At 39.0% G+C, this 72,089-nt stretch overlaps 1 long non-coding RNA gene and 1 pseudogene across 2 annotated transcripts; one reads left to right on the top strand and one right to left on the bottom strand.

Annotated features, from left to right (window-relative positions):
* The window catches only part of Hspd1-ps33 (heat shock protein family D (Hsp60) member 1, pseudogene 33), a 4,646-nt pseudogene extending 3,974 nt beyond the window's left edge, over positions 1 to 672 (bottom strand).
* A 26,732-nt stretch (positions 673 to 27,404) lies between these two features.
* LOC102554351 (uncharacterized) lies at positions 27,405 to 41,464 on the top strand. Of its 2 annotated transcripts, XR_354119.5 has the most exons (4): positions 27,407 to 27,711; positions 27,929 to 27,960; positions 28,996 to 29,138; positions 40,481 to 41,464. It is a non-coding gene; the product is annotated as an uncharacterized LOC102554351 (long non-coding RNA). The 2 variants fall into 2 exon arrangements; XR_010051864.1 differs by lacking the exon at positions 27,929 to 27,960 and having other exon boundaries at positions 27,405 to 27,740.
* Positions 41,465 to 72,089: the final 30,625 nt, after the last annotated feature.

Below are 72,089 nucleotides of genomic sequence, written 5' to 3'. Positions count from 1 at the left end.
GGGTTCCAGATGGCGTTTGGTGTTTTCCTCTGGAATCAGTAATGTGTGCAGCGTGCAGTCTCTTCTGGTTTCCCAGGCGTGTCTGCCTCTCTGAAGGTTTAGCTCTCCCTCCCATGAGATTTGGGTGCAGAGAACTGTTTATCCGGTCTGTTCCTTCAGGTTCCGGGGTGTCTCAGGCGCAGGGGTCCTGCTGCTCCTGGGCCCTCCCCCACGGGAACCCAGAGGCCTTATACAGTTTCCTCTTGGGCCAGCGATGTGGGCAGGGGTGAGCAGTGTTGGTGGTCTCTTCCGCTCTGCAGCCTCAGGAGTGCCCACCTGACCAGGCGGTAGGGTATGTCTTTCAATTTGAGGTTTGTCATCTTTTCCTTTCAAATGCATAGTGTCATCCTTGGTAAAATGGCCCTTTTTTAGTCTGTTTAAAACCAGTGTGCTTTGGGCTTCTCTTTCATCATGAGCAACTTGGCAACTTCGAGAGTAGTTTCAATTAGCTGCACAATAGGCATTCAACAGAACATAGTCATCTTGAAATTCACATTTTTGACCTTTCAAATGTTAATAAAATATAGGGAAAATATTTTTATTAAACATTATGCCTTTAATACCTTCTAATTCATTCTTCAGAGTTTTACCATACTTTACTGTGATCACGCTCTTTCTTCGAACCTTTTTCATTGCATTAGAAATTGTGTTTCCATGAAGTCATTGTTTTTGATAGCTGAGTAGTACTCCATTGTGTAGATGTACCATAATTTTTAATCCATTCCTCTGTTGAAGGGCATCTGGGTTCTTTACAGCTTCTGGCTATTATAAATAAGGTTGCTATGAGCATAGTGGAGCATATGTCTTTGTTGTATATTGGAGCACCTTTTGGGTATATGCCCAAATGGAATAAACTAGAAAATATCATCCTGAGTGAGATTACTCAATCACAGAAAAACACACTTGGTATGCACTCATTGATAAGTGGATATTAGCCGAAAATCTCAAATTACCCAAGATGCAATCTACAGACCACAGGAAGTTCAAGAAGAAGGATGACCAAAATGCAGATGCTCCCACTCCTTCTTAAAAGGGGGAAAAATATTCATAGGAAAGGATATGGAAGCAAAGTCTAGAGCAGCAACTCAAGGAATGGCCATTCAGAGACTGACACACATTTATATACAGCCACCAAAAGTAGATAAGATTGATGAAGCTAAAAAAATGCATTCAGAAAGGGACTGGATATAGATCTCTCCTGAGAGACACATTCAGAGCATGTCCAAAACAGAGGTCAATGCTAGCAGCAAACCACCGAACTGAGACTAGGACCCATTGGGAGGAATTAGAGGAAGTATTGAAAGAGTTGAAGGATCTTGGAACCCCATATGAACAACAATACCAACCAACCAGAGCTTCCAGGGACTAAACCACTACTGAAAGACTATACATGGACTGACCCAGGGCTCCAACTGTATATGTAGCAGAGAATAGCCTTGTTGGAGCACCAGTGGAAGGGAAAGCACTTGGTCTTGCCATAGTTGGACCCCCAGTGTAGGGCAATATGGGGGAGGGCAATATGGGGTAGGGGAGGGAATGGGGACTTGTGAACAGGAAACCGGGAAGGGGAATAACCTTTGAAATGTAAGTAAAGAAATATATAATAAAAATATTTTTTAAAAATGTTGTCTTTGCCTCCATTTGTAGAAATTGTAGCATCTAAGGAGTTACTTCAGGGGTTGTGACAGGTTTAGGCTGTTTTTAAAATTCAGGTATTAAAGCATCAGCAGCCAACTTCACACCTCTCCTAATTTCCCAACAAATTGGGCCAGAACAATAGCAGTGATCATCCCCAGCCTCTTAGTTTGTGTTATTGGCAACATCTTGAACAAGTTTGTCTTTGCTGTTTTTTATCTATTCTTTAAATCCATTAACTTTAGAACAATGACCAACCCCCAATTCCCATCCTTTGTTACTTGGGGACTTCCCCAACCCTGTTCAAACATCACTGTTGTTCGCTTTACTTCCATGATACTAGCTAAAGCATCTCCTAACAAGTGTCCACCTTGAAGCATTAAGGTTCAGGCGTCCCCACAAACATATACTCAGCACGGTACTGTTCACTGTCCTCACAGAGCCTCTGCTATGTACAAACTCATCCTGGATTCTCTTCTTCCTCTTATATGAACAGCCTCTAGCCTGGCCTGGAAACACCCAGAAAATCCACCCATCCATCATCTATTTAAGGATTTTCTTTCCAATGTCACATTCCAAGTTTCAAGGGTCTAGAATGGTTTAGCACCTACTATTAGGGAAACTAATTCAAATCCTAACACCAGGCAAATAGGTAACCATAACAAAACATAACATTATAACCAAGAGATGATGTGACAAGGCTCTGCAGCAGAAATAAGAATAACTGAGACAAAAAGGGAGTAGCATTTTTTGGTGACATATTACTTGACCGCATCAGATCCACATTCTTTGTATGTGGTCCCTCAGTCCCTTTGTCATCAGCTACTACACCACCCCTACTCCATTTTAGAATAAGTACTAAGGCAACAAGAGTGAAAGACTTCTCTGTGCAGTGAGCTAGAAAATTTGGGGAGCTGTTCAAGGAGAAGAGACGTGTCATTGCCTACCCGTCTGCCCCAAGTGTTTTCCTGCAAAATATTTTTTGTGTGTATGAACATTATTGCCTGAATGAATATCTATATAGTACATCATGCCTGGTGCCCATAGATACCTGAAAATACCATGTAGTCACCTGAAAGTGGAGTGACAGACAGTTCTGAGCTTCCACGTGGTTTTTAGGACCCAAACTCAGCTCTTCTGCAGAAGCAGCAGCTGCTTTTAATGACAAAGCCATCTCTCTAGACCTTCTCCAGACAGATTTCTGATGCTAGCCTTCGTTCTGCTAATCATAAGTTGTTTTTTCTTGGGTACCACATGCCACCAATGTGAAATGTAACTGACTTATTAATAAGAATTCTTTTCAACATTCATGTTTTTAATTTTTCTATTGCATATTTTCTGGCATATAAATGTGATATAATCCACAAATACACTTTGGAAATTGCAGAGAAATTAAAATTAAGTGCCATTTGACATTCTAATAAATGTACCATAAATTCTTCAGTAAGATTTCTTTCTGTTTCCATCTTAGTGTGAGGATAGAATGTCCTTTTGTTTCATTCAGTTTTGAAGAAAAGCAAATGACTCACGACTAGAGATCCATGCCATGTTAGCAAAATGGAAATGAGACAGAAAAAAATCTTTACCTCCGAACAGGATCATCTTCATATTTGGAAGGCTTGTTTACCTTATGAGTGCTTATCTGTGAAGCATGATTGAAATGTTACACACACACACACACACACACACACACACACACACACACACACACACGGGTGTATACCACCTTTTAGGGGGGAAAAAAACCTAAATAAAACCTAAGGGCCAGAGCCGAGAGGAAAGAGAAATATAACCCTGAAAGAATATCTGAGAATAAAGACAAAGGAACATTAAAGGAGGGAGATGAATGAAAGCCCAGACAGAAGACACATTTTGAATTGCATCCAAATGGACTCATAATGGACCTGAGAGTGACTTGAAGTGAAAGCAAAGAACTGTATTGCACTCTTCTCTGGATACTGTGCATTTGATTATCTAGGACTTTCCAGTAATGGACTATATGCCCTTCCAAAACCATAGAGGCTATACAACATATTTTGGAATATGTAGTGGCACACATAAATTTATGATATGCCCATATTTCTATTACATAGTAATTTATAACTATCTTAATGTAATTTTACAGACTTCCTAAACTATCATCTTCACTTGTTTCCAAAGATCCTTTCAAGTCAGCAGGGTACGTAACTGCTGAGCCATTTCAACAGCTCCCAAATCTTAATGTCAACATGACATCCAAGTGATTACGTACGTTGAACAATAGTTAATTTTGGACTTAGGAATTGTTCTCATTTAGAGTGCCAGGGTAACTATGTGCTCAATAAATTACCTTATCATTTTCAGGTTGCAATAGCTTCCTGGAGGTAATATTGGTTTCTATGTATAGAATCATGATATTAGAAGAGCAAAATATATGATGTCATAATATATAATATAGAGTAACAAGAAGCCATGCAAAACATTCCAGATATGTTTTTGGAGAGATATTTCTAAACCTTAAAACATAGATAGTTAATGGAACTGGATAGCACTCTTCTCCCATAAACTTATGGAGGCCCATGGAGCTTTCTAAAACAAGAAAATATCTCCATGAGATCTTTAATGCTGAATGAAATGCAGTAGAAAGGAAAATTAAGGAAAAAAATCATGTAGTACAAGAGGGGAGACAAACACTTCAAAATACATGATAATTAAGATAAATTTGACCTCTAGATTATTACATTGAGAAATTGTTATGCAATACTTGACTAAGACATCTTCATCAGCTACCTTGGTGTGCCATGGGGGAAAATGTACTTCTGTATGTGCAATGACTAAGCCAGTCTCTAACAATTGCACTGTCTAAAAGTAAATTCTTCACTTTGATGTAAAGCAAATACACTATAGTGTCAACGTGGGAGGAAAATGTCTTCTGTGGTATGTTTAAATCAACTGCTATATTAGTTAGAGCAGTAATATTCAGAGAGAGCTGGCCCTCTGGTGAAGTAATACACTCTACAAATCTATTTTAATGGAGCTATATTAGCAAGTTAGTTGAAATCAATAAATGTATCTAGAGATCCTAAATTGAACATGAGAGAGGACTTATGGGAAGGCAAGGCACAATGGTAGCTCAGACTCACTGGACATAACAGTCCAGGTAAAATTTGGCCTAATTGTACCCACACCATTGAAACGATGTATAATACCTTCACTCTTAAAATTTACGATGTAATGAGCATATTCCAAAAGAGTTCATCCAGTATCTTTTAAGTCTTCTGATAAACTCCCAGAAGCAGACAAAGAAAAATCACTCTCAATTCTAGAAGCCAATAAAAAAATGTATTCAAATATACTGTGAAGATGATATGCACCAAGGTTCATGAGAAGAGAGGTTCTTGAGTTAAAGAATGAGATGGGGTAGCCATCATAGACAATGTGGAACTTCAGTAGAGATGAGGAGGCACAATATGGAGTATAATGAAGGGAAATGTACAGGTGTCCAGCCAGTCAAACAAATAATTAGCACTATGATATGCCAGCAATTGTTCAAGGTTTTAAGGGACATGGAGTCATGCTGATTTCAATTAATTAAAACATTGGCAACAAAGAGAACTTCAATTAGTGAGTGTATTCATTGGTCTTCCCTCTTGTACACACACACACACACACAAAATAATCTCATTCATATATGGAATTTAGAGGAACTTAACATCAAAGCAGTCTTCACTCTTTACCAGTTCATTTTTTCACCTATTCATTTTGTGCTGAGTACATCTATGAGCCAAGTGTTCAGCATAGTGCTGGAGATGTACAGAGCTATGACAAAGTTCCATTTTAGCATTAAAGCCACCAAAATGCTGTAATATCATTTAATGCAGTTGTCTAGAACATGGAAGAATCCCCAAGTCAAAAGAATATCTGAGTGATGGAAAAAAATGGCTAATCAGGTAAGAGCCATTACTACTCTTCTGGAGGACCTGGACTCTACTTTTATTACCCACATAGTGGATAAAAACTATCTGTAACTGCAATTTCTGGGTATCCAATGCCTCCGAGGATTCCAAACGTGCATGAGATACACAGACATGCACGCCAGCAAAACATCTATAAACATAAGCTATAAATACTTTTAAGAGAATATCTCCAAAGATTTCCTGCTTTCTCCTTATAAATTGACTCCTTACAACTGAAACTAAAAGCAGTCACCTTTCTGTCTCTGCTTTGGGTAAGTTTTTCTTAACACTCATATGGAACAAGGCACAGAGACAGAAGTAAGGATGCTTTCTCCTATCCCTGAAAGATATCTTGGCCCTAGAGAAAAGTTAACCAAATTTTTAAAAAGCTAAAATATCGGTTGAAACCAGAAGACTTCCTTATAATTCTGCTAAGAGCTGGGTTGATCAGAATTTACACTCAGCCTTTCTTTTGGCCAGCAACTCACACCACTGTTCCACCAAGCCCAAAAACCATCTTGAGAGCATTGCCCAGTTATTACCCGTTCTCCTTCCTAGCAGCCATAAAGCCAGCAATAGTCTGTTCATCCATAAGCTTCCTTTTGTTCTTAAATCCTCAACTTTAAAAGTCAAAAGACATTCCTAAGTAAGATTTAACCAGTATGTAAATCGTAATGCAAGAGTCAGGTACCAAGTTTTATGTCCAATTACCAACAAGGTCCTTGACACAGCCATGCTCAACACTACATGCAGAATTGATTTAGATAACTAAAAATATTTTGTCAGTATTAAATTTTACCATCGCACACAACTTTCTATGACAGCAAAAGAGATATCTAACTTACAATGATTGATTATTGAAGGTCATCAGAACCCATTTATATCCTAATATATGTTGCTTCATGTTGGAATTATGCTTTTGAACACCTTTTAAACAATCTCTGAGCATCAGCAAAAAAAAAATTCTAGATTTGGAGGATATATCTTTTAATCTTTTCCTCTTGTAAGTCACCCAACTAATATAAATGTGTCTATTTTATCTCCCTTAAAACAATTGACTGATACACTACTCATGTTTAGTGAAGAAAGCAAATGCTATATATGTTAAAACAACCAGTAAAAAACAAACAAAAAAAAACTATAGAAAAACATAACAAAGATCAAAACTATAGGAACTTCTAACACATCAGTCAGTGTTTTTCAGTCAGAAGTGTATGCAGAAACTCCCCACTGCCAACATCATCTTCAAAGAGCATATGCTATATTCATTACAGCAGTGTTTAAGAGGACAATTACCACATTCTGAGGAATACTGACAGCTACACCCTGGAAACATTTCTACTGCTTTAAGACTAAACTAGGCTTGCAATTATTAACTGCATTGTTCTCTGTTGCTGCTCAGATCTTAGTTTGATGTTAATTTATCTGTCTTTGTTAAATGCCAAGTAGGTGGACTACAAACAGAATAGTGGACTTGCCCTGCATATGCTTGGAGGTTCCTGCCACTCTGCTTTAAAAGGTCACTGGTTCAATGCTGTATGTATTAGAAGTGAAGGTTTGTTTGTGACTGGAACAATTTCCTGGCTTCCTCAGCGTAGAACTAGAAGTGATTTACAGAGATAAACATTTAACCACTGACAAGAAAAAACAGAATATATTGACAAGAAAAAGCACAATACATAGCCATATAAAGAAAAAATGTCCTCTGAGAGCTAATCAGCTCAGATCTTATATGCTGTGTTTTCAACGTTTGTATTTTGAGTATATAATTATGCACAGAGAGATGTAACTTTTAAACATTAACTATATCATTTTAAATTGGGAAACAATATGATCACAGTTATGTAAAACGTTAGAAAGGTTGAATGTTAGCCACCTTCCATTCCATTTCTCCCTATGGCACATAGATGAACCCAGAGCAAACCTATTGACCTATCCTTCTAATATTTTAGAATAAGTAAACTCAGAGTTTACAACCTAAAAATTGTTAAGCCTTAACACATCCAAGCCCAAATACCTGTATCTATCTGAATCTATATATATACAGTGTATCTATCCTATATCTGGATCTGTGTTTATACAGTCTATCTTATATCTTTATCTGTGTAAATATACAGTGTATCTCTTTAATGTGAGTACAAATTAATTAATTTGCCCTATACACAGGCTCTTTCCAGTAGAAACAAGCAGTCTGTAGTGAAAGGTGAACTTGGAAAAAGCAGGAGCGATGATCAATACCCTGTTAAACTGGACCACAAGAAATCTAATCCCTAGTGGCTCACAAAGCCAAAAAGGGCAAGAAGTTAATGGGGGCAAGATAGCAAATCTACACTATAATTTAATTTGTGAGTTGAAAAACTGTGACTATTTTGCCAAGAACTCTTTTATCACCTTTCCTTCAGCAGCACAAATTCATGATTTTCAGTCTTTCATTCGATTTGAATTAAACATACAGAGACGAAAGAGAAATCAAATCCCCAAAAGATTTTATTTGACAAATATTTTAGTGGATTTCATAAAACAAAATTTTCCTCCAGTTGTATCCTTCTTTTCATGTTAAGAAACAAAGCCACACTGGAGTTTTGTGTTTGTTTGTTTTGTTTTGTGGGGTTTTTTTGCGGGGGAGGAGTGTAGGGGATTTACATCTAAAACTTAGATCAACATGATCAAACTAAAATTCTCTCAAATATGTGTACAGATCACTATAGTCACCATTCTGTGTGTTAAAGATACAAGGACTGTAACAGTAATTTGTTACCCCTTTGTGCTCCTGACAGGTTGCATTGCATGTGTAAACCTTCCCAGTAGCTATCTAGATTGGGAACGAAACACACACACACACACACACACACACACACACACACACACACACACACCAGTTAACTAGCTCAAAAGTTGGGTGGTTCTCTGTTATTCCAGAGTTAACATCATTTAAAATCTATATCAGGTCTCTGCTGCCCCAGACTCAGTGGGGAAGTGGCCACCAGAGCCACTTACCCAAATTCTTACCTGACTGAGCCATCCTATATGCCTCTCATGACAATTCTGCTTCTTCCTCCCTTGTCTCTCCCAAGCCCAAGAATCCTAAAAGTCCTGCCTCTGTCTGTCCTGCCCACCCATTGGCTGCTGGCATCTTGCCTCAGTGTCTTACATGCAGACAGTTGTTTAAGCAGTTTAATTAACCTTATAACACAAGCAGCATTAGGCCAAACCCACTTCAAGGGACTCAAGATAATTCATGTCTGTACCCTCGATAAATGAGAAATAGTTGAAAGTCAGAAATCTTAGAAAGTATAAGTATGTAATACATATTTATAAATTAAGAATATTTATAAATACTTCTGTATTTTTATAGTAAATAATAAAACCCAGACAAATGATTTCATAAAATTCTTCCACACAGCAATTTAAATATGCATTAGCATCAGATGACATCGATGGTGATGGTGATGATGATGATAATGATGGTGATGGTGATGATGATGATGGTGATGATGATGTTATTCTCCTGCAGCCTGAAGGTTATGCTGAAGACAGAAAACTAGGAAAGTGCTATAAAAGGATAAATTTCTGGTCAGTGGTACACCTCTGAATTAAGTTTTCAAAGATTAATAAGAAACATAATTCAACACATTGCAAAGACTGTGGAGGGTAGCTTCACACTGCGCAAGTGGTTCAGAACCCTCTAAAAGCATTGGGCAGACTCTGAATCTTCTTGAATGACAGCTCAGGGAGAGTCCCAAACACCCTGAGGAGCCTTCTATCTGGACTCCAATCTACTTGTGTTCCAGATTTATACTCTTATATCATCTGGTAAGAATTTTTTATATGATCAATTTGTTAGCATCAAATAAAGTGATACCATGTTTCTTTATGTGATATCTATTTGTCCTGCTACTTTGGCTATAGACCAGAGATTTCCTTCTTAAGAACTAAACATATTAATATGTTTGGATCTTAACTGCAATAACAATTACGTCATTCTACCTCTTTAATGTATGTATACTACAGTATATTTTTATTTTTTAAATTTATTTAGCAAACTTTTATTCATTATCAGATGTCAATTTAAAAATTGTCATGAAAATACACACAAAATTGTAAATGTCGCTTCCAACATTAGCATGGGTCTCATCCAAGAGAAGAGAAAATGTCAAAATACTACTAATAACAATAGCACAAATTAATGGTTAAATCGTAGTAATTGAAATCCAAGATGAAATTGCCGGCTAGGAGTATCTTCTCTAGACTGATGATCAGGAACAAAGTCCTTGAGAACCACACTTACAGGCTAGGGAGCTAGCTCAGCAGGTAAAAGAGCTAGCTGCTCTCGCAGAGGACTGGAATTTGATTCCAAGCACCTGTGTCAAGGTGGCCCACAACCCCCAAAACTCTAGCTCCAGGAGATCTGACATGTTCTGACTTCAGTAGGCATCCACAAACATGTGGCATACACACTCTCACACAAGTACACATAGATAAAAATAAAAATAAGTATTTTAAATAAAAAATACCAGTTTTAAATCTAGAATGTATACCAAATGATGCTCCAATATATAACAAGGACACATGCTCCACTATGTTCGTAGTGGCCTAATTTATAATAGCCAGAAGCTGGAAAGAACCCAGATGCTCTTCAACAGAGGAATGGATACAAAAAATGTGGTACCTCTACAAAATGGAGTACTACTCAGATATTAAAAACAATGACTTTATGAAATTCATAGGCAAATGGATGGGACTAGAAGGTATCATCCTGAGTGAGTTAACACAATCACAAAATAAGCACATGGTATGCACTCACTGATAAGTGGATATTAGCCCAAAAGCTCAAATTATCCAAGATGCAATTCATAGACTATATGAAACTCAAGAAGAAGGACAACCAAAGTGCGGATACTTCAGTCCTTCTTAAAGGGGGGAACAAAATATTCATAGGAGGAGACTGAAGGAATAGCCATTCAGATCCTGCCCCATCTGGGGACCCAGTCCATATACATATAGCCACCAAACCCAGACAATATTGCTGATGACAAAAAGTGCATGTTGAGAGGAGCCCAATATAGATATCTCCTGAGAGGCTCTGCCAGAGCATGACAAATACAGAGGCGAATGCTAGCAGCAAACTATTGAACTGAGAACAGGGTCCCCATTGGAGGAGTTAGAGAAAGGATTGAATGAGCTGAAGGGGCTTGCAACAATAAGTACAGCAATACCAACCAACCAGAGCTCCCAGAGACTAAACCACTACCTAAAGAGTACACATGGACTGACCCATGGCTCCAGCTGCATATGTAGCAGTGAATGGCCTTGCTGGGCACCAATCGGAGGTTAGGTAACAAAGCTGGACCTCCCAATGTAGGGAAATATCAGATTTGGCAGGCAGGTAGTGGTGGGTGGTTGGGGAGGGGGAACACCCTCTTAGAAGAAGGGGGAGGAGGATGGGATAGGGGGTTTATGGACCAGAAACCAGGTAAGGGAATAGTATTTGAAATGTAAATTAAAAAATCTAATTTAAAAATGTTGTAATAATAAATAAATAAATAAAATAGAAAAAATGGATAATTCTCTTTATTTTCATACTTTTCTTGTAGATAAAATAGATTTTTCATATAATATATTCTAATTATGGTTTTTCCCCACCTCTCTAAAATATTTAAGCAAATGAAAAGCAGGAATACAAGATCTAAAGATATGATAATATATTTTGAGTATTTAAAAAAGTTAAAGAAGCTGAAAGGAAGAAGATTGGTAGGAAAAACAGTGGCCCAGCTTTGTAGACCATCAGAGAGTTTTCATTTTCCTTCTAAGAGTCATACAATGACTTTGAAGAATGAAGCAGGCCTACATTTTAAAAGATTACTTAGTTCCTCAACACTGGAAAATTAAAAGCTGTAGTGATTAAAATATGTTGTTGTGCAGGAATACATAGGAAGCAGGACAAGAGTGTAGAACAAGAAAGGTATGGTAAAATGGCCTGGGTGATATGTTCTACTTATAGTGTATAAAAGTCTTCATGAACGCATCATAAATAGTTAAATGAATTTTAATAACAATGAAATCAAGTGATTTTCTTTTTTCAATGAAATACCCTAAGTGTGTAGAATATTTAAACCCTTCCCTATATAGAAGACCATTCTTGATTTCATTCAGAATCATTTAGCCGTAAAGAGTGTCATGGAGTTAACATGGTTACAGGTTAGCTCATGTTGACAGAACCAACCCATTGAACCAGAATAGTAAGAATAATGATTATAGGAGAGGGGAGAAGCCATGGCAGGTGATGTTAATATTCTGCTCTATATATTTATAGGTTGTTATTAATGTTCCTAGGGATGGATGGTACTGGGCTTTGTATGTTTAAGTGGGCAATTACATCTTACCAATTGGGTCAAAGATTATTGTGTTGTGTGTTCTTTTATGTGAGGGTTTGAGTGTAGGAAAGTGTGCGGCTGGGCTGTGTTTCGGCCAAGATATCAAGGAGATATCATGGGGCACCGAGGTGTAGACTTACCGGGTAAAAGACACCAATACTTTTTATTTTTATATTTTTACAACAACAGATGGCGAGCCAAGGTGATGAGCAAGAATCCACTAGTAATCCTGAGAGTTGAGAGAAAGTTTTTATTTTCTAAGAGGTGGCCAGCGCCATGTTAAGTCATGTGATATCTAAAGCTTGGGAATTCAAACAAAGAAAGGGGAAGCACCTGGGCTGGCAGGCTGTAGGTCCCCTACTGTGTGATAAATAATGACAACTCTGAGAGTTAGAGATTAAAAGCTGCTTTTTAAATTAAGTTGTTTAGGAAGTCCTTCGGGATACTCATATTCTTTTTAACGTGGGCTCCACGGGAATTTTGGGTTGAAATTCTAGACAAGCTACTTCTTAATTACAGGTATTATTAAAAGGCGATTGAGTTTGTTTTTAGAAAGAAGAGAGTAAAGAGATTACCCAAATCACGTGGTGATTTTCATCTATGGTTCAGAACTTAGATAGGGAAAAATTAGTCACTACCTCCAAGTAGAGAGTTGTGATGAAATGTATGAAACACCACGGAGAGTGAATGCAGGCATATATTGTAGAAGTTATTAAGGTTAAAGAAAAATCTGTGGCTCCGGGTAGAGAGCTTAACAGATGGATATAGTCTGGGTTAAATTCCTGAGTTTTAAGTTGTTTATTGGTATTAGAATTGATAGGTGTTTAAGTTTGTTTTAAGGAGAGTAAAGAGATTACCCAAATCACGTGGTGATTTTCATCTATGGTTCATAACTTAGGGGAAAATTAGTCACTACCTCCAAGTAGAGAGTTGTGATGAAATGTCTGTAACACCAGGGAGAGTGAATGTAGGCATATATTATAGAAGTTATTAAGGATAAAGAAAAATCTGTGGCTCCGTGTAGAGAGCTTAACAGATTGAGATATCTTGGGCAAAAGTCTTGGTTTGATGTGTTGCTTTTTTTTTTTTAATTTTTATTAACTTGAGTATTTCTTATATACATTTCGAGTGTTATTCCCTTTCCCGGTTTCCGGGCAAACATCCTCCTCCCCCCTCCCCTTCCTTATGGGTGTTCCCCTCCCAACCCTCCCCCCACTGCCGCCCTCCCCCCATAGACTAGTTCACTGGGGGTTCAGTCTTAGCAGGACCCAGGGCTTCCCCTTCCACTGGTGCTCTTACTAGGATATTCATTGCTACCTATGGGGTCAGAGTCTTCCAGCTCTTCCAGTTCTTTCTCTGATTCCTTCAATAGGGGACCTATTCTCAGTTCAGTGGTTTGCTGCTGGCATTCGCCTCTGTATTTGCTGTATTCTGGCTGTGTCTCTCAGGAGCGATCTACATCCGGCTCCTGTTGGTCTGCACTTCTTTGCTTCATCCATCTTGTCTAATTGGGTGGCTGTATATGTATGGGCCACATGTGGGGCAGGCTCTGAATGGGTGTTCCTTCAGTCTCTGTTTTAATCTTTGCCTCTCCCTTCCCTGCCAAGGGTATTCTTTTTCCTCATTTAAAGAAGGAGTGAAGCATTCACATTTTGATCATCCGTCTTGAGTTTCGTTTGTTCTAGGGATCTAGGGTAATTCAAGCATTTGGGCTAATAGCCACTTCTCAATGAGTGCATACCATGTATGTCTTTCTGTGATTGGGTTAGCTCACTCAGGATGATATTTTGCAGTTCCAACCATTTGCCTACGAATTTCATAAACTCGTTGTTTTTGATAGCTGAGTAATATTCCATTGTGTAGATGTACCACATTTTCTGTATCCATTCCTCTGTTGAAGGGCATCTGGGTTCTTTCCAGCTTCTGGCTATTATAAATAAGGCTGCGATGAACATAGTGGAGCACGTGTCTCTTTTATATGTTGAGGCATCTTTTGGGTATATGCCCAAGAGAGGTATAGCTGGATCATCAGGCAGTTCAATGTCCAATTTTCTGAGGAACCTCCAGACTGATTTCCAGAATGGTTTTACCAGTCTGCAATCCCACCAACAATGGAGGAGTGTTCCTCTTTCTCCACATCCTCGCCAGCATCTGCTGTCACCTGAGTTTTTGATCTTAGCCAATCGCACTGGTGTGAGGTGAAATCTCAGGGTTGTTTTGATTTGCATTTCCCTTATGACTAAAGATGTTGAACATTTCTTTAGGTGTTTCTCAGCCATTCGGCATTCCTCAGCTGTGAATTCTTTGTTTAGCTCTGAACCCCATTTTTTAATAGGGTTATTTGTTTCCCTGCGGTCTAACTTCTTGAGTTCTTTGTATATTTTGGATATAAGGCCTCTATCTGTTGTAGGATTGGTAAAGATCTTTTCCCAATCTGTTGGTTGCCGTTTTGTCCTAACCACAGTGTCCTTTGCCTGATGTGTTGCTTTTGATATTGGAATTGATAGAAGGTATTTGGTTTGTTTTATGAATTACTCTGCTAAAGACCATATGGCTCATTGATGCTGGCTGGCGAGGGTTTGTGGTTACTTTTGATATTTACCACAACAGGAAGCTCGAATTCTCTTAATGTGGGCTCCACGGGAATTTTGGGTTCATTTCCTGATATCACAGAGTACAAAAGTCTATCAGGCTCATTGTTTAACTTACTTCCTTTTTAAAAAATTGTTCCGTCTTCTTGATGGGTGTGACTTTGAGTTTTATGGTTATATTATTACTCTGGGAGAGAGTGCAAGATACAAGCTTTTCTGATTACAGACTAAGGAACATGGTATTTTGGGAGAAAGATTTTGTCTTTGTGCTTTTAAAAAGTGTGATTAGGCTCTGGAAACCTCACAGAGTCATACTGATCAGATTTGATAGAGGTAGACTGCCTGAAAAATTTACTCAGGAGAATCAAACAAAAAGATATCTCGATTCTAAACTTTTGTCTTGAAAGTTGTATTTTACAGAGTGTGACTACTACTTGGATTCCTGGTCTCAAGGACTTTCATCTGGGTCCAATCAAGACACATCCTGCTACAGCATTTGCTTCATTATTCCTACACCCTACCCCTAAGGATATCTCAACGCCCATGTACAGCCTGAAGAAGTTATGGAGGAGTCGTCGCCCCAATTCCCTGGACTTTGGGGGGCTGAAAGTGGTTATTCTAAAGTTGTTTTTATGAGGAATTTAGAAATGGTCGTAATTTAACAAGGAGGAATTAGGTAGATTGAGTTATACAGTCGTAATCTTATTTGTTAACTAAACTAAAATCATATCTTTGCTTTGATATAGAATTTATTTGTTAAACGTTTAAAAGTACAAGGTTTAAAGCCAGTCCTTCTATGACGTCATTACAAACTTCTGAGTTGATTACACATGTGAATTAAGGGCCAAATAGCAAACATATTACTGACTTTGTGAGAGAACTTTCAAGATATTATTAAGATATAAAGACAACAGTCCAGATTGTCTTATATAGATAGATGATTTTCAAAAACGTCAGAAATCCACAAAATTTGAGATTTAAAGTTATTTATATTTTGTTGAGACATATGTGCTCCTAACAGTTCCCCTTTGGTGGATTTAAGGAAGGATTTGAACATCCCTACCTCCAGGTGAGGCAATACTTTGTGGCTAAACAGCCACTGGACAAAACTGCCTGTTTCATCTGCAGACTAATACTGTCCAGAAAGGACAAATTATGCAGAATAGTTGACTGATAAACTCTGCCAAGGCAGGGTGATCAGCCCTTCAAAAATCTGCATTTCAAGAATCTGTCAGTTGATTTTGGGCCAGAAGGCTGAAGACTTGCACTCACATGTTGCTAACAGGGGACTGTGCTAGTGGAGATTTGTCTCTACAACCTCTCAGTTCTGGAAGCCGTGTTAGGCTTCCTATGTGTATAGATATTTGATCATTCAGAGATTTCTGATGGGGTTGAAGACTGATTATAGTCTCATAGCCTATCAGGCTGTTTAACTCTGAAAATACATATTTTATTAGATAGTTATCAGATAGTATACAAGCTAGCCAAGATATATATTTTAAGACTTTCTTGAGCTGGAATGGATAACTAAATGTTCTGTTTTACTGATATAGTCATGCACTGGGTGTTGAGAATGTGATATGCTTTACAAATTGTAGAATGGTTAAAATTGTGCTCAATCAATATATAAGTGAAAAGGTGTTTTAAGTGGACGAAAAGGGAAATATGTTGTGGTTTGCCCTGAAGTTACTGTATTTTGATGCTAATCCCACTGCCCCAAGGACAGCTGTCTAGTCACGTACTGAGGAATTAGGTGACTTCACCAGAGCCTGCCCATTAAATTTGTAAAGTACAGGTAAAGGGCAGGTACAGGATAGAAGGAGGCCTATCATTAGAGGAGAAGGAAGGATGGGTGGGAGAGAAGTTTGAAGGAAGAGGAGGAGACTAGAACAGGAGGAGGAGAGGAAGAGACAAGACAGAGGAGAGAGGGGAGAAGCCATGGCAAGTGATGTTAATATTCTGCTCTATGTATTTACAGGTTGTTATTATTGTTCCTAGGGATGGATGGTACCGGGCTTTGTATGTTTAAGTGGGCAATTATATCTTACCAATTGGTCAAAAAAAAAAGAATAATGATTATAGTTCAAGAAAGAGAGTAGGCTGGATAGTAAGGAGACTGTCATCTGAAACCTGTGAGAGTTGAATCATAAGGATCTCCATCTAGGAGGAATATTCTTGTGGTTAGAGTGGAATTTACTGTCTACATTCCTGACAGTCCACCTTGGACATTGCCATAGTTTCCAGTTGTGAAATCTCAGTCATGCGAATTAGAATCATGTCTGTCTCTACCATGCCAAAAGGGCACTGAGGTTGAACAAACTTCAGTCCTGGTCAAATGCTGGGACCAGGGCATAGGCTACAGTTCTGTGCTGTCAGAGTGTGGCGTTCTGATAGTTTTGTTTTGGATTTCTGAACCACACTTGCAAATATTCCCTAATAGGGGACAGATTCAATTTTCTTGTTTTGTCTTTATTCATGGCTTTGCTTTCACAATTGGAAAACAGTCAAGGTCTTACCCTACATATGGATCACATAGTTGCTACAAAAGACAAACTGTAATATGAAAGAATTGCATGTCTCCTCATGAGCTAAATATGAATGTTAATCTATATGTATTTCTCCACTCGGCGATGATTCTAGAACAGAAATTCTTCCCAGATCCTATACCACCATTCTTAGCACATACTCTGTACTGCTATTTTAGAGGGTCTGTCTTGGAAAGGTTTGTTCTCTCTGTTGTTGTTGTTGTTGTTGTTGTTGTTGTTGTTGTTTTTGATGGACCAAGACTAAAAACAAATACCTAACTTCTACTTTAACTGTGTTGGCTACAGTTCAGTCTTGTGGTCTTACCCAACTGTCCAGGATGCTGAGAAATATAAGCAACTATATATGTACATAGAAAGGTGGTATATAGGTTGGTGAATATAAATATATCCAAAAGAGATATTTTAAAATAAATTTTTGTAATTCTGATATGACAAAGCTTTCTTAGGCAAGAGATAGTATATAGACATGATTAAGAAAAAAAAGGAATGACAGATTTTACTATATCAAAAGTTCAGTGAATTGCGATACAGAATAAACTCCTGCTCCCCTAATTTTTCTTGAGTATATACCTACCAAAACATTATAGCTAAGCTGAGTAATGGGATTGTAGAAATCATTTGGGGTGAAAATGGCCCTTTCTTATAAAGAAACGAGAAAAAAGTCATGGGATTAAAAAGTGTAGGAAGATTTTTAAGCTTACCAGTTCAAGTAAGCAAAAGTAAGGAAAAATCAGGATAGTTTACCATTGCTTCTTAATAACAGCAAAAAAGCATACCAGTGTTTTGGTCAGCTGCTGGTTGTATGCTCTCAGAGGACAGTTATGCTAGGCTGCTGCCTGCAACCATAACAGAGTATCATTAATAGTGTCAGGGATTGGTTCTTGCCCATGGGATGGGTCTCAAGTTGAGTCAGTCATTGGTTGGCCATTCCCTTAGTCTCTTTTCTGTCTTTGTCTCTGCACTTCTTATAAGCAGGACAAATATTGGGTCAAAGATTTGTGGGTAGGTTAGTGTCCTTATCCCTCTGCTGGGAGTTCTGCCTGGTTACAGGAGGTGGCCATTTCAGGCTCCGTATGCCACCCTGCTAGGGTTCTCAGCTAGTATCACCATACGGACTCCTTGGAGCCTCCCCCAGGTCAGGTCTCTGACATGGCCTAGAGTTGCTGCTCCCCCATCCCACCTGCCAGCAGCCAGTTTCTGTTTATTCTACCAGCCCTCTCTCCCTGCCTCTCCCTAATTCAGCCCCCAGTTCCCCTCCACATTCTCTCTCCCACCCAGATCCCTCCCTCCATCTGTATCCAGTGATCATTTTATGGCTCCTTCAGAGTGAGCTTAATCCAATTTTTACTACTCAAACACTAAATGATATGGAGCTATCCACTAAAGCATGGAAAACCTATAGGGTCATATGCTTAAAGAAAACTGACTCTTCTCTTCACAAAGCCAGCGCCATTCAATGTTCCTCATTAATTAAAGGTTCATTAATTAATTAATTAATTAAAGGTTCATGATCCCCTCCTTGGTCCATGCTAGAATGTTGACTGACTTGATCTTGTACATACAACCACAGCTTCTGTGAGCTCCTCAGTGCAGCTGTCCTATCATATCTAGAAAACGCTACTTTGGTCCAGTTCTCCCCAGCCTCTGACTCATAAAATCTTCCCAGCCCTTCTTCCATGATGATCCCTGAGCCCTGAGGAGATAAGGTATAATATGGCTGTCCCAGTTATTACTGAGCTCTTTACAGACACTATTCTCTGCCATTGGACCAAATGAGAGTTTCTACATTAACCACAACCCACTACACAAAGATGAGCTTTGAGAGCTGGACAGATCTATGGATATAGAAGTATGAACTTAGAAAGTAGTTTGATAATATAATTATTTAACAGAATAATAGTAATGGGTATTACCCTGGGGCCTATACCTCCACAACATTGTGCTTTGGCCCAAATTTATAGCACAAAGTGTGAGCCTTAAATACAATCAGAGAGTAGTTGTTTACCCTCCATAACCTCTGTACCACTACTACAACCATGGGCATATGTTGCCATTCTGGTCATTACTATTGCTCACAGGATTTATAGCTAGATAGGGTAGCTAGCAGAAAGCTTCCTGGTCAATGAAAACTTGAACTCTCCGAAGACATGTCTTGTCTGAAATGTAATGTGTCTTCAGCAACATCATCTTACCATCAAGTTCTAGTGGGCAACCAAGAGCAACTACTTTACTCGTATTTGTTTTGGGAGCCTATAGACACCCCTGACCAACAACTGGGAATTGAGATATACTAAACCTGGGGGGGGGCAGGAGGAGTTGATTGGTTTTGTTAACAACCCATGGCTTCTTGAAGGAACATTATCCCACATCAAAGTATTTCTTGTTGAATGTTTCAGTTGCTCCAAAATCTAGTACTAATACTCACCTCGCTTGACAAATATGGATGCCTAGATTTTTCCACACATTATAGAGACACCCTATGTCAAATATACCTATGTTTCTACAGAATATGAAATCATAGCACCTAGGATCTCAGTAGAATAGGGAACTTATATATTTATCTTTTTTATAAAAGAGGATATAAAATGGAAGTTTTCTTAAGGAAGTACAATGGAAAGCAGTGAAGGGGGAAACAGCTCTGAATTTTGCCTTCCTTTACCTAATAAATGTTGCAGGGAAGTAAGCCATTTCCATAATTCATGGGTATCCTGTGATGTGCAAGGTTATTTTTGAATTTGTTTCTCCTGTAAGAAAAGGTTTCCTTCCTAAAATTAGATAGTGAGTCTACTTCCAAAGCCAGTAATCAAACATAAGTTAAAGCTCCTTAAATAAGGGAGAGAACATTTCAGAGCTCTCAAATCATTAGAAATAGGTCACTGAGCGCTTCAATAAAACTTCAGAAAAGGTTCCAATAAAAAAGGTATTCTCATTAAGAAGCTGTAAAGTAACCCTGCTATCAAACAGGAGGAAAATCACATACGCAAAAGCAGCAAAAATATAGTCTATAAAGTCATTTAATGAAGCAGAAATTTGTATCTATGCCATATCTAATGCATTGCTAGAAATACCTCAGCAAATTCACTAATTATGAACCCGATGTTATCCACAGTTATTAGGGCGATTACTCACCAACACAAGATTTAAAGTTGGTTGTCTCTTGTACCATAGTTAGAAAAGAAATATTGGCACATATGTGGTCTGCTTAAATAGGTTAGAAAATGGGAGGGAATTTACTAACTATCCCTTTAATTATGCAAACACAGTTCCCATAATTCTGAAACTGAATTCTATAACACCCACAGATTTCCCCATAATCTAGCTGTAAATAGTAATTACAGTGTTCAGAGTAGGAAATGCTGTATTTTACGTTTTGTTTTTTTTTTTAAGTCTCTATTATTATCTCCTGCTTTAAGTCATTTGATAACTGTCTAAAACTTTACTGGTAGGGAAAGTTTTACATTCTTTGGAAATCCTATCTTTATTTTTATAAGAAGTATAAGAGAAATTTGTTCAGTCGCTTTCAAATTTAAGGACAGTGGGGGAAGACTTTCACTGTTGAAATTTAAAACACTATATTTAGCAGGTCCTCAGTGGATTGCATAATCACTTCAAGACTCTGGATTAACAATCAAAGAGAGCACAGACACTGACCTGCACTGGAGAAACCCTATACACACAACCAAAAATTCACCCTCCAGATAGCTTCCAGGTAACCTGCTAGGTAAGTAACACATGTCCCAGTGTTAATATGCTGCGAATCAGAAAAAAGAGCAACCTGATATGACCACATTAATAGTAAGGAACATAGCAACAGTCACATATTAGGAATCTGCTTCTAGGAATTTGGCATTATTCACTGGGCTCGGACAAGCAAGTAGACTCAGATAAGAATATTAGAAACAATAACCATGGGGCTTTGTTTACTGCTTTGCTTAATTACTACCTTGTGTGATCTCTTTGCTTACTATGCTGCTTGATTATTATCTTGTGTGGTCCCTTGGCTTACTACTCTGATACTATCTTATGTGATCTCATTGTTTACTACTTGATTGCTTTGTCTTTGATGTAAGAACTAACCATGTTTTTGGGATGTGCCCAAAATGATATAAAAGCAGGCTGGAGAAAAGTAAAGCTGCTTCAGCCTCAGCACTGACTGGAGTCATGTTATAGTTTTGTCTAATTGTCTTTGTCTTTTCAATCCTTGCTCCTTCCCTTGAGACCCTGTTGACTGACTGAGCTGGCTTGGTCAACAACATAATGTTTTTATTACTTCCTGGGATTGTCACATCTTGTACACCAGATGACACTTCCTAGTCCTTCCATGTCTATCCCCTCTCTTGTGACTTCCTCCCTAAGAAATCAAACTAAAAATAAGAAAAAAAGAAAAATTTAAAAAGCAAGTCCAGTTTGCATATCTATATGTTCACTAGAACATAGTCAAACTCTCAGCAGCCTGCCCCTTAAATAGAACTGAGTCCTCCTCCCACAGCCCTGCCAGAATCCATCAGTTGTGGAGAGCTACACATAAGCATCCTTATTCCACTTTTGAAGAGTCCTTTATGATGGCTTCCTATTTAAGCTGTTACTATTACTTATTGGGGGGTAGAGTTGAGAGTAGGATTTGTCACAGAAGCCATCCATATCCCTCTTTCTCAACTGTGTGTCTGTAGTTACAATATCATTGCAAAAGTACAGTCACAGTTACAGTCAGCAGGAGCACAGAAGTATATGGGCTTAAACATAGTGCACAGCATAACAGCACAGACTACAAACATGGCCCCTGGGTGCAGTAGGACCACAGACCAAGATGAGATCCTCAAAGGCAGCCAAGACCCTAGACATCAACATGGCCTCATGTGGCAGTGCAAGCACTCACATCAATATAATCTCTGGATGCAACACAGCACTCTCACATCAACAGGATGCAGCACAAACCACAAAAGTCCACATGAACTTTGGTGGTAACACAGGCGACAGACATCAACCCTAATTACAGTATGACCATGGACCCAGATATGACCCTTGTTGACAAGCACTGACCCAGATATCACCATACCTCAAGTGGCAGTGCAGACCATACACATCAGCCTGGCCCTGGGCAGCAAACTGGCTCATGGGCATCAACATGGCTTGAGGACTGATAGATGCATGGCCTTAGGTGATTACACAGGCCTCTTACATCAACATGCTCCCATCCCCAGGCACCAAGGCTTCAGTCAGTGTGTCTCATGAATCTCAGAGTCATATGGATCTCAGGCTTCATGTTGTCCTCAGCTTGGGACAACAGCAGGGACCACAGACATCAACATGGCATCTGGTGACATCATGGACCATGGTGATCCTTCAAATAAATCCAAAGCAGAAAGTGAGCAAACCCTCATGTCAGACCTTAGTCATTGCCCAAAGTCAGGGTGATCCCATGTCCTAGTACTGTGTTCTGGGGGACGAGTCTATGTCTGCATAAGCTCCAGGCTGCTGTAAGCCACCCTGCAGACCCTACTGGGCAACAGCCTGTTCTATTGTGAACCTCAGCCCTCTCTCCACTTGTTACCACCATGTCCCCACTTCTGCCTCTCTCCACATCACATAGATCAATCCATTATTATCTTTCCTCCCATTCCATCATGTATTTGTTCATCACACTTCTGTCTGTCTGAGTAAAGGCTGGATGCTCCAAACATGGCCACCTAGCAAGATGAGCACTCCATGATTCAATAAATATTTTTAATAGTACTTAAATGGGTGCACATAAATTTCAATATTAAATCAAAGTATGTTTTTATAAAGTGTATATACTGGTACGTAAATTAGTTTGACTGTCATCACACAGCTTTAATCACTGAACTATTCTAATTTTATTAGTTCAGAAGATATGTCCTTCATGCTTTTACCATTTTGCAAGTTCTGGATAACCATATGTTGATTTCTTTTTTTTTAATTGGTTATTTTATTTATTTTTCTTTTTTTATTAACTTGAGTATTTCTTATATACATTTTGAGTGTTATTCCCTTTCCCGGTTTCCAGGCAAACATCCCCTTCCTCCTCCCCTTTCTTATTAGTGTTCCCCTCCCCATCCTCCTGCCATTGTCGCCCTCCCCCCAACAATCTAGTTCACTGGGGGTTCAGTCTTAGCAGGACCCAGGGCTTCCCCTTCCACTGCTGCTCTTACTAGGATATTCAATTGCTACCTATGAGGTCAGAGTCCAGGGTCAGTCCATGTATAGTCTTTAGGTAGTGGCTTAGTCCCTGGAAGCTCTGGTTGCTTGGCATTGTTGTTCATAAGGGGTCTCGAGCCCCTTCAAGCTCTTCCAGTTCTTTCTCTGATTCCTTCAACGGGGGTCCTATTCTCAGTTCAGTGGTTTGCTGCTGGCATTCGCCTCTGTGTTTGCTGTATTCTGGCTGTGTCTCTCAGGAGCGATCTACATCCGGCTCCTGTCGGTCTGCACTTCTTTGCTTCATCCATCTTGTCTAATTGGATGGCTGTATATGTATGGGCCACATGTGGGGCAGGCTCTGAATGGGTGTTCCTTCTGTGTCTGTTTTAATCTTTGCATCTCTATTCCCTGCCAAGTGTATTCTTGTTCCCCTTTTAAAGAAGGAGTGAAGCATTCACATTTTGATCATCCGTCTTGAGTTTCATTTGTTCTAGGCATCTAGGATAATTCAAGCATTTGGGCTAATAGCCACTTATCAATGAGTGCATACCATGTGTGTTTTTCTGTGATTGGGTTACCTCACTCAGGATGATACTTTGCAGTTCCAACCATTTGCCTACGAATTTCATAAAGTCACTGTTTTTGATAGCTGAGTAATATTCCATTGTGTAGATGTACCACATTTTCTGTATCCATTCCTCTGTTGAAGGGCATCTGGGTTCTTTCCAGCTTCTGGCTATTATAAATAAGGCTGCGATGAACATAGTGGAGCACGTGACTTTTTTATATGTTGGGGCATCTTTTGGGTATATACCCAAGAGAGGTATAGCTGGATCCTCAGGCAGTTCAATGTCCAATTTTCTGAGGAACCTCCAGACTGATTTCCAGAATGGTTGTACCAGTTTGCAATCCCACCAACAATGGAGGAGTGTTCCTTTTATCCGCATCCTCGCCAGCATCTGCTGTCACCTGAGTTTTTGATCTTAGCCATTCTCACTGGTGTGAGGTGAAATCTCAGGGTTGTTTTGATTTGCATTTCCCTTATGACTAAGGATGTTGAACATTTCTTTAGGTGTTTCTCAGCCATTAGGCATTCCTCAGCTGTGAATTCTTTGTTTAGCTCTGAACCCCATTTTTTAATAGGGTTATTTGTTTCCCTGCGGTCTAACTTCTTGAGTTCTTTGTATATTTTGGATATAAGGCCTCTATCTGTTGTAGGATTGGTAAAGATCTTTTCCCAATCTGTTGGTTGCCGTTTTGTCCTAACCACAGTGTCCTTTGCCTTACAGAAGCTTTGCAGTTTTATGAGATCCCATTTCTCGATTCTTGATCTTAGAGCATAAGCCATTGGTGTTTTGTTCAGGAAATTTTTTCCAGTGCCCATGTGTTCAAGATGCTGCCCTAGTTTTTCTTCTATTAGTTTGACTGTATCTGGTTTGATGTGGAGGTCCTTGATCCACTTGGACTTAAGCTTTGTACAGGGTGATAAGCATGGATCGATCTGCATTCTTCTACATGTTGACCTCCAGTTGAACCAGCACCATTTGCTGAAAATGCTATCTTTTTTCCATTTGATGGTTTTGGCTCCTTTGTCAAAAATCAAGCAGAAGTTTGTCAGTGGGAGACACTTTTACCCTCTATGATAACTCCTCTGACTCTTATTGACCATTCTTGATAATTAGTGACACTTCACTATTTCACTTACCACGCATTTACTGAAATCTGCAGATCTAATAAATCATTCACCTGGGCAAGCAGCCTGTTTGATTATTTCCTTACCAAAAAACAGCAAATCACTGTACATTAAAATAATAGATGCATTGAATTTTGTATATCTACTTTCAAAAATCCATAGCAGATAGGTAATGGTGTTAAAGATCTTTTTTTCTTTTTTTTAATTTTTAAATTTTTTATTATATATTTCTTCACTTATATTTCACAGGTTGTTCCCCTTCCCGGTTTCCTGCCCATGAGCCCCTATTCCCTCCCTTCCCCCTTCCCCATACGGGTGTTTTCCTTATACATACCCCTTATTGCCCTCCCCCATATTCCCCTGCACTGGGGGTCTAGCCTTGACAAGACGAAGGGCTTTCCCTTCCACTGCTGCCCCGACAAGGCCATTCTCTGTTACATATGCAGTTGGAGCCCTGGGTCAGTCCATGTATAGTCTTTCGGTAGTGGTTTAGTCCCTTGAAGCTGTAGTTGGTTGGCACTGTTGTTTTCCTGGGCTTGCAAGCTCCTTCAACTCTTTCAATACTTCCTATAATTCCCCCCAAGGGGGTCCTATTCTCAGTTGGTGGTTTGCTTCTAACATTGACCTCTGTATTGGACATGCTCAGGATGTGTTTCTCAGGAGAGATCTATATCCAGTCCCTTTCTGCATGCATTTGTTTTTTTTTTCTCCATCTTTATTAAGTTGGGTGTATTTGCTTCTTTTTGTTCTAGAGCTTTTAGGTGTGCTGTCAAGCTGCTGATAAATGCTCTCTCCTATTTCTTTCTGCAGGCACTCAGAGCTATGAGTTTTCCTCTTAGCACAGCTTTCATTGTGTCCCATAAGTTTGGGTATGTTGTACCTTCATTTTCATGAAATTCTAAGAAGTCTATAATTTCTTTCTTTATTTCTTCCTTGACGAGGTTATCATTGAGTAGAGCATTGTTCAACTTCCATGTATATGTATATGTTATTGTTATTGTTATTGAAGACCAGCTTTAGCCCGTGGTGGTCTGATAGTATGCATGGGATTATGTCTATCTTTCTGTATCTGTTGAGGCCTGTTTTATGACCAATTATATAGTCAATTTTGGAGAAAGTAACACGAGGTGGTGAGAAGAAGGTATATCCTTTTGTTTTAGGATAGAATGTTCTATAAATATCTGTGAAGTCCATTGGTTCATGGACTTCTCTTAGTCTGTCTATGTCTCTGTATAATTTCTGTTTCCACGATCTGTCCATTGATGAGAGTGGGGTGTTGAAATCTCCTACTATTATTGTGTGAGGTGCAATGTGTGCTTTGAGCTTTGGTAATGTTTCTTTTATGTATGTAGGTGCCCTTGTATTTGGAGTATAGATATTTAGGATTGAGAGTTCATCTTGGTGGATTTTTCCTTTGATGAATATGAAGTGTCCTTCCTCATCTTTTTTGATGTCTTTTGGTTGAAAATCTATTTTATTCGCTATTACAACAGCTACTCCAGCTTGCTTCTTCAGACCATTTGCTTGGAAAGTTTTTTTTTCCAGCCTTTTACTCTGAGGTAATATCTGTCTTTGTCTCTGATGTATGTTTCCTGTAGGCAGCAGAATGCAGGGTCTTCATTGCATATCCAGTTTGTTAATCTATGTCTTTTTATTGGGGAATTGAGTCCATTGATGTTGAGAGATAGTAAGGAATATTGCTTCCTGTTATATTCGTATTTGGATGTGAAATTATGTTTGTGTGCTCATCTTCTCTTTGTTCTGTTGCAAAAATATTAGTTTCTTGCTTTTTCTAGGGTGTAGCTTGCCTCCTTGTGTTGGGCTTTACCATTTATTATCCTTTGTAGTGCTGGATTTGTATAAAGATATTGCATAAATTTGGTTTTGTCATGGAATATCTTGGTTTCTCCATCTACGTTAATTGAGAGTTTTGCTGGATACAATAACCTGGGCTGGCATTTGTCTTCTCTTAGGATCTGTATGACAGCTGTCCAGGATCTTCTGGCTTTCATAGTCTCTGTTGCGAAGTCTGGTGTAATTATGATAGGTCTGCTTTTATATGTTACTTGACCTTTTTCCCTTACTGCTTTTAATATTCTTTCTTTGTTTTGTGCATTTGGTGTTTTGACTATTATGTGATGTGAGTAGTTTCTTTTCTGGTCCAATCTATTTGGAGTTCTGTAGGCTTCTTGTATGTTTATCGGCATCTCTTTCTTTAGGTTAGGGAAGTTTTCTCCTATGATTCTGTTGAAGATATTCACTGGTACTTTGAGCTGGGAGTCTTCACTCTCTTCTATACCTATTATCCTTAGGTTTGATCTTCTCATTGAATCCTGAATTTCCTGTATGTTTAGGGCCAGTAGCTTTTTCCGTTTTACATTATCTTTAACAGTCATGTTGATAATTTCTATGGAATCTTCTGCTCCTGAGATTCTCTCTTCTATCTCTTGTATTCTGTTGGTGATTCTTGTATCTATGGCTCCTTGTCTCTTCCTTTGGTTTTCTATATCCAGGGATATCTCCCTTTGTGCTTTCTTTATTGCTTCTATTTCCATTTTTAATTCTTTCACCTGTTTGATTGTTTTCCTGAAATTCTTTCAGGGATTTTTGTGATTCCTCTCTATAGGCTTCTACTTGTTTCTTTATGTTTTCCTGCGTTTCTCTTTATGTTCTTTATGTCTTTCTTGAAGTCCTCCATCATCATAATCAATTGTGATTTTAAATCTAGATCTTGCTTTTCTGGTATGTATGGATATTCAGTGTTTGCTTTGGTGGGAGAATTGGTCTCTGATGATGCCATGCAGTCTTGGTTTCTGTTGTTTGGGTTCCTGAGCTTGCCTCTCGCCATCAGGTTGTCTCTGGTGTTACCTTGTTCTGCTATTTCTGACAGTGGTTAGACCGTTCTATAGGCCTGTGTGTCAGGAGTGCTGAAGACCTGTTTTCCTGTTTTTTTTTTCAGCCAGTTATGGGAACAAAGTGTTCTGCTTTCAGGTGAGTAGTCTTTCCTGTCTACTAGTCTTCAGCTGTTCCTTTGGGTGTGTGTCCTGCCTCAATCAGGCAGGTCACTTAGAGCAGAAAAGTTGGTCTTACCTCTGGTCCCGGACCTGAAGTTGCTCCTCGGGGACTGCGTTTCAGCTCTCTGTGAGGGCAGCAACCAGAAGGGCAGAAGGGCCTGGCCCACCTTTTCTTGGGTCCCTGTGCACAGGGTCAGAAATATGGGCTGAGTGTAGTCTCTTCTAGCTTCCCAGGCGTGTTTGCCACTCTGAAGGTTTAGCTCTTCCTCCCACCAGATTTGGGTGCAGGGAGCTGTTTGACTGGGTCCCTTCAGATCTGGGCAGTGTCTGGACAGCAGGGGACCTGCAGCTTGAGTACCCCTATCTTCCTGTTCCCAGAGGCCCTATATAGCAGTGTCAAAGATTTTAATAAGGTTGCTGCCTACAGGAAGCTATATTTATATAGAATTCAAAGGATAAAAGACCTGTCTTTTCTGTTTTTAAAGGTCTTCTTCCACTTATCTATTTATTGATTTAGTTAGTTAGTTAGTTAGTTAGTTAGTTAGTTAGTTAGTTAGTTAGTTAATAAGAGGTAGGGTGAGTGCACATGAACAAGATTACCATGATATGTTGCACATATAGGTCAGAGGACATCTGTCACAGCAATTAGTTCTTTTCTCCTACCATAAAAGTCCTGGAAACTGAACTCAGATCATCAGCCTTAGGAGCAAGCAACTATAACCACTGAATTATCTCATCTTCTAAAAGAATTATAAGCACTATACTCTTGACTGCAATAAAGGCCACCTATTGGCCCTCATTGGCAAAACAGAAGGCTACTTAATGCCATAGATAAACACCATCTGAAAACTGTAAAATTATGAGTGAAAGGAACAATCAGCATAATGAAAACACAGAGGAAAAGGATAATAAATATTATTTGTTTCACCTAAACATGTTGTAGTGCTATGGACGGTGGGAAACTGCAACAGCTGTTCACTATGCCTTTAAAGCTGAGATCTCTTTGCTTTAGGGTGAATTTCCCACCAGAACACGACCTTCAAACTCAGAAATTGGGAAATTTTCAAAGTGACCTGGACACAGGTTTTACATACTAAATAGTACTGTGAGAATACTAAAGGTGAGAAGACTTTGGACCACAGCTTAATCTTTAAGGTACATTTTTTCTATTAAGTATAAGTCATAAGGATCTGCGTCTTATTTCTCTTTATCACCATCACTGAACACTGAGCAATCTTATATACACTGATTTTAAAATAATAACAAAAATAAGCATTTTCCTTGAAAATGGCAATGCATGTGTTATTAATCCCAATATAGAAATGCATATGACCAGTATGAGTTCATACTTTTAAAAATACAAAAATAATTGGCTTAGAATTAGCAAAAGTTACTGACATTTTAAAAGGCCATATGCAAGAGAAAGGCACACAGTTTTTAACTAAGTTGCAGAATGAGCCCTGAACAATTATGTCTGCACATATACTCACATCACCATAGAAGCCAGAAGTTTTTCAAAACTAGTTAAGAAGTGCTAGTTGACCTTTCCGTGTCTTCCTAAGGAGTGCTTCCTTATTAGCACTGCCTTTGAAAACTGAAAGCTGCACTGTGGTGTGAAAGCAATGCTTTCCCAAAGAGAAAATGGGGTACAAGCCACAGGAGGAATAGCTCCAACCTACGTGGGTCACATAAAACGTCCACCTTGAAGAGCTCTTTCCCTTCAGTAGTCAATTCTAGATAGTAGAACAACATAGCTGGAATTTTGACTTAAAAGAATAACTAAAATGAATATTGTGCCATTGTTCATAGATAAAAACATTAGCATTGAGAGCTGGAGATGTAGCTCACTGGCAGAATACTTAACTAACGGGCTTTAGGTCCTGGGTTCACTACACAATTCCCATTACTGCAAAATATAATATAGCATTGAAGTCACCATGCAAGAGGTCTATCAAGGCAGAAACGCCAATCAGCATTGAGATGTTTGTCTTGCTACAAATCATCCTTTGGGCATTTTTTAACACAAGCTTTTCACTGGTGAACTACAGGTTTGCAATTGTAATAGTGGTTAAGAAAGCAGCTGTTTAAGAGAAATCTAAAAGATTATTGTTCCTTGATGGGTCCTCTGCAAAGAAGGTATGTGACTGTTTTAGCAAGTCTTTTGAGATCTTCACAAAGCACAATGCCAACAAGCACAGAAGTAGACACTCTTCCCCATCCAACCCAAAGTAAACCTGTGTTTATATGTGCTTGTCAAACCATGAATAGAGTCTGCCAGACTGCCTTTCAAGAATGTTCCTTCCTTTCACAGCATTCACTACCAAATAGAAGAGCTGTCATTGAGAAGAAAGTGCAAGCCTGAGTATTGAGGTTGATGTCAGGCCAGAACTCTTATAGCATAGAGTAATGGGGAATTTTGCAAAAGGAGAATTACCTATATGCCTACGAATCAAACATTACCTTCCACTGCCAGTGTTCTTCAAGGATGCTTTCTGGTGGTCTTACCCAAATATCCTTTAAAAAACTGCAGAAGGGCAATTTAAGAAATGAGCCCTATGTCCTGCAAATGAATAAGGCAAGTGCTTTGAAGTTTAGTATTCTGTAGAAAAGCCAGACACATTAAGATCACGTCTTTTCTTGTGGTACTATCATCCACTTCTCCTAAGGTGGAAAGAACACACAGATCAAAAAAAGATATGGGCTATAGCATAGATGAAAAATCACCTTACACCGTACTATACCATGAATCCATCCCATAAAGACAATGATTTTAAAGACACAAGTAAAAACATTGAAACTTTTTATATAAATTATATGTTTTTCTTTGAGTTGATATCAGAGTTTAAAGTTCTACTTGCTGGGAAGGAAAAAACCATTAGTGATAGGAGAAGATACAATGAAGGATGCAAAATAAGAACAAAGTGCATATAAGTATATATGTGCATATATATGAAAAAGTATGTACATATGAAAATGACATAAAAACAATATTCGTAATCTAACTACAAACTAATTTTTAAATCCCAACAGAAGATCAAAAATCACAAGCCAAATAAAGATTAGAAAATTGTACTATATTAAATTTGAAAAAGTCTAGGAGAAAAGTCACAGACTGAGAGAAAATAGTTGTAACACATAATCAAAGAGGGATTATAAATATAAGTCACAGCTAAATAAACACTAGGATGTACACATATACTAACCAAAAGAGATGCTCAAAAGCATTCATAGAAACATCGTATTTATTTACTAGAAACTAAAACCATTCCAAAAGCTTAAACAAATCAATTTGGTTTGTTTTTAGAGAAGAACCAACTGTGTAGACAGCAAATTGAACAGATCATACCCATCTACCTTAGTGCCAGAAATCTCACAAACACAGCATGAGAAAGTCAGACACAGAGAATGTACTGTGTGTACTTTGCTTTACTAAAGCTTTAAAAGGTGGGCAAGATAGACACAGAAGAAGAAATAAAGACAGTGCTCTGACCTACGAATAGGGAAGGTTCCAAAGGGAGAAAGGCACATCAGTGACCTGATACCTGACTGCTTGGGTAGAAAGATGGTTTGTTTCACAGGAACTCCACTTTTACATTGAATTGACTGTACGTCTGGTACTTCCGTTATCTTTCATTCTTTCCTTTCATGGTGCAAACATCATATTTTTTCCAAAACTGAAAAACAAAGCAAACCATTAACATACTCAATACAGATTAAACGCTGTCTTTTATCAAAATAAACTAAAATGTATCAAATAGTGGTTTTGTTGTTGTTGAGTCTATAAGATTATTCTTTTAGAATTAAGACTGAACATGATAAAAGAAGAGAATAAATGATCTGCCCTGCATGTAAAGGTCAGTTGTCAGGTTGACTTACAGGTCCCAGGTCCAACTCTAGGAAGCACAGTACTTTTTCTGTAATTATGCAAGTGCATTCGAGTTAAGAGGAAGAGGAGAAGGAGGAGGAGGGGGAGGAGGAGAAGGAGGAGGGGGGAGTAGGAGGAGGGTGATGATGATGCTGATGATGATGCCTCCAATGACGACGACGACCTCAATGACAAAGATGATGATTTTGACTCTGCTGGTGATGACCTCCCTATAGGAACATGACCCTCACAAAGGATCCTCCTTCATCCCTTTCCAGAAGAAAGATGAAACACACAAAGCACCTGGTGCAGAGCCCCAATCCACATACTTCATGTATGTGAAATGCCCGGGATGCTTTAAAATCACTGCAGTCTTCAGCCAGGCACAGACAGTAGCTTTGTGTGTTGGCTGTCTGACCGTTCTCTGTCAGCAGAAATACATGCAGAAAACCAAACCTGACAGGCGATTCTTCCTTCGGGAAGAAGCAATGCTCAAACTACCCTGGTTCAAGACGAGTGGGGACTATCCTAATAAACACATTTTAGGTAATAAATAAATAATTTGGTTAACATTTTTGGTCCATTGAGAATCTATACACTGGAAAAGAAGTGCCAATATTGCTGTGTTACCAGAAGATATATATGTACTAGGAAAGGTCCATTGATGAGAGCATCCTCCTAAAAGAGCCTGGAGACTCTCCCATTCTCACCAATTTCCAGAGGTCTTGAGGCTAAGAACATCAAGATCCTAACCCTGGTTTTGCCACAGGAGAGCAGTGAACATGCGGGATTTGAGTAACACAGTGATGCGTTGGCACCCATCTTTCTCAACATTCAACTGCTGTGCATCTTTATTTTACATCTGTGAAACAGAAACTGAGATTTACCTGTCTGCCAAAGCTGAGATGAACAGTAATCTAGCTCTTGACATTGAACTGAATGACGAGTAATACTCTTGATGCCATTTGCTTATTGTTTCTGTTCTGACTTTTTTAGCAGACATGAGATAACTCAATGCAACTGCAGTATACACATGGATGGAGGCAAAGTGGAGAGAGGTGGAAGGCAGGGAGGACAGGCTTTAAGGTCTATCTAAAGGATGAGGAATCTCTAAACAATAAGAGCCAAGCAGACAAAACTCGTCAAGGAGTGAACAAAACTTTGTTGGTGACACTGAGGAAAGAAATAGAAATATTTTGGGTAGCAGACCATAAAATAGCAGGCAACAGTCACCATGGCAGATATTCTCAGACTTACACAGGCTCTTGTGTGAAAGACATAAGAGTACTGAGAGACAAGGATGAAGCCAGGCCTACTATGAGGTCACTTGTAGCTTCTCAAAGAACTCCCAGGTCTCAGTCCCTTGACTGATTAAGCTGCGCACACCACTGACACTCTGAGCCTCACGATGCTCTCACACCTGAAATGCCAATTAAGAGAGAAAGACAAAGGCTCTGTCTTGAGCAAGTAAGTAGATCAGAGTCAGATTAAACTGATGGATAAAGGTTCAAGTTTGTGCAAAAGGTACTTAACTTTTGCCTAATGAGTATGATCCGTAATCTTCTTAAGCTTGTCACTCACAGACTGTTTAGTGAACACGTTATTTCTAAGTCTAAAGAATGGTTAATAGGAGGCTCCTGGATTCCCATAGGGAGGAGATGTCTGGCCAGAACTCACTCGGCTACCAAGGAAAGAAAGCTATTAATGCCTCAAATGGAAACCACAGCAGTCTTCAAAGCTTGCCCAAAGACAAGCAATTGCTAAGCAACAGCTGTCATTCCAAGTGCCTAAGAACCTTACTTAAGACTAAGGTCCACTTGGCCTCAAGTATTAGAGAATAACCATATTAGGTAGTTAATGTTTTGTGTATAATCAAAATGCTCAAGAAAACTGTGATGAGCAGTTTGGCACACAATAAAAAAAATTCTAAAAGCCATTGCTTTCGGAGGTATAATGCTTGACTTGAAGGGCACAAGTTTGGAATGTTGAATAGATTTTCCAACTTAGGCTAATGTTTAATTTAATAGTCAAATTACTTAGGTCATTAGGCTCTCATTTCCCAAGTGCCTGGCTATCTAGAAAAGGGTGGTACACCCTGTTATTTAAGTGAATGGTGGCTAAATGTTCTGTGTTGTTATTTTCAAAACAAATTCTTCTCTAAAAGTTTCCTGAGAACGTTTTTACCACTGTACACACTATAGCTGCTGATAATTTGAGGGTTACATTGGGAAAAAATGTTATCTGCTACAACTTGAAAAAAATGACAACTAGATTGTGAACAAGGGCTGTATTCATTTTGCTATGTGTCAAATATTATAGCAGGGCCCATAACAAGCAAGCAGTGGAAGACTTGGTTCTGCTGGGTTTAGATTAACCTTTACAGGCAAGGCAGAATTAGATTATGAAAATAAATTGGAAATGGCATCTCCTTAGACTGACTTTGTACTCCACATTTTCTTAAGCTTTTATGTGACTGTTAAATATTAGTTCTGGACTCCCTTCACATTTATAACATTTTTTTTCCTGAGAAGATAAGCACTGCCTACTTGAGACAAACGAAAAAAGACAACAACAACAACAAAAAAAATCCTCCTTTCTGAACAGCTAATGTTTCAAATATGAGCTCCGATACCAGATGGCAAAAGAGGGGAAAGAATTCAAGTTGTTTCACTGTTCAATGCTAAGGATTTTTCCATCTGCTGGTTCAATATTAACTTGGTTTCCATTCACTTACAGCCAATACAATTAAAACTCCATTTGAAGTGAACTGTTTCAGAAGAGGGGGAAAAATGAACTAGAAATCTGAGAAATCCTGTCCTGGGTTATTCCTATTCCTTCAGTGCATAGGTTTTTATGTGTACACAATATGCACACATGAGAAACAAAGCTATCAAATACCCTTCTAAACTTCTGATCCTGTGTGTTTACAAAACACTGATGAAGATGACTTTACATTATTGAAAAGTAAATGGACATCTGCTGAGGGTAACTTGGCGTGAGGTAAAACATAGCCAACTTCAAGAGAGGCTGAAAGAAAGAATGAAGTGGAAGAGGGAGCAATGGTTATGGCAGATGGCAAGAAGATAAATTTAAAGACTGAGCCGAGGAGAGCTAAGGGCAAGTGACGGGGAGGAGAATAGCATCCAAGCATCCAAGTTCCAGCATCCAAGTTTCACAGCAGAGACCAGACAGAGCAAATGAGAGAAAACAATTCCCATTAACAACTTGAACTCACACAAACAAGACCGTGAAAGGTTCCAAACAATGAACTGTCTGGGATCTCTACAGATGGAGAGTCCCCCAAAAACTAAAAACCTATGACCTAGAATGTTCATTGCAAGGTCTATGTCCAAACAACTTACAATCAGTATGTCAAAAAGGTGTCTCCATGTTCTTTACAACGCTCTTCACTGTAGCTTTCCTCTTCTTTGTCTCAGGTCACTCTGGAAATTCCATAGCAAGATAGGTTCACTCAACAGTGTATGGGAACTCCTGGGGTCTTTCCCTTTCTTGCTGTTCCCCTGAGGAGAGGGTAAATTATATAGTCTGTCCTGTCTGCTGTACAGCTCTTCCGTCTCCTACTTAATTGGATCTTCTTTTTTTTTTATCTTTATTAACTTGAGTATTTATTTACATTTCGATTGTTATTCCCTTTCCCAGTTTCCGGGCCAATATCCCCCCTAACCCCTCCCTTTCCCCCTCCCCTTCTATATGGGTGTTCCCCTCCCCATCCTCCCCCCATTACCACCCTCCACCCAACAATCACGTTCACTGGGGGTTCAGTCTTGGCAGGACCAAGGGCTTTCCCTTCCACTGGTGCTCTTACTAGGCTATTCATTGCTACCTATGAGGTTGGAGCCCAGGGTCAGTCCATGTAGTCTTTAGGTAGTGGCTTAGTCCCTGGAAGCTCTGGTTGCTTGGCATTGTTGTTCATATGGGGTCTCGAGCCCCTTCAAGCTCTTCCATTAACTGGATCTTCTATTGAAACAACCTATAGAAAGTTTTAGTCAGATGCTCCTAACCTCCAGTCTTTTGTTTCCTTATATGATATCTATTTCTCCAATGAACTCTGTGTTTAATTGTGTACTTTTAATCGTATTTGGTTTAATTACTTATATGTGTTTTTGTGCACTTTACTGGGCTTTTTTAAAGGACTCATTTTAAATTCTTTCATTTTTAAGATACAGCACTCTGTTTCCTCTTGGTTAGGTTCTGGTGTTCATTTTGTTCCCCTATCACTTGGCCCTAGTTATTTATAACCACTTTTTTATTAATTGAATGTGCTCGTTGGTATTTTTGTACAACTACATTTAGCATACATGGTCTATCTTGCACTCACGTTTTCCATCTCCTGTTTAATTAGGTCTTGTGCTCATCCCACAACCCTCTCCCATCTCTTACAACCTTAGACCTTGGTCTCACTCCACCCTTTGCTACAATTTTTTTTCTCACTTTTATATCTATTCATTTTGCTTTCTGACCCACTGAGTTGAACCACAGCCATCTATATGATAAACATTTGGAGATATTCATTAGTACGTGGTGAGGTCATCAGAATGTAAACACTGAAGACCACCAAGGCTCCTCCTCTCCCCGAGCCTATCAATACACAACAGTTCAACAGAAAGTTTGAGGGCCCCTTAAGTCCTCCTTCCATGCCTGATTGCACATAGTCCTATCCTGGCCCAGTATAGATAACTGAAATTTTAGTGGGTTAATGGTTGTCTAGAATTCTGTGGGTTGATGAAAGTCTAGAAGACATCTTTCCACAAGCCTATGATCTGATTCTTATATACTCATGCCCCCTCTTCTGAAATGGTAGCTAATCCTTACAGGGGATGGGACAAATGTTTTGTTGAGGGTTGCTTCCTCAAGAGTCACTTTTCAACAATTTGGACAGCTATGACTCACTGAATTAAACTGCCTTCTAAATCTCTATGCTTAATCCTATAGACAAAAGCTACTCTCGGCTTTATTAATTTTCCTATGGTCTTGTGTTGACTCTTACAGTCTTTATATATTGATTTCATCAGAGTATCTCATTCCCCAGTGGGCCTAGTCAGAGACTGTGGTCAGACCAGCTGCCAGAGTATCCAATCCTGTTTTCTACTGGAGTTTTCTGGCAGGCAGAGAAGGTGCCTAGATTAGTGAGTCAGAAGTCCTGACACATTGATCCACTATGTGCATCCTGCTATCTAAGTTTACGGGTACTACTTTAGTGCATGGCAATTGGAACTGGTTAAGAGCATGAGTCCACGAGGCAATGTCTGGAGCCTGGAAATTTGTGAGTTCCCTTGGCATTGTAGTAAATCAGAAGCTGTGTTCTGTGTAGACAGGTAATGTACCAGGATGTAGGAGGACACATATTTTCTTATTCTGTGCCTTACCCAGGTATAATTCTCACCTGGTTTTTTTCATCTCTTGTAAAGGAAGTTTTATGCATTGATATTATTCCAATTGAGGTTTTCATGATGGGACACAAATTGCACACTCCTCCCATTCTCAATGTTTTTGGAAGGGAGGGAGATTTATTTCCTTTTCCTTTAACTTATTTATTTATTCACTTTACATCCCGACCCCAGGCATCCCCCTTCTTGGTCCCTCCCCCTCACACTGCCCCTTCCTCTGAGAAAGGGCAGCCACTCTCACTCCATATCAACCCACCCTGGCACATTTAGTCACTACAGGAATAGGCGCATACTCTCTCCCACTGAAGCCAGAGAAGATAGCCCAGTTGGGGTAACAGAATCCAGAGTCAGGCAATAGAGTCAGGGATAGCCCCTGCTCCAGTTGTTGGGGACCCCGCGCATAAAGACTAGGTTATACATCTGTTATATATGGGAGAAAGGCTAGGTCTAGCCCATTCTTATTCTTTGGTTGGTGGTTCAGTCTCCGGGTGCCCCCAGGGTCCCCATTAGTTTACTCTGTTGGTCTCTTTCTGAAGTACCTATCTAGTTCAGTTTCTTCAGTCCTTCCCACAACCCTACCACAGGACTCGCCAAGCATGTCTGTCCAATGTGTTGTTTAGCTGTGGGTCTCTGCATCTGTTTCCCTTGGCTGCTGGGTGGAGACTCTCAAAGGACATATTTCTCCCTGGCTCTCCCTACACCAGATCCCTCACCCACTATTCCCTGCCCCAGTTGTTCCCCTCATCATCAACTCTCCCAACCAGTTTCCTCCCCTCAATGGTTCTTCATTAAATGATGCTATTTTGTTCTTTTGAATCCCTGCATTCATAATGAGCTTATGGAGGTAAAATGTTTTATTGTGAACAGCTTAACGAATACAAATTTAACCCTTATAAGGATGAGGGTGTGACAGATGGGAATGCCATCCCCCTGTAGCATTGTTGTCTCCCCTCTCCTTTCCCTAGGTCCTTTCAACAAAAAGAGGCAGTGATGCTAAGGGGAGAAAGGCCCCTGCTGGTGTTGGTGTTGTGCTCTCTTGAAGTCCACCAAGCAAATAGTGGAGCTTCTATTTCTTATTGTTTTTCTACCCTTTTCTTTTTAAACATCTCAGTTTTGTTCATGATTTTATGGTGTGCAAGCCCCTCAGTCCATGAATATGAACACAAATAAGTAAACATATTTGCCATGAGAATAACTCAATATACAGCCAACATAGTAAGACTATATTAAATCCTTGAATACTTAATTCTTTCAACCAAATTACAGTGACTGAATCATTGCTTTAATTTTTGTTTTGTAATATATTCTTTGTTTCTAGGTTCTAATTATTTTTTAAAACATTTATCATATCGTCTGACTTGAAATGTTACTTAACCACATAACATAAAATGTTTTAAGCAAATCTATACTTGTTGGAAAACTAATGGGATAGTAAATGGAAAAGTTTTGGGTAAGGTGAGCTCTAAGTAACTTGGTATTTCCCAAGTACTTTCTACTGAGTACTAGTATTTGAGAAATTTTGTGGAAAGAAGGAGTTTAAGTTCAAGTAGTTATTTTGTAAAATTGTGTACTCTTGTGTAGTATAGGAACCTTTAATTCCTAACAGAGACAGGGTTATAGAGGAAATACTACAAGGCAACAATCTCTTTAACACTGTTTATTCCAGCAATTATCATTTTCATAATTTACTCTCGACAACGTATCTTCCTTATCCGAAAACAGTAAAGCATCCACAGAATGAAGTTGACTGATCCTATTATAACCTTATTTACTCTGAAAACGGGAGGCACAAGTGTGTATGAGATCATCATGAATGCTTGTATGTCTAGTTAAAGGGTAGTGGACCACTACATGTGTAGTTCTGCATTTGCAATGTCCTTAGTGATGACTTTGGCTGTGGAAATAGCAATGATTTTTGTTATATTCTACCTATATTTTAGCCTGAATTTTATAAGCCTGAATATATTTCTGTATCAAATATTTAGATAATTTAGATAATTTATATATATACAAATTCTACCTGATTTGAAAGGCTGTCATTTTTATTTTTAAAAATGAACAAAAAATGAAAAGAACTAGTTAATGAAACTCTTTCTATGTATCAAATTTTATGCTAGAAACGTGAATATTTAAATCTCTCTGCAATTGTATTGTCTGGATGTCATTGTTCCCTTTTAGCTAAGAGCCTAGTCAGAGAGGCACAGACTAGTAATTGACAAGCCCAAAGTGGCTGTTCACGTTACCATCCAAATTAGGACACTTTGAGAATTTTCGACAATTATCCTAGGACAATTTTCACAGATTAACTTTCTCACTTCCTCACTAGCAGACAGAGAAATGATTTGAACCCAGATTCCCCCAACCGATCCTCCTCCTATTATATCTTGCTGATCGTGATAAGAATAGAATTTGAAGATTGCTAGAGAAATCGTCTGTGAACAATAAGACAGAACTTCACAGGACTGCTTTAAAATGTTTTAAACTTAATTCATAGAAAAGAACAAAGAGTGATCAAAACATTAAAGAAATTTTATCATTCACCAATAGAGCTGTTTTCAAAAAAATTCCCAACACAATGCCAGACAAATCCTACTTACAGCATGATATGAACTGGCTGGGAATAATACTTTCTACAAGGTCTAATGTTAGTAAGAATCTTTTTTTAAGTACTACGTTACTTTTTATTTTATCAAATATAAGGATGATACAAAAAAACTAAAAAATATTCTGAAAACCACAACTGAAATATCTTAAATGATTGTAATATAGAAGGGGAAAAGAGTAAAGTAAATAGGATTGGTTCGTGCAAAGAGGAAAGACAATAAAATAACTTTCAAACTGCCTCTGGGTGCTCAGAAGCTACAAAATTCTTCATCTCTAAGAGGACAAAAGTGGGGAGATAGAGTTGAACAGCAAATTGTGAGATTTAGCATGTGAATATAAGTCATGATGGTGAAGACTATTAAATACCATGTCTGGTGTCTGGGAAGCATATCCAATGCTCTCAGGTAAGTCAGCTATAATATCCTATTTGACCACTGCTTTCCTGGCAGGCACAGAGATAGAAACAGTGGCCGGTGCTGTGAGGGGTTATATGATTGCCTATTGTGGGTATCAGGTGTAAATTGTCAGCCATTCAGCATTTCCCATTGACTGTAGTGAAAGACACAAGCTTGTTGTGATGTCATAAGAAGGTCTAATGGTATCTCTATGTTCTTTGCCAGCATCAGGCACATCCTGCACTACTACAACTTGGAGAAGAAGCCACAAGGAGCACTCCCGACACATAGAGCCCTCTCAGGGATCTTTGCTTTGCCCTGCTGTTTGCTTGAGCAGGGAAGCTTCCTATCCCCCAACCACTCAGCCTCAGTCTGCATCTTGCCAGTCTCTCTCGAAAACCATTTTTATTTTTAAAGGTACAACAGAAATGCCTTTTTGCTACTGTTTTAACAGTAAATCTCTCCAGTCTGTCTCTAGTCCCAAGTGACAATTTTAGCTGCTTCTTTTTATGCTGAAAGTACATTTTCCCACCCTTATTGTGTCACATATCACATTATTTTTTAACTCACTTTCCCAGTGCCCTGAGTATGCTGTGAGCTCTCGGGGGACACAAAGATAGGATGAAAGAAGGTGACAAGGAATGGTGTCCAGCTTGCCTTTACTCTTCGGCTGTTCAGTTACTTATCACATAGGAGCTTCCAAAATTTTTTATTGAGTCAATGAAGCAATTAATTACCTGTGGAGTGCGAAGAAATATTCAACATTCGAATCGTTGCTGTGGAAACCATATCTAGGGATTTCTATTGGTCTTCACATTCAATTGATTTAGACTTGTTTTCCAAGTTTCTTCTGAAAGCATTTTTACCTTCAAACAGCAGAATCGATAATGTATGTTTAAATGCTCCGCAGCCAACACGTGTGTCTGATCTATTCTATCAAAACCACCAAAATACCCAAGGCTCTAGGGATAAAACTAGCGAAGCTCATATCTATATAAAAAAAAGGCTTTTTGGAAAGTATAAATGTTCTCATCAAATCAGATGCAAAAGAAGCTTCTGGGAGGCACACAGGCATTCAGGTCCCTCTTCAGCTCTATTTGGCTATGAAGATAGAGAGCCGCCTTCTCCACAAGGAAAAATGCTGCAGACAAAAAAAAATACTCCATTATTAACATAAACATAGAGCAATATCACACTTCTTAAACGCGACTAGTCTCTGCTTGCTGTTTGTCAGATGTTTGCCTTCGATGTAAAGTTAATTTGTTTCTCCATATTTGCAACTCGTGTTGAAGCATTTGTATTTTGAAGAAAATGGATAAGGGAGCTAAATAAGAGGCTGCCTATTTAAAGCACTGTGTTTACCTTCACAAGACAATATAGTTTCAAAACATCTCCTTAATGTAAACATTTATATTTCTAATTAGATTCGCTCTAGATTAAATTATTCTAAATTAGACACTTCAAAAAGCAAGGTGAAATTACACATTTATGCAATCTAATGAATTTGAGTCCTTTTGATTTAATGTAAATTGACTTTTCGAAAACCCAGTAAAAGCTAGGAAAAAAATATAGTAGCATGAGGCTTTCAGGTAACCCAGTTTTGTTCTACACAACCCATGATTTAGTATAAGCACCCTCTGGAAGGGATCCTAGGTCAGAGGCTCAGTCATCAGAAGGACAAAATGAGAGTATGGGAAGAGGTATTGATTGGGAGGAGTGGTGTATGCTGGTGTGTTGGGCCCAGATGAGCTTCTTTGGGTCTTTGTGTGGAGATTGTCTACAGTTCTACCATTCTACAAAAGATGGATATAAAATGAAAAGCATCCCAGTATCAGGGAACACTTTTTATTCATCAACTGATTAAACAGTACAAAAAGAACACTCGGGTAGCAGAAATTTCATTAAGAGAAACTGACTGCTTTGTGTATATTCATTAAGATCTATTGGCCCATCCTTGACTAGGACACTTGAATTAGTGCATTAACATGAATGAGATTCAGACCAACATAAGCACAAATCTTGGAAATGTGTTTAGGACTGTTTGTATGAAAGAACCCCATACTGTGTGCCTAAAATAGAATTTTTCTTCTAATTGACAAATTTCTCATTTAGAAGAGTAGTTTATAGCCTGCCTGGAGTCAGTCTCTCTCTCTCTCTCTCTCTCTCTCTCTCTCTCTCTCTCTCTCTCTCTGTAAAATCCAGACAGTGTAAGATTCAACTCAAGTAACCTTTAGTTAGTTAGAGTGACTATAAGTCAGACATAAGTCAACCTGCCTGAGTTACTCCCTCATTGCTGAGTACTGTCTTGTTAACTCTATCTTATATACCATTTTATTAGATAATCTTCTGGATCCTATAGCTTGTGGTTTTGGCATTTCAGGCTATTATCTCTAGGATATATGTGTCCTACCATGGGTAAATGGTGAGTGCCATGGCAAGCTATATTTAGCCTGAACATCTCCTGTCCATACACCTCACTGCTGAGGATCTGGCACTATGTGACCACTTATCTAATGTTCAAATATTCAGTATTGTATGGAGGCTTTATGAATAGCCGCATTCAGCATGAATCACTCCCTCAACACTACTTTGATTGTTACTATCAGATTCGAGCTGATTTCCAAGTCAGACTGAGAGAAACAATTAGGAACAGATCTTCCTAGGGGAAAAAAAGACTAGGCAAAACACAGCAGGAGAATCTCTGAATGCTTAGCAAATGTAAAAAATCTCTCAAAAACCAAGGAAGAGGTTGCATATTTTCTGACAGATTAATAAAATTTACACACACACATATATATGGACATACATATATGGATATATATAGTTCAAAAAGGGTAGCAGCATCTCAGGGATATGATTTGAGTGCCTAACCCACTATGACCATTAAAATTTGACCTCAACTTTAGATTGAGTTAGAGTTACATTATTATTTTTCTTGCAGTATTTTTCTTCAAAGAATGATTCCTTAACACTCAAAATGAGAATGAATTAGAGCGTCCTCATCCCAAAATGGAATCTAGAAAACAAAGACAGCAAGATAAAGATGACTATACCTAGCAGATGCCAAGTGGAAAATAATTATAGTAGGCTGATCAGAGGGGATAATTGGTTTCTTGTTACATGAACTGGGTGAAAATCTCATGCCTTTGGGGAGGCAAGGATGTGATAGTTGTAGAAATGGGGATGGGAAGTCTGAGAAAAATATGTGTTACAATAGTATACAGCAGGGGACTTCGCACGAGACTTGGCCCTGAATCCTCACTCTTAGCTGAATTATAAGACATGAGACAGTTCTGGGACTCAGAAAAATTATAGAATCCAGGAAGAAATAATATCTAAGACTAGTTTGAACTCCTATTGTGGGAGAATTGGCACTGGGAGTGTCTTGGCTAGCCTAGTCCCTGATAGAGCAGTTCTTTGAAGAGCCCTGCTGGATAAACAATCTGATGGGATCTTGGAAGCAGTTGAACATTTTCCTGACACATTTTGAAGCCTATCATTGCGTGGCTCTAACCAGGAGTGAATTTGAAGGTTTAGAGGATACCCCAAAAGGAGTATAACTCTGGATGTTATGTCATTTCCTACTGTGGCTATGATAAGGCACCACATTGACTGAATACATAGGGTATTTGTTCTTTCACATTTAAGGATGCTCAAAGCCCTCAATCAACATTTTAATAGAGCCATATTTTCTCAAAGATTTTAAAGGAGAATCTGTTCTCAGCAAATGGCATCATCAGTGATCAGTAGTCCTTGACTTGCCCCACCCACTAAAGGCACACAGACATCTTTCATGGTTCACATCATCCTTTCCTAGCATGACACTGGTCATATTGGATTAAATAAAATTACGTATACTTTCATCAAATTCAAACAGGGTGGCCAGAACACTAATCTCTCTTTATCAAAATACTTTTGAGTCCCAACACTGTATGGCTCAGAGAATTTTTATCTGTTCTTGGATTGCTTTGTTTACTTCATGTCCAGCAACATTCAAGAACAGACTTTGAAACAGTACTCTTTATTGTTGCTGTTGTTGTTTTAAAAGCTGTCATTCTTATTAGACTTCAAACACAAATACTTATCTTCCAATGAAGTCTAAAAGAAAAATATCCTGTCACAAGCTACAATGAGCATAGCACTGGTATCTTAGTTAGTGGTCAGTCCTCATTCACCCTGGTTGCCTATCCAGTTGAATTTTAGCCCAATGGCCTCAGTGTGAAGGCCAGCTCTGCCACTTTCTGTCCATGTGACCTTGGGTATATTATTAACATTTTGAATGATAGTTCCCTTGAATTTGCTTGTTTTAGCAAAATAAATAGTAGCTAGTAACCATTGTATTAGGAAATGCAACTAAAGGGAAAAGTATGCTGGCTTTATTACACTTCAGTTTGATAAATGTAGAAGATAAAGGAAACAGAAACAAATGAAATTTCTATGAAACACACACACACACACACACACACACACACACACATACACCAACAACTATACATATAAATTTCTCAGGGTATGAAATAGCATAGATTAATTACATATGAAAATGTTCCAAAATATTTTTAACATTGAAACATAATTATCATTACAAGTTTTCAATTTTTTAAAAGTATTTTTTGGGTTAAATTAAACCAAGCAAAACCCTCTGCTGTTGCCTGGCCTATCATTGAAGGGTGGAAATGAAGAGCACACATCACTATTAGCTATATTGTACGCTTTTATCTCCCTAACAGGAAAAGAGAGATTTAATTTTCTGTCCATTTAGAAGAGCTCTTGAGGTAGATGCTAAATTAGAGCCTAGAATAGAGGAAGGAAGTTCCCTCAGGGGATGGGGCAAGGATATAACAGGATTTCTCTGTGGGGATGTGGAAGATACTAAAGGGAAGGATCAAAAACAAAAGAGCTGGGACTTGATTAGAATCTGAGAAGCAGAACACAGAAGCTATGAAAATATGTGTTCAGTGTTCCTTTATTTTCTTACCCTTTATTTCCTTGATTGTAAGAAAACAGTGCTTCTTATTTTAATACCTCTGAAGTTGGGACGGAAGTTGGAATGAGTGGTAATTGCTACAGGCCAGTGGTTATTTTGATCTGGTTTATCATCCCTCGATAGATATTCATATGGTCATCACTTCTCCTGAACTTTGGATAGTTCTGGTATACAACTGTTGAATTTCATTGCCATTTATAATGCCCTTTAAAAAATGCTCTGTGATTCAGCATCGAGGCAGAAGTGGTTACACATACAGGAATATACAGAAATGGACTACCAAGGAACAAAGCTGATTTCCGTGAGGCAAATGGTCATCTTTTCAGGACTGTTGACAGCCCCTTGTTCTCTCACAAAACATCAATTTGATTTGCAGAATCTAAGGAAAGAAAGTATCCAGAAGTAAAAGCCATGTTAGAATTCATCATTTGATATTGAACGTGTACATTAACATGAAGCTTCAAACTCCTGTGCCAATCATTCCATGACTGGAGAGAAGCTCACTGAGTTGTGTAGATGTTGGTTCACTTTGGCTAATAGACTGGTTAATTTTCTTGCATGACGTTTTTATTTATTTGATTTGTATAAGAAAATTTATAATTAAAAAAATCGCTCTTGAGGACAAGAAATATATACACAAAAGGGCTTGCCTATCACATTCAAAGCTATAAACAAGAAACTACTAAGTTCCCAAGAAAACTGGGAGACTATATGCAACACTATGTGGCTGACCCATGTGTAATATAGGCCTATTTTTAAGGCATTAGGTCATAATTTTTTTATTGTGCGAACCGAATCATTTTATTTTATTTTTCTTTATTTTTCTTCTATACAATGCATCCAGACTGAAGCCTTCCCATTCTCCCCATACCCACTCCCCCTCCAAGTCCACTCTGCCTCAGATCTATGGTTCCTCCATTTCCCTTCAGAAAAGAGTAGGCCTTCCAGTGATAGTAATTGAACCCTAAATAACAATATGTATTAAAACTAGGCATAGACCCTCATATTTGGAATGTTGTGAAGCCTGGAAGTGACAAACCAGATGGAGGAATAGTGTCAGAAACACCAACAATCCCACTGGTAGAAGTCCAACAAAAACACCAAGCTAAGCAGCCACAACCCGTATGTAGATTACCTGGTGCAGAGTCATGCAGGCTCCATGGTTGTTGTTTCAGTCTCCCTGAGCCCCTATGAGGACTGCCTAGTTGATTCTGTGGGCCATGTTCTCCTGTTTACTCTATCCTTTAGATTTCCACACCATCCACTTCTGCAGAGTTCCTTAAGCTCCATCTAATGTTCGGCCCTGGGTCCATGTGGCTGCTTTGATCCACTGCTGGAGGAAGCATCTCTGATAATAAACGTGGTTGGGCACTGTTCTGTTAATATGACAGAATAGCATTAGCAATTCCTGTTTTTCTATAGCTAACGTTTTTGGAAGTCTCTCTTTATAATCTAACTGGAGCATGGGCTCCAATACCTAAGCGGAAGAAATGTGCTTAGCAAGAAGTAGCCTTCATCTGCTTTCCCATGTATCTGACAAGGCTTCTGCATGTTCCCCTCCATGATATCATGGGGACAATTACCTGCAAAAAGATGGCTGCCTTGGTTTCCTAAAACTGTTCAGATCAATAGTCAAGCCTTCATTCTGACTGTTATCCTGCTGTCCATTTATAGATGTTAGTGAGGATGGCTACTGCTGACTTTGATTTCGCTGATGCCACTGATGAAAATACTTTCTCTGTGGTTTACCCATTTGATCTTTATATTTACAATCTTCCAATCTTCACTCTGATTTCTCAGGAGGTCTTCAATTATTACAGTCTTATGGTTCTTCTACTTCATACTCTCATGAGATATGTCCACAGAGACAAAAACCTGACATTCACTTCTTTGTTGTTTGAGTCACCATGTCTTTCTTGTTTGAGTTACCATGTGGAGTATCATTTGTATAGAAATCCATGTAGTCATTTATTTTGTGTGACTTGAATGAATGATAAACTTTCTTTAGAGTTTAACAGGATTTTATTTTATTTTTAAATATATGAACATTATATTTTCATATATTTCATTACCCAACAGACAAAAATAACATTGGTACAAAAATGAAGATGTATAAGAAATACATCTCTGTTTTGGTCTTTAATATAGAAAACTGATACGATGAAGATAAAATTCACATTAGAATTTTTCTCTGAAGCCATTTATTTTTTTTTGAGTAATTTGCTTCTCTACCTAAATGGCCGATAGTTCTATTGTAAATAAATTGTGGATTTCTGAAAAAGCTGCTTTCCCTCCATTTGGATAATAACATTTGTTATAATTTTCTATGTGTTTTGCAACAAATTAACTTTTTTTTATTTCTATATTTTTTTATTAACTTGAGTATTTCTTATATATATTTCAAGTGTTATTCCCTTTCCCGGTATCCGGGCAAACATCCCCCTCCCCCCTCCCCTTCCTTATGGGTGTTCCCCTCCCAACCCTCCCCCCATTGCCGCCCTCCCACCACCAGTCTAGTTCACTGGGGGTTCAGTCTTAGCAGGACCCAGGGCTTCCCCTTCCACTGGTGCTCTTACTAGGATATGCATTACTACCTATGAGGTCAGAGTCCAGGGTCAGTCCATGTATAGTCTTTGGGTAGGGTCTTACTCCCTGGAAGCTCTGGTTGCTTGGCATTGTTGTACATATGGAGACTCGAGCCCCTTCAAGCTCTTCCAGTTCTTTCTCTGATTCCTTCAACGGGGGTCCTATTCTCAGTTCAGTGGTTTGCTGCTGGCATTCGCCTCTGTATTTGCTGTATTCTGGCTGTGTCTCTTAGGAGCGATCTACATCCGGCTCCTGTCGGTCTGCACTTCTTTGCTTCATCCATCTTGTCTAATTGGGTGTCTATATATGTATGGGCCACATGTGGGGCAGACTCTGAATGGGTGTTCCTTCAGTCTCTGTTTTAATCTTTGCCTCTCTCTTCCCTGCCAAGGGTATTCTTGTTCCCCTTTTAAAGAAGGAGTGAAGCATTCACATTTTGATCATCCGTCTTGAGTTTCATTTGCTCTAGGCATCTAGGGTAATTCAAGCATTTGGGCTAATAGCCACTTATCAATGAGTGCATACCATGTATGTCTTTCTGTGATTGGGTTAGCTCACTCAGGATGATGTTTTCCAGTTCCAACCATTTGCCTACGAATTTCATAAAGTCGTTGTTTTTGATAGCTGAGTAACATTCCATTGTGTAGATGTACCACATTTTCTGTATCCATTCCTCTGTTGAAGGGCATCTGGGTTCTTTCCAGGTTCTGGCTATTATAAATAAGGCTGCAATGAACATAGTGGAGCACGTGTCTTTTTTATATGTTGGGGCATCTTTTGGGTATATGCCCAAGAGAGGTATAGCTGGATCCTCAGGCAGTTCAATGTCCAATTTTCTGAGGATTCTCCAGACTGATTTCCAGAATGGTTGTACCAGTTTGCAATCCCACAAACAATGGAGGAGTGTTCCTCTTCCTCCACATCCTCGCCAGCATCTGTTGTCCCCTGAGTTTTTGATCTTAGCCATTCTCACTGGTGTGAGGTGAAATCTCAGGGGTGTTTTGATTTGCATTTCCTTTATGACTAAAGATGTTGAACATTTCTTTAGATGTTTCTCAGCCATTCGGCATTCCTCAGCTGTGAATTCTTTGTTTAGCTCTGAACCCCATTTTTTAATAGGGTTATTTGTTTCCCTGCGGTCTAACTTCTTGAGTTCTTTGTATATTTTGGATATAAGGCCTCTATCTGTTGTAGGATTGGTATAGATCTTTTCCCAATCTGTTGGTTGCCGTTTTGTCCTAACCACCGTGTCCTTTGCCTTACAGAAGCTTTGTAGTTTTATGAGATCCCATTTGTCGATTCTTGATCTTAGAGCGTAAGCCATTGGTGATTTGTTCAGGAAATTTTTTCCAGTGCCCATGTGTTCCAGATGCTTCCCTAGTTTTTCTTCTATTAGTTTGAGTGTGCCTGGTTTGATGTGGAGGTCCTTGATCCACTTGGACTTAAGCTTTGTACAGGGTGATAAGCATGGATCGATCTGCATTCTTCTACATGTTGACCTCAGGTTGAACCAACACCATTTGCTGAAAATGCTATCTTTTTTCCATTTGATGGTTTTGGCTCCTTTGTCAAAAATCAAGTGACCATAGGTGTGTGGGTTCATTTCTGGGTCTTCAATTCTGTTCCATTGGTCTATCTGTCTGTCTCTGTACCAATACCATGCAGTTTTTATCACTATTGCTCTGTAGTACTGCTTGAGTTCAGGGATAGTGATTCCCCCTGAACTCCTTTTATTGTTGAGGATAGCTTTAGCTATCCTGGGTTTTTTGTTATTCCAGATGAATTTGCAAATTGTTCTGTCTAACTCTTTGAAGAATTGCATTAGTATTTTGATGGGGATTGCATTGAATCTGTAGATTGCTTTTGGTAAAATGGCCATTTTTACTATAATAATCCTGCCAATCCATGAGCATGGGAGATCTTTCCATCTTCTGAGGTCTTCTTCAATTTCCTTCTTCAGTGTCTTGTAGTTCTTATTGTACAAATCTTTTACTTGCTTGGTTAAAGTCACACCGAGGTACTTTATATTATTTGGGTCTATTATGAAGGGTGTCGTTTCCCTAATTTCTTTCTCGGCTTGTTTCTCTTCTGTGTAGAGGAAGGCTACTGATTTATTTGAGTTAATTTTATACCCAGCCACTTTGCTGAAGATGTTTATCAGCTTTAGTAGTTCTCTGGTGGAACTCTTGGGATCACTTAAATACACTATCATATCATCTGCAAACAGTGATATTTTGACTTCTTCTTTTCCGATCTGTATCCCCTTGACCTCCTTTTGTTGTCTGATTGCTCTGGCTAGAACTTCAAGAACTATATTGAATAAGTAGGGAGAGAGTGGGCAGCCTTGTCTAGTCCCTGATTTTAGTGGGATTGCTTCGAGTTTCTCTCCATTTAGTTTAATGTTAGCAACTGGTTTACTGTATATGGCTTTTACTATGTTCAGGTATGGGCCTTGAATTCCTATTCTCTCCAGGACTTTTATCACGAAGGGGTGTTGAATTTTGTCAAATGCTTTCTCAGCGTCTAATGAAATGATCATGTGGTTTTGTTCTTTCAGTTTGTTTATATAATGGATCACGTTGATGGTTTTCCGTATATTAAACCATCCCTGCATGCCTGGGATGAAGCCTACTTGATCATGGTGGATGATTGTTTTGATGTGCTCTTGGATTCGGTTTGCCAGAATTTTGTTGAGTATTTTTGCATCGATATTCATAAGGGAAATTGGTCTGAAGTTCTCTTTCTTTGTTGTGTCTTTGTGTGGTTTAGGTATAAGAGTAATTGTGGTTTCGTAGAAGGTATTCGGTAGTGATCCATCTGTTTCAATTTTGTGGAATAGTTTGGATAATATTGGTATGAGGTCTTCTATGAAGGTTTGGTAGAATTATGCACTAAACCCGTCTGGACCTGGGCTCTTTTTGGTTGGGAGACCTTTAATGACTGCTTCTATTTCCTTAGGAGTTATGGGGTTGTTTAACTGGTTTATCTGTTCCTGATTTAACTTCGGTACCTGGTATCTGTCTAGGAAATTATCCATTTCCTGAAGATTTTCAAGTTTTGTTGAATATAGGTTTTTATAGTAAGATCTGATGATTTTTTGAATTTCCTCTGAATCTGTAGTTATGTCTCCCTTTTCATTTCTGATTTTGTTAATTTGGACGCATTCTCTTTGTCTTCTCTTCAGTCTGGCTAAGGGTTCATCTATCTTGTTGATTTTCTCAAAGAACCAACTTTTGGTTCTGTTGATTCTTTCTATGGTCCTTTTTGTTTCTACTTGGTTGATTTCCGCTCTGTGTTTGATTATTTCCTGCCTTCTACTCCTCCTGGGTGTATGTGCTTCTTTTTGTTCTAGAGCTTTTAGGTGTGCTGTCAAGCTGCTGACATATGCTCTTTCCTGTTTCTTTCTGCAGGCACTCAGCGCTATGAGTTTTCCTCTTAGCACAGCTTTCATTGTGTCCCATAAGTTTGGGTATGTTGTACCTTCATTTTCATTAAATTCTAAAAAGTTTTTAATTTCTTTCTTTATTTCTTCCTTGACCAGGTTATCATTGAGTAGAGCATTGTTCAATTTCCAAGTATATGTGGGCATTCTTCCTTGATTGTTATTGAAGACCAGTTTTAGGCCGTGGTGGTCCGATAGCACGCATGGGATTATTTCTATCTTTTTGTACCTGTTGAGGCCCGTTTTTTGACCAATTATATGGTCAGTTTTGGAGAAAGTACCATGAGGAGCTGAGAAGAAGGTATATCCTTTTGCTTTAGGATAGAATGTTCTATAAATATCCGTTAAGTCCATTTGTCTCATGACTTCTCTTAGTCTGTCTACATCTCTGTTCAATTTCTGTTTCCATGATCTGTCCATTGATGAGAGTGGGGTGTTGAAATCTCCCACTATTATTGTGTGAGGTGCAATGTGGGTTTTGAGCTTTAGTAAGGTTTCTTTTATGTATGTAGGTGCCCTTGTATTTGGGGCATAGATATTTAGGATTGAGAGTTCATCGTGGTGGATTTTTCCTTTGATGAATATGAAGTGTCCTTCCTATACTTTTTTGATGACTTTTAATTGAAAATTGATTTTATTTGATATTAGAATGGCTACTCCAGCTTGCTTCTTCTGACCATTTGCTTGGAAAATTTTTTTCCAGCCTTTCACTCTGAGGTAATGTCTGTCTTTGTCTCTGAGGTGTGTTTCCTGTAGGCAGCAGAATGCAGGGTCCTCGTTGCGTATCCAGTTTGTTAATCTATGTCTTTTTATTGGGGAGTTGAGGCCATTGCTGTTGAGAGATATTAAGGAATAGTGATTATTGGTTCCCGTTATATTCATATTTGGATGTGAGGTTATGTTTGTGTGCTTTCATTCTCTTTGTTTTGTTGCCAAGACGATTAGTTTCTTGCTTCTTCTAGGGTATAGCTTGCCTCCTTATGTTGGGCTTTACCATTTATTATCCTTTGTAGTGCTGGATTTGTAGAAAGATATTGTGTAAATTTGGTTTTGTCAAAGGAATATCTTGGTTTCTCCATCTATGTTAATTGAGAGTTTTGCAGGATACAGTAACCTGGGCTGGCATTTGTGTTCTCTTAGGTTCTGTATGACATCAGTCCAGGATCTTCTGGCCTTCATAGTTTCTGGCGAGAAGTCTGGTGTGATTCTGATAGGTCTCCCTTTATATGTTACTTGACCTTTTTCCCTTACTGCTTTTAATATTCTTTCTTTATCTTGTGCGTTTGGTGTTTTGACTATTATGTGACGGGAGGTGTTTCTTTTCTGGTACAATCTATTTGGAGTTCTGTAGGTTTCTTGTATGCCTATGGGTATCTCTTTTTTTAGATTAGGGAAGTTTTCTTCTATGGTTTTGTTGAAGATATTTACTGGTCCTTTGAGCTGGGAGTCTTCACTCTCTTCTATTCCTATTATCCTTAGGTTTGATCTTCTCATTGAGTCCTGGATTTCCTGTATGTTTTGGACCAGTAGCTTTTTCCGCTTTACATTATCTTTGACAGTTGAGTCAATGATTTCGATGGAATCTTCTGCTCCTGAGATTCTCTCTTCCATCTCTTGTATTCTGTTGGTGAAGCTTGTATCTACAGCTCCTTGTCTCTTCTTTTGGTTTTCTATATCCAGGGTTGTTTCCATGTGTTCTTTCTTGATTGCTTCTATTTCCATTTTTAATTTCTTCAACTGTTTGATTGTGTTTTCCTGGAATTCTTTCAGGGATTTTTGCGATTCCTCTCTGTAGGCTTCTACTTGTTTATTAATGTTTTCCTGTGTTTCCCTAAGGGAGTTCTTCACATCTTTCTTGAAGTCCTCCAGCATCATGATCAAATATGATTTTGAAACTAGATCTTGCTTTTCTTGTGTGTTTGGATATTCCATGCTTGTTTTGGTGGAGAATTGGGCTCCGATGATGCCATGTAGTCTTGGTTTCTGTTGCTTGGGTTCCTGCGCTTGCCTCTCGCCATCAGATTATCTCTAGTGTTACTTTGTTCTGCTATTTCTGACAGTGGCTAGACTGTCCTATAAGCCTGTGTGTCAGGAGTGCTGTAGACCTGTTTTCCTGTTTTCTTTCAGCCAGTTATGGGAACAGAGTGGTCTGCTTTCGGGCGTGTAGTTTTTCCTCTCTACAGGTCTTCAGCTGTTCCTGTGGGCCTGTGTCTTGAGTTCACCAGGCAGCTTTCTTGCAGCAGAAAAGTTGGTCTTACCTGTGGTCCCGAGGCTCAAGTTCGCTCGTGGGGTGCTGCCCACGGGCTCTCTGCAGGGGCAGCAACCAGGAAGACCTGTGCCGCCCCTTCCGGGAGCATCAGTGCACCAGGGTTCCAGATGGTCTTTGGCTTTTTCCTCTGGCGTCCGAGATGTGTGTGCAGAGAGCAGTCTCTTCTGGTTTCCCAGACTTGTCTGCCTCTCTGAAGGTTTAGCTCTCCCTCCCACGGGATTTGGGTGCAGAGAACTGTTTATCCGGTCTGTTTCCTTCAGGGTCCGGCGGTGTCTGTGGCAGGGGTCCTGCCGCTCCTGGGCCCTCCCCCACGGGAGCCCAGAGGCCTTATACAGTTTCCTCTTGGGCCAGGGATGTGGGCAGGGGTGAGCAGTGTTGGTGGTCTCTTCTGTTCTGCAGCCTCAGGAGTGCCCACCTGACCAGGCGGTTGGGTCTCTCTCTCACAGGGTCTGGGAGCAGAGCAGGTCATAATTTAATAGCCCCTTTTTATCCTTCTAGCACATAGTTCAATGGCCTATCTTCTAACCAGTGGTATCATAAATGTAATGGTCTATTAGTAAACTATAATATTGTAATTTGAAAGAAGAGGTGAAAGAGATCAAGTAATATCATGAGGTAGTAGAAATAAAGAGGAAATTTCATAAATAATCAAGGAAAAAGATATAGAGTGGGTTAAAAGTACTCTTAGATTTAAATTTTTTTTAAAAATATTTGAAAGCATTGTTAGAATAATTTCCTCCTTATATTTTTATGTAAGAAGAAAGTATAGAATCTTTTTTTTATTAACTTGAGTATTTCTTATATACATTTCGAGTGTTATTCCCTTTCCCGGTTTCCGGGCAAACATCCCCCTCCCCCCTCCCCTTCCTTATGGGTGTCCCCATCCCAACCCTCCCCCCATTACCACCCTCCCCCCAACAGTCTAGTTCACTGGGGGTTCAGTCTTAGCAGGACACAGGACTTCCCCTTCCACTGGTGCTCTTACTAGGATATTCATTGCTACCTATGAGGTCAGAGTCCAGGGTCAGTCCATGTATAGTCTTTAGGTAGTGGCTTAGTCCCTGGAAGCTCTGGTTGCTTGGCATTGTTGTACATATGGGGTCTCGAGCCCCTTCAAGTTCTTCCAGTTCTTTCTCTGATTCCTTCAACGGGGGTCCTATTCTCAGTTCAGTGGTTTGCTGCTGGCATTCGCCTCTGTATTTGCTGTATTCTGGCTGTGTCTCTCAGGAGCGATCTACATCCGGCTCCTGTCAGTCTGCACTTCCTTGCTTCATCCATCTTGTCTATATGGGTGGCTGTATATGTATGGGCCACATGTGGGGCAGGCTCTGAATGGGTGTTCCTTCAGTCTCTGTTTTAATCTTTGCCTCTCTCTTCCCTGCCAAGGGTATTCTTGTTCCCCTTTTAAAGAAGGAGTGAAGCATTCACATTTTGATCATCCGTCTTGAGTTTCGTTTGTTCTAGGGATCTAGGGAAATTCAAGCATTTGGGCTAATAGCCACTTATCAATGAGTGCATACCATGTATGTCCTTCTGTGATTGGGTTAGCTCACTCAGGATGATATTTTCCAGTTCCAACCATTTGCCTACGAATTTCATGAACTCGTTGTTTCTGATAGCTGAGTAATATTCCATTGTGTAGATGTACCACATTTTCTGTATCCTTTCCTCTGTTGAAGGGCATCTGGGTTCGTTCCAGCTTCTGGCTATTATAAATAAGGCTGTGATGAACATAGTGGAGCACGTGTCTCTTTTATATGTTGAGGCATCTTTTGGGTATATGCCCAAGAGAGGTATAGCTGGATCCTCAGGCAGTTCAATGTCCAATTTTTTGAGGAACCTCCAGACTGATTTCCAGAATGGTTTTACCAGTCTGCAATCCCACCAGCAATGGAGGAGTGTTCCTCTTTCTCCACATCCTTGCCAGCATCTGCTGTCACCTGAGTTTTTGATCTTAGCCATTCTCACTGCTGTGAGGTGAAATCTCAGGGTTGTTTTGATTTGCATTTCCCTTATGACTAAAGATGATGAATATTTCTTTAGGTGTTTCTCAGCCATTCGGCATTCCTCAGCTGTGAATTCTTTGTTTAGCTCTGAACCCCATTTTTTAATAGGGTTATTTGTTTCCCTGCGGTCTAACTTCTTGAGTTCTTTGTATATTTTGGATATAAGGCCTCTATCTGTTGAAGGATTGGTAAAGATCTTTTCCCAATCTGTTGGTTGCCGTTTTGTCCTAACCACAGTGTCCTTTGCCTTACAGAAGCTTTGCAGTTTTATGAGATCCCATTTGTCGATTCTTGATCTTAGAGCATAAGCCATTGGTGTTTTGTTCAGGAAATTTTTTCCAGTGCCCATGTGTTCCAGATGCTTCCCTAGTTTTTCTTCTATTAGTTTGAGTGTGTCTGGTTTGATGTGGAGGTCCTTGATCCACTTGGACTTAAGCTTAGTACGGGGTGATAAGCATGGATCGATCTGCATTCTTCTACATGTTGCCCTCCAGTTGAACCAGCACCATTTGCTGAAAATGCTATCTTTTTTCCATTTGATGGTTTTGGCTCCTTTGTCAAAAATCAAGTGACCATAGGTGTGTGAGTTCATTTCTGGGTCTTCAATTCTATTCCATTGGTCTAACTGTCTGTCTCTGTACCAATACCATGCAGTTTTTATCACTATTGCTCTGTAGTACTGCTTGAGTTCAGGGATAGTGATTCCCCCTGAACTCCTTTTATTGTTGAGGATAGCTTTAGCTATCCTGGGTTTTTTGTTATTCCAGATGAATTTGCAAATTGTTCTGTCTAACTCTTTGAAGAATTGCATTGGTATTTTGATGGGGATTGCATTGAATCTGTAGATTGCTTTTGGTAAAATGGCCATTTTTACTATAATAATCCTGCCAATCCATGAGCATGGGAGATCTTTCCATCTTCTGAGGTCTTCTTCAATTTCCTTCTTCAGTGTCTTGTAGTTCTTATTGTACAAATCTTTTACTTGCTTGGTTAAAGTCACACCGAGGTACTTTATATTATTTGGGTCTATTATGAAGGGTGTCGTTTCCCTAATTTCTTTCTCGGCTTCTTTCTCTTTTGTGTAGAGGAAGGCTACTGATTTATTTGAGTTAATTTTATACCCAGCCACTTTGCTGAAGATGTTTATCAGCTTTAGTAGTTCTCTGGTGGAACTCTTGGGATCACTTAAATACACTATCATATCATCTGCAAACAGTGATATTTTGACTTCTTCTTTTCCGATCTGTATCCCCTTGATCTCCTTTTGTTGTCTGATTGCTCTGGCTAGAACTTCAAGAACTATATTGAATAAGTAGGGAGAGAGTGGGCAGCCTTGTCTAGTCCCTGATTTTAGTGGGATTGCTTCCAGTTTCTCTCCATTTAGTTTAATGTTAGCAACTGGTTTGCTGTATATGGCTTTTACTATGTTTAGTTATGGGCCTTGAATTCCTATTCTCTCCAGGACTTTTATCATGAAGGGGTGCTGAATTTTGTCAAATGCTTTCTCAGCATCTAATGAAATGATCATGTGGTTTTGTTCTTTCAGTTTGTTTATATAATGGATCACGTTGATGGTTTTCCGTATATTAAACCATCCCTGCATGCCTGGGATGAAGCCTACTTGATCATGGTGGATGATTGTTTTGATGTGCTCTTGGATTCGGTTTGTCACAATTTTATTGAGTATTTTTGTGTCGATATTCATAAGGGAAATTGGTCTGAAGTTCTCTTTCTTTGTTGTGTCTTTGTGTGGTTTAGGTATAAGAGTAATTGTGGCATCGTAGAAGGTATTCGGTAGTGATCCATCTGTTTCTATTTTGTGGAATAGTTTGGATAATATTGGTATGAGGTCTTCGATGAAGGTTTGATAGAATTCTGCACTAAACCCGTCTGGACCTGGGCTCTTTTTGGTTGGGAGACCTTTAATGACTGCTTCTATTTCCTTAGGAGTAATGGGGTTGTTTAACTGGTTTATCTGTTCCTGATTTAACTTCGATACCTGGTATCTGTCTAGGAAATTGTCCATTTCCTGAAGATTTTCAAGTTTTGTTGAATATAGGTTTTTATAGTAAGATCTGATGATTTTTTGAATTTCCTCTGAATCTGTAGTTATGTCTCCCTTTTCATTTCTGATTTTGTTAATTTGGACGCACTCTCTGTGTCCTCTCGTTAGTCTGGCTAAGGGTTTATCTATCTTGTTGATTTTCTCAAAGAACCAACTTTTGGTTCTGTTGATTCTTTCTATGGTCCTTTTTGTTTCTACTTGGTTGATTTCAGCTCTGAGTTTGATTATTTCCTGCCTTCTACTCCTCCTGGGTGTATTTGCTTCTTTTTGTTCTAGAGCTTTTAGGTGTGCTGTCAAGCTGCTGACATATGCTCTTTCCTGTTTCTTTCTGCAGGCACTCAGCGCTATGAGTTTTCCTCTTAGCACAGCTTTCATTGTGTCCCATAAGCTTGGGTATGTTGTACCTTCATTTTCATTAAATTCTAAAAAGTTTTTAATTTCTTTCTTTATTTCTTCCTTGACCAGGTTATCATTGAGTAGAGCATTGTTCAATTTCCACGTATATGTGGGCATTCTTCCCTTATTGTTATTGAAGACCAGTTTTAGGCCGTGGTGGTCCGATAGCACGCATGGGATTATTTCTATCTTTCTGTACCTGTTGAGGCCCGTTTTTTGACCAATTATATGGTCAATTTTGGAGAAAGTACCATGAGGAGCTGAGAAGAAGGTATATCCTTTTGCTTTAGGATAGAATGTTCTATAAATATCCGTTAAGTCCAATTGGTTCATGACTTCTCTTAGTCTGTCGACATCACTGTTTAATTTCTGTTTCCATGATCTGTCCATTGATGAGAGTGGGGTGTTGAAATCTCCCACTATTATTGTGTGAGGTGCAATGTGTGTTTTGAGCTTTAGTAAGGTTTCTTTTACGTATGTAGGTGCCCTTGTATTTGGGGCATAGATATTTAGGATTGAGAGTTCATCTTGGTGGATTTTTCCTTTGATGAATATGAAGTGTCCTTCCTTATCTTTTTTGATGACTTTTAGTTGAAAATTGATTTTATTTGATATTAGAATGGCTACTCCAGCTTGCTTCTTCTGACCATTTGCTTGGAAAATTTTTTTCCAGCCTTTCACTCTGAGGTAGTGTCTCTCTTTGTCTCTGAGGTGTGTTTCCTGTAGGCAGCAGAATGCAGGGTCCTCGTTGCGTATCCAGTTTGTTAATCTATTTCTTTTTATTGGGGAGTTGAGGCCATTGCTGTTGAGAGATATTAAGGAATAGTGATTATTGGTTCCCGTTATATTCATATTTGGATGTGAGGTTACGTTTGTGTGCTTTCACTCTCTTTGTTTTGTTGCCAAGACGATTAGTTTCTTGCTTCTTCTAGGGTATAGTTTGCCTCCTTATGTTGGGCTTTACCATTTATTATCCTTTGTAGTGCTGGATTTGTAGAAAGATATTGTGTAAATTTCCTTTTGTCATGGAATATCTTGGTTTCTCCATCTATGTTAATTGAGAATTTTGCAGCATACAGTAACCTGGGCTGGCATTTGTGTTCTCTTAGGTTCTGTATAACATCAGTCCAGGATCTTCTGGCCTTCATAGTTTCTGGCGAGAAGTCTGGTGTGATTCTGATGGGTCTGCCTTTATATGTTACTTGACCTTTTTTCCCTTACTGCTTTTAATATTCTTTCTTTATTTTGTGCATTTGGTGTTTTGACAATTATGTGACGGGAGGTGTTTCTTTTCTGGTCCAATCTATTTGGAGTTCTGTAGGCTTCTTGTATGTCTATGGGTATCTCTTTTTTTAGGTTAGGGAAGTTTTCTTCTATGATTTTGTTGAAGATATTTACTGGTCCTTTGAGCTGGGAGTCTTCACTCTCTTCTATTCCTATTATCCTTAGGTTTGATCTTCTCATTGAGTCCTGGATTTCCTGTATGTTTTGGACCAGTAGCTTTTTCCGCTTTACATTATCTTTGACAGTTGAGTCAATGATTTCGATGGAATCTTCTGCTCCTGAGATTCTCTCTTCCATCTCTTGTATTCTGTTGGTGAAGCTTGTATCTACAGCTCCTTGTCTCTTCTTTTGGTTTTCTATATCCAGGGTTGTTTCCATGTGTTCTTTCTTGATTGCTTCTATTTCCATTTTTAATTCCTTCAACTGTTTGATTGTGTTTTCCTGGAATTCTTTCAGGGATTTTTGCGATTCTTTCAGGGATTTTTGCGATTCCTCTCTGTAGGCTTCTACTTGTTTATTTATGTTTTCCTGTGTTTCCCTAAGGGAGTTCTTCACGTCTTTCTTGAAGTCCTCCAGCATCATGATCAAATATGATTTTGAAACTAGATCTTGCATTTCTGGTGTGTTTGGATATTCCATGTTTGTTTTGGTGGGAGAATTGGGCTCCGATGATGCCATGTAGTCTTGGTTTCTGTTGCTTGTGTTCCTGCGCTTGCCTCTTGCCATCAGATTATCTCTAGTGTTACTTTGTTCTGCTATTTCTGACAGTGGCTAGACTGTCCTATAAGCCTGTGTGTCAGGAGTGCTATAGACCTGTTTTCCTCTCTTTCAGTCAGTTATGGGGACAGAGTGTTCTGCTTTCGGGCGTGTAGTTTTTCCTCTCTACAGGTCTTCAGCTGTTCCTGTGGGCCTGTCTCTTGAGTTCACCAGGCAGCTTTCTTGCAGCAGAAAAGTTGGTCTTACCTGTGGTCTCGAGGCTCAAGTTCGCTTGTGTGGTGCTGCCCACGGGATCTTTGCGGTGGCAGCAACCAGGAAGACCTGTGCTGCCCCTTCCGGGAGCTTCAGTGCACCAGGGTTCCAGATGGCCTTTGGTGTTTTCCTCTGGCGTCCGAGATGTGTGTGCAGAGAGCAGTCTCTTCTGGTTTCCCAGGCTTGTCTGCCTCTCTGAAGGTTTAGCTCTCCCTCCCACGGGATTTGGGTGCAGAGAACTCCAAAGAATAGAATCTTAAACCCAGTTTTCTTTCTAAAAGAGATTTGGTAATGTTTATGTCAAAGCTGTGTAATATTTAAAAGGGCAGCACAAACAGTCCACCAAGCCCTTGGTTTGATAAATGCTCATTAAAATTCCACTTCTTCTGCTTTCCTCAAAGAAAGAGGTCTGTTTAAATGAAGTCTGTGTTCATAAGGCTTGAGTCATTAGTCTACAACGAGCATGAGGTATTAACACTCCAACCTTGAAACATGAAACATCAGGATTTAACATTTTAAAATTAGACAGGGAGTTCATTTGAATAATATTTTCATTTTGTGTGGTGCCTCTTTCCTAATGTGTTTAATCTGAAATATTTTTTCTGAATGTAATTCTTCTCTTGGAAGACCACTAATGCAGAAAGTGACCACTGTTTTCTATACAGAAAAGAACTCTGAAGCGGCATGGGGAAGAGGTGTCCTTTGTTGGGGGTGATGAATAGGGGCAGGCTTCATTGATGTTTTGATTTTCATCACAAATTAGAGCTTAGAGGAGAGTGTGAGGACCAATATTGACCATAAATTTGAAGTGAGAGAAGAAGACTCCAGGAAAGTTGAAGAGCATCTTTGTTTTGCCTAGCTATTTGAGACTTTGCTTAATTGCAACCATCAGTAGAATTGTATATCTCACAAAAGCCACCATGTAAGCACATGTAAAATGTCACAGCAACACAAAAATCTAGGTACCTTAAAGAATGTGTAACCATAAAGTCTCAACAATATTACAACTGTCCAGATGAATTATCAAATCTTTCTAAGTTCACATAGTGGGAAGATGGTATATATCCTTATAGGCAGGTACAAAAACTCTCTGGGGACCATGAGAGAACACTGCCACCATTGCCTGACACTTGTCTTCCCATTTGGGTTCTCCCATTAGAACTCCTAAACTAGGATCTTTGCCTTAGTTATTTGTCTTGGAACTGACAAAATCAACTTTAGGAACGAAGCTTTTTGTCCTCAGTTTTAGAATATAGACCATGGTGGAAGAGACAGCATGTCAGCAGAGCCTAAGGCAACTGGTCACAGTGCATCCACAGTGGGAACCAGGAAGAGATGAATGCAGGTATTCAGCTCACTTTTCCTTTTCTATACATTAAAAACCCCAGTTCATGGAAGGGAGCTACCTACACCACCCCACTGAACACAAATATGTCACAGGTTTTTCTCCTTGGTGATTCTAGAAGTCATCAAATTGATAATGAATATCAAACATCACAGTCCTCTTCACTCACTAAACAGAGAGAGAGAGAGAGAGAGAGAGAGAGAGAGAGAGAGAGTCTGTAGACCATACTTTTGTTCAACTTAGAACCACTAAAACTTAAAGGAAACTTTATATTTGGGAAACTACATGAAAATAAACACCAAGTATAGAAATATAAAATGTAATATCTTCTTATTTGGTTTTACAGGCATGTCTTGACTTATCTATTATGTTTTATACTTCCTGTAAGAGCTAAGAACCTCCCAGGAGCAGTAGATAGATAAGCACGTTTTTAAGACCTAATACAGATAGTGCTAAATCAGCTGTACTCTGCTAAAAATATGTTTTCAAGACTCTCTGGTCTCATTTCACATCCTTTTCTAACTAGAAACCTACAGTTTTATCCAAAGGTGTGCGATACTTCTAGGGCACCTACCCAATTCCATCATGTTCTGAAATCCTGCATACTTCCATATTCTGGGCAGTACTTCATGCCAAACCAGCAACACCAGCCCTAGTCACTTGTTTCTATGCAGTCAAAATCAAAGCTCTGTTTCTTGCCCAGTTCTTTCTCTCCATCACAAGAAAATAACATAACAGACCTCACAGAGAAGATCTAAAGCACGGACCTAAGTCTATATTCAGGCTCATTATTTAACGGTGTGGCCCAAGAAAATTGTCTTGCTTCTATGAGTTGCCTTTCTTCCTTTAACTCTTCAACCTATAACCAATAACATGTCAATCTTTCTAAGTCAGCAGTTCTCAACCTTCCTAAGGCTAACCCCTTAAATGCAGTTTCTCATGCTGCGGTGACCCCCAACCATAAAATTAATTTCATTGCTACTGCATAGCAGAAACTTTATTGCTGTTTATTGCTGAATTGTAATTTAAATATGTGTCATGCAGAATATTTGGTGTGTTACCCACAAGGGGCTCACATCCCATGGGATGCAAACCTCTGATCTAAGCTAAATTTATACTGTCGTTCTTCTATTTAACAGTTCTGAAAAACCTCATAGAGTCTAAAAAATAAAGAACACATGAACTGCAAAAGCCTCATAATTCTATCCCCAGACATTTTGTCACAATCTCTGATTGTGCATGTCCTGCTTTAGCCAATCAGGTTGTTCCTTCATAAGACCTCACAAACCTCAGTTATTAATAACGCATCCATCCTTATATAGATGTTTATCCCATGGTATGTTATGCTCAATGCAAACAGGTCATCTCATCAAATTTTTATTCAGGAATTTTTTTAATTTCCCTGGTCAAGTACTGGTATCTTGATATTGCCAGGGTAGAAATATTTATACAGGGAGAAAAAAGCTAAAAGTTAGCGATGAACAAAAGAAGGGGTGAAAGTACCCACACAAAAAATGGAGTGGGCAGAGTACCTTATATTATTGACCAGCCCTCCTCTCTGAATCATTTACTCTGATCTACAGTCTAGTTTTTAATGTCAAACTGAGTTTCAACTTTAAAAAACCTGGCAACAAAATTTGTAATCTCCAAATTTGTTAGTCTATAATAGACTTCATCTTTGTCCATAAAGACCTATTAATCTGTAGAAGAATCTTCCACATACAGCACGAAAGTCAAAGATTGCAGTTAAGACTGTTTGCTGCAGGTATTGCAAATCTAGATTGGACCTCTAGTCTTTCACAAATAGATTTGAGATGACTGGTATATAAACAAATATAAATATAAAACAACCTAATAAAATACAAATGGAAAACCCAAGCGAAAGGGGAAATAGATTTATGCTAACTAAAATATCTGCCGCTATATTTAACTACTATGTTTTGCCCTGAGCTTCCTGGCAACCAGAGCAAAACAAATGGAAATCTAATGAGTTACATTATTGAAAATGTGAATTTCTCATTATGGAAAGAAGACAACATTTATGAAAAGAGATGGAATTTTTTCTCTGTTAAACTCTAAAAGGTATATGCTTCTAAAGCCTTGTATACAAGATAATGAGTTTGTATAATGGATAATATACTTAATAATGTCCTTAGACAACAGACCCAATATAGGCTATTTCCTATTGTGAGCCCCAATCAAAGTCGAGATCTCAACCTTAAACACCAACTCCCTCATGTTATCCCCATGAGAAGATGACTGTAGAAGCAAGTGCATACTTCAAGTGGATAGGTATGTAAGTCACTCATAAAATCAACTTATACACAGTATGGTACAGAAAGGCAAAAACCTTGAGTATCACACCTATTTACTACTCCTCTCAATAATATCCAAAATGAAGAATTACCAGGCAATCTTGCTGGCATGCTGTGATAAAGTGAGGCTTTGCCTTTAAATTCTCCTTTCAGGCAGGTGCAGCAAGCAGCCCTGTGTTCTGCAAGTGATTTCCACCTACAGATTCAGACTACTAATGGAAAAGTGATCTCAGAGACAAAACGTTAAGGCAAAAACAAATCTAAAAGCAAATAGGAGAGGCTAGGTGTGTGTCTCTGTGCTAAAGAATGTGCTTAGCATGTTGCAGGCACTACCTTCAATCCACTGAATCATCCATCATAACAAAATAAAACAAGATCCAAAACCATCCCCACAAGGACCAACAATACAAAAAGGATGAAGATAAGCAGAAGTGATAGCAGAAATTAGGATAAAATTCATAAAGATGAGACTCAGAGAGAAGGGCTTCAGGATGACTAGAATGTGCTTGCCAGAGGCAAGTGTTTGGATGAATACATTTGAGGGATTTGAAAGGACAGTATTCACATGTTTTGAAAAATAAGAAAATGGAATGCTTTCTATCTTTCTTATTAAAGTGTTAAGCCTTTAAACCAGTATTCCCTATAACATTAAAAAAATCAATCATCTCTTTCTCCATTAAAACAAAGGTAGAAATAGAATGTTATAAGATGTTGTTATATGAATGTCTCTTACCTTCAGACAACTTGTGACAAGTCTTAAGACTGAACATTACACATCATGTACTAGCAAGATTTTCTTTGTCCTTTCTAACTGGGAAACTGGTGATGGAAAGAATTCCCTATACCCAATGTGAGTCTTCTATGACCATAGGGATATACCCTGTGTGCTTTAAAGGAATAGTTGGCTCCAAACAGAATGTAGAACCACAACAACTGACGGAATGATTTAACTGGAAATGTATTTTCCAGATGACTGCAGAGCCTGGCTTACTGATACTAAACAAGCAAAAAGGGAATATCTACCACATGGCTCAACAGGAAAAAGATGCTAGACCAATTTTCTTTGTCACCTGTACTTAGGAAATTATATCTCTTACCTGGAATTATGACAGGCTAAAAAAAGTCATTTTATGCCTCTTTTCATCATAAAATTCTACAAATTGTTTATATCACAGCTAGTAGTAAAATCCTAGATATAAATTACTGAAAAAATTATTTAATTCAAAATACAGCAGAAAGTTAGAGACACACAGAGACAGAATGAACACAAGTGAGTTATACCTTGTCCATTCTACTTTTTGCTATACCTGACATCTGTCTCAGAAGATGAAGATACCAGAGGAATCTGCAACTGTAGAGTGATAAGATTTAGCACATGATTAAAAAAAGAATGTGTGCTTAGGCTTGATTTGACAAGCTATAGTCCAGCCTCGCTGTTTTGTGTACCTGGGTGATAATCTTTTTATCCAAACTCTTCCAAGGACATTTGACCTGCTGTTGTTAAGCTTTCTTCCTTGGATTATTAGTCTTATTCTATTTTATAAAATGCCTGTTATTCTTCCTGTTAATCTTTATCTTAAGCTTTCCGCACATAAGCATCTTCCTTCCTTGCATCTACATTTGACCACTCACTGTTAATATTAACCTCTATGTAAGATTAAAGAAGAGAAACAACAACCCCCTCACAGTCAGCTGCAACCTAAATCTTAAAGTCACCATCATTCATACAAAAGTCTAATTTATCTTTCCGTGGCAGGTGACTGTAAATAACCCTGCCATTAAGTATTATTTACTAAGAAGCAATAAAATTTTCAAAGATTAATGCATTTGCAATACAGGGAAGATTCATTCTAGCTGTCCAGTTCTGTATATTGAGATGAGCTTGCTCCATAAGCACATATACTCTCTGTACATGAATTCTGAAACAAATGCAAAATATAGACTTCAGGTAAGACTGTAGACCACAAGTGCATGCAATTTAAAAACCTACTACAAAGCAAAGGAAACAAACACTAGAAAAAAGAGAAAGCATATCTTTGTCAAAAACGTATTAGCCAAGAGAGTAATTAACATCCAGAATATATAAAGAGTGCAAAAATGCAAAAGAAAAGAACAAGAAAAAGAAAGAAAATCCCATCAGTTACTAGGCTGTTTAACTAAGTTGCTATTTCCCAACAAAGAAAATACAAATGTCCAATTGTCATGTATCCTTAAATCCACAAATAAGTGTTTTCAACCCTCATCAAAGAAACTTCACCTTGCAACAGATGGAGGTCACTACAGAGAACCACAGCCAATCAAAATTCAAGAACAAGAGATCGTATGGTGTCACGTTCTAAGTAATACATCTGCAACACTGTTTGCACACCCAAGGCTCAGGGATCATTACAAAAGAGAAGGGCAGAAAGAGCAAGAGGAACAGTGACAGGAGCTTTGCCAAGTGACTGTTCACAGAAAGGTCAGACAGGCTGTACACATGAAGTCTTCTCAATATGGCTGCCCAAGCAAAACCTGAACAACAATGACACCAGCAGACATGCTAACAGGGAAGGACCAAGGTTTGTGGAACTCAACACATGAAAAAGAACTGTGAGCAACTGGGGAAGATTTCCCCAAATGGTTACCAAACAGCAAATGATCAGCCCTGAGATCATATACATATATGTAACATTAAGCAGATTAGGTAGGGTTTATGTATGTATGTATGTATGTATACATATATGTGTGTTTGTATGTATATAATGTATGCAGAAATATATGATTGAAGAAAAATATATATATATAATTTAAAAATAAAACAAATTTGAGTGCACGGGAGGGACTGTAGGAAAAAATGGAAGAGAGAGAAAATGTAATTTTTATAATTTCAAGCAATAAAAAATATAAATAAAATTTAACTTATAAATTAACAATGATAAAAGGCTCCCTAAAATTTAGAAAATATACATGGCTCCTTTACATCCTCCATCTAATAACACCATTTAACAATTTTATTATCATTATTATGAAATGTATCTCCCTTTACTCCAAAAATAAAAACTATCAGATGAAGGAAGTGGCCCTTTCGCTTCCAAAAGCAAGAATTATAATTGTATCCATAAACAGCTTTTTAGCCTGGAGAGATGGCTCAGCACTACAGAGAAGTTGGTGCTCTTGCAGAGAACAGGGTTTGTTTTCTAGTACCCATATCAACCTATTTGCAAATACTTGTGACTCTGGGTTCAGAGGATCTTTATTAGACCTGCACTCACACAGTTAACATACATATACTCAATACACATAAAATGAAAACTATACAATAAGCCTACTTTTAAAAAGAAAATAGCTTGTAAAGATTTAGCTGCTTCATCTCAAATTGAGTTAGCATTACCATATCAAAATTGGTATTGGTAGAGGTGGAGTTTGTCAGCAAAGGGAATCTTCAGATGCAAACATGTTACCACCTTCTCCTAAATGCACACTTTGGCACTGACCGCATGCTACCTAGTGTTATCCTCTCTACAGTGAATGCTCATCTATTATCTAACTTTAATGGAAACTCTTCTATTCCAAAATTCTGGTATTAAAAATACTATATAATGATCTTTTACTTCAAAGAACAAACCTTCTGAAAGGCAGGAGTTATAGACAATTGTCAAGAGGTACTACAGTAAATCAGGAAGGAAGACTGGAGCTAAAACAAGCAGTTGTGCCATGAACACTCAGAGGGGGGTCTTATATCAGATGAGTAAAGGGCAAGGTTGGGATAAAAGTTGATTCTGAAAGAATAACTCAGAGGCTTTTTAAAAAGAGAGAAACAGAAAATATAAAGAGAACGATAAGCATGTGGTGAGAACGGCCCTGCAGAACATAGAGCCTCACAGAACAGCACGGTTTGGAGCAACCTGATAGATTTACATTTTTAAAACAAATGACACTAGCAAAGTATGGTGAAACAGGCCTGTAATCACAGCTATTCAGAGACTAAGGCAAGGGGATCACAAAGTCAAGGCCAGCCTAGCCAAAGTAGTGAGGCATGTCTTGAAAAAATGCTGCATCTGGAATGGTTTGAAGCCCAGCTGGAACCATGACTAGAGGCAGCAGCAAGGGAATGAAAAAGGACAGACACATAGGCCATAAACACATATACAGAACAGCTAGGATCACTGGGCCATGAACGCGCTAATGGAGTAGCACCAACTATACCACAATCTGGAACCGTAGTGTGTTGAGGAGTTAGCTAGTATTGGTAGGAGGTAGTATTGTATTGAAGCTAGTATTGCAGGGAAGCAGTCTTGGGATATATAAATATCTGGGAGGAGTAATCTACAGATGCTAGTTTTTACACACACTGGTCAATCATTTGTAGACATGCATATTTGTACACACTGTCAAAATTCACATTTAGACAAGAGGAAGGCTTTGCTCTCAGCCTACTTAGGGAAAGGCTTTGCCTTTTCTTTGTGACTTTTTTAAATTAATCAATCCTTTTGTTTACAAGTTATCCCACTTCACAGTTACCTCTTCCACCAACCCCCATCCCACGACACCCTACTTTCTGGTTACTTGAAGCATTTGGTCCTTGACAGGGCCATGGCCATGTTGAAGAGTACACCTCTTAGAATTTCATCTGATCTTCACACATTCACTTAAAGAATTAATACTAAAAGGGCAAAGAATGTGTCTCAATGGTACTGAACTTCTAGTCATCTAGAAACAAAAGATTTGTATAAACAAAAGATTGAAGAGGCCTAAAATAACAGAGTTGCATTTGTAGAGGAACTGAGAGATTAGCTTGATGCTGAGGAGGCAGTGTTACTTTGGAAGAGGTGAGGTGGAAGCAGAGACCAGGAATGACTTCTAACTGGCTAAATCCATGTGCTAACCTGGACAGTGTCCTCATTTCTAGGGCACAATCTTTCTTTCCTTCAAAACCACCTCACCCTGTATATCACATAGACTCCCCACAACCCAAGCCCATACCAGTGGTGAGACACTCTCAAGGGAAATGAGCAAACACAGATCTATATCCAGGACTGTGCTGTGATAGGCTCCCTGCCTTAGCTGAGGAAAAATGATGGCCAAGTGTTCACACAAGGTTGGTACAGTCTATGCCCACACTCTCACACTTTGTGTCATGACCACTCAGTCCCTCATAGCTACCATGACAACTGACCCCTTGACAAGCACCAGTACCTGCAGGACTTTTTCCACTGTGCCTTTTTACATTGAAATGCAGATATTTGGAAAACAGTGGGAGCTTTCCTTCCTTAAAATACTGATAAGTTAAAAGACTGCTCTAGATATGACATGAAAGCCTCCTTCCTGATATCTAACTTTACCAGGAGGTGACGTGCAAACTGTCAAGGGAGGGAAGTAATCAACAGCCTATTGTAAAGCACAGACTAGCTGTGATTCCCATGAACCACAATGATCACCACAGCATGTATCTCTAAAGGTGTAATAGATACCCTCATATCTTGATGGTATCCAACAGCTGTCAAATTTGATTTAAAATCAGCTCAACAGAAGGGAAATCATGCCAGATACTAGAAATCTAACCAACTACCCAGGGTTAATAAAACTGTGGATCTTAGGGGAGAGCCTACTACTGCCACTTTATTAAACCAATGTAATTCTTTTTTTTTTATTAACTTGAGTAATCCTTATTTACATTTCAAGTGTTATTCCCTTTCCCGGTTTCCGGGCCAATATCCCCCAACCCCTCCCACTCCCCTTCTTTATGGGTGTTCCCCTCCCCATCCTCCCCCCATTGCCGCCCTCCCCCCAACAATCACGTTCACTGGGGGTTCAGTCTTACCAGGACCCAGGGCTTCCCCTTACACTGGTGATCTTACTAGGATATTCAATGCTACCTATGAGGTCAGAGTCCAAGGTCAGTCCATGTATAGTCTTTAGGTAGTGGCTTAATCCCTGGAAGCTCTGGTTGCTTGGCATTCTTGTTCATATGGGGTCTCAAGCCCCTTAAAGCTCTTCCAGTTCTTTCTCTGATTCCTTCAACGGGGGTTCTGTTCTCAGTTCAGTGGTTTGCTGCTGGCATTCGCCTCTGTGTTTGCTGTATTCTGGCTGTGTCTCTCAGGAGAGATCTATATCCGGCTCCTGTCAGCCTGCACTTCTTTGCTTCATCCATCTTGTCTAATTGGGTGGCTGTATATGTATGGGCCACATGTGGGGGAGGGTCTGAATGGGTGTTCCTTCTGTCTCTGTTTTAATCTTTACCTCTCTATTCCCTGCCAAGGGTATTCTTGTTCCCCTTTTAAAGAAGGAGTGAAGCATTCACATTTTGATCATCCGTCTTGAGTTTCATGTGTTCTAGGCATCTAGGGTAATTCAAGCATTTGGGCTAATAGCCACTTATCAATGAGTGCATACCATGTGTGTTTTTCTGTGATTGGGTTAGCTCACTCAGGATGATATTTTGCAGTTCCAACCATTTGCCTACGAATTTCATAAAGTCGTTGTTTTTGATAGCTGAGTAATATTCCATTGTGTAGATGTACCACATTTTCTGTATCCATTCCTCTGTTGAAGGGCATCTGGGTTCTTTCCAGCTTCTGGCTATTATAAATAAGGCTGCTATGAACATAGTGGAGCACATGTCTTTTTTATATGTTGGGGCATCTTTTGGGTATATGCCCAAGAGAGCTGGATCTTCAGGCAGTTCAATGTCCAATTTTCTGAGGAACCTCCAGACTGATTTCCAGAATGGTTGTACCAGTCTGCAATCCCACCAACAATGAAGGAGTGTTCCTCTTTCTCCACATCCTCGCCAGCATCTGCTGTCACCTGAGTTTTTGATCTTAGCCATTCTCACTGGTGTGAGGTGAAATCTCAGGGTTGTTTTTATTTGCATTTCCCTTATGACTAAAGGTGTTGAACATTTCTTTAGGTGTTTCTCAGCCATTCAGCATTCCTCAGCTGTGAATTCTTTGTTTAGCTCTGAACCCCATTTTTAATAGGGTTATTTGTCTCCCTGCAGTCTAACTTCTTGAGTTCTTTGTATATTTTGGATATAAGGCCTCTATCTGTTGTAGGATTGCTAAAGATCTTTTCCCAATCTGTTGATTGCCGTTTTGTCCTAACCACAGTGTCCTTTGCCTTACAGAAGCTTTGCAGTTTTATGAGATCCCATTTATCGATTCTTGATCTTAGAGCATAAGCCAAAACCAATATAATTCTTAAGTGTGTTCTAAATACTCATATTTGTACTCATGGGTATGTATAGGTCTTAACCTCATCAAAGAAGCTTCTTTTTGCAGCAAAGATCATTACATAAAGCCACGGTTATTCAAAATGCAGAGATCAACTGACCATGAGAGGCAGAAACTCAACATATACATCTATAACACAACTTCTATACATAAGGCTCAGGGGCATCACAGAAGAGAGCACAGAAAGAGTAATATGCATTACACCAAAGGAATATGCATTGTGCTGTGAGGGTGTGTTTCCTGTAGTGACAGGGAAGTTACAGATATGATGCATCAACAATGTCATTGCTGTAAAAAGACCTGGAAAAGGGACAATGTCAGTGGACATGCTATGTGGTACGGGGGAATTTCATGGGACCTCAACCTGAGACAAAGAACTTCAGGCAACTAGTGACTTCTGGAAGCAGGAGAATTAGTCTTTCCTAGGAATGAGAGCCCTTATTTGTTATCCAGTACCAATTGGTTGGCCTTGAAATCATTAACTAATCAGAACACGATCAGACTCAGCAATGTGTGTGTGTGTGTGTGTGTGTTTGTGTGTGTGTGTGTGTGTGTGTGTGTAACAATGAAAATCATAAAAAAGAGAGGGAAGAGAAGAGAAAAGGTGAAAATATTTTAACTATTTTTTAAGACTTGCTGTCATCAGACACTATACTCCATATATTGTCAAACCTCTTCCATATGAGCAGTGTAAAGAATAACTAACAGAAAACTCATGGCTCGGGCTTCAGCACAGAAAATGTTACCGCAAATCCCCTGCCCAAAGTCCTTGGCATTTATCCCACTTTCTCCTGGAAGCACAAGGTTCCTGGCACAAAGGTCAAGGTCAGAAGGACTAACTTTTCCTGTACATCTACACAAACCAACCCTCACACCAAAACTGCAGGTGCACACACAGAAGAGGGGGTTACAGACAATAGCAAAATTATCTTAAAGTGTATTTGTAAATCTTAAAATCT

Source organism: Rattus norvegicus, chromosome 5 (assembly GCF_036323735.1).
Source record: "Rattus norvegicus strain BN/NHsdMcwi chromosome 5, GRCr8, whole genome shotgun sequence".
Lineage (NCBI taxonomy): Eukaryota > Metazoa > Chordata > Mammalia > Rodentia > Muridae > Rattus > Rattus norvegicus.
Note: the sequence above shows the minus strand (reverse complement) of the source record. Positions and strands in the feature narration are given on the sequence as shown.